This window comes from Balaenoptera borealis (assembly GCF_965194805.1).
Source record: "Balaenoptera borealis genome assembly, chromosome: 5".
Taxonomy (NCBI): Eukaryota; Metazoa; Chordata; class Mammalia; order Artiodactyla; family Balaenopteridae; genus Balaenoptera; species Balaenoptera borealis.
Window position 1 is genome coordinate 125,069,269 of NC_138862.1, and position 72,089 is coordinate 125,141,357.

General features: G+C 41.1%; 1 protein-coding gene across 1 annotated transcript; it reads right to left on the reverse strand.

Annotated features, from left to right (window-relative positions):
• Positions 1–958: 958 nt before the first annotated feature.
• TRIM42 (tripartite motif containing 42) lies at positions 959–33,600 on the reverse strand. The gene is made up of 5 exons (XM_082392407.1): positions 32,552–33,600; positions 26,826–27,523; positions 21,781–22,604; positions 18,495–18,719; positions 959–2,092 (listed from the first exon to the last, which is right to left on the reverse strand). Exons 1-5 carry the CDS (start codon positions 32,890–32,892, stop codon positions 2,006–2,008), a joined length of 2,175 nt encoding a protein of 724 aa, XP_082248533.1. The 5' UTR covers positions 32,893–33,600; the 3' UTR covers positions 959–2,005.
• Positions 33,601–72,089: the final 38,489 nt, after the last annotated feature.

Here is a 72,089-nt window from a genome sequence, read left to right on the forward strand (position 1 = left end):
ACGCAGCTAGTTAATAAAGTGCTGGTATTACACCAGATTCTTGCCTCCCTTTTTATACCACAGGAAGGGTCCTAGGAGGGTGCACTCTGTGTGAATCATAACCTCAGGGAACAAATGATGTGCAAGGGTTTCTGCATCATTAAGAAATTTCATCTTGTATTTGGAAGAACAGCTCAGCTACCGCTTAAATGAGCCTCTCAGAGAATCCCACTAACTTCTTGGTTGCTGAATGCAAGTTTACATGTTCTCCAGAGAGGCAAGATCAGGGTGCTGGTGCTTATTTGATTCTGGCCATCCTACTTGGCTCTGTGAGTAGGTGTGATCATTGTAATGCAAAATTCGTATCATTCTTTTTTTTTTTAGTTTAATTTCATTTTAGTTTATCAGTAGTAAAATCCCTGCTGGCATGTCATTTAATTTGCTCCCCGTGCTAATGATGATTTTGAAGGCTTTTACAGAAATGATTATATGGTAATACCAAATCTGATGGTGGATTCAAGCCATCATTTATAGTAATAGGATCATAACGAAGCTCCCTCGGGTATTCCTTCTTGTAATGCTGTCGGGAGGCGGGGCAGGAATCTGCTTGGCTTCATCTCACATTATTAGAAGATCATCACTAGGGATCTTTCACAGGGAAAGGGGCTTTTCTGGCTCTGATGCTGAGCCTCTGGGCAAAATAATGGGTTGCAAAGCCATGGTCCTCTTGGTGAAGCCAGATGAGCTGGCCACACCTGCCACAGGACAGCTCATGAAAAGGATGGGATTAGAGGAGGTGGAGACCACTGACCACCGGTCCCTTTCCATGCCCACTCCCACTTCTGTGTGTAGACCCTCATGGTGCAAACTGACGTATCGGGGGTGGGTTCACAGGAGGGTGACTCTGTGTGCCTGCCTTCCAGCAGTAGTTCCTCTGTCCCTGGTATTAATGTGCAATGTGAGTTTCACTGAGCCAGCCACTGGGACAGAATGAAGGAGATGCCATCTCTGTCCTAAAGACTGGGGACCAATGAGAGCTCCTGAGCATCACGGGCTGGAAGAGATGTCTCTGTGGGGGATGGGGTGGGGGAGGAGGGCTCGGGGTTTAGTGAGAACCCAGGAGAGGAAGGAGGTATCATCCCCACTTAGACCACCTGGAGAATCAGCAAAGGCTTCACAGAAGTGGTTGAGCTGGGTCTTGAAAGACTGGTGGTATTTTCTAGGCAGCAGTGGGGTGGGGTTCAGGAGTGGGTCATTCCAGGCAGATGGGTCCTTGTGAAGCTTGGGTACTTCACATGGTCTGAAGGGCCTGGCCAAGTTCAGTGAGGCGGGAGCTGACACAGGACTCTGCCATTCTTTCCTGCCTTGCTTCAAAGAACCATAGGGGGGTGCCTCCCACCAGGCATTCTATTGCTCTTCTTTTGCCTGGGGATCAGAAGAAGTGAGAAGAGGGAGTACTCTCATTCTTATGGCTCTGGGGCAGACCTCAGACCACGGGGTTAAAGTTATGGGAAAGCAAGTTCAAGCTCAATAACTAGGAAGTGCATTCTAACAATGTTGGCCTTTTCATATTAAAATAGACCGCATAGTGAGGGAATGAGCTCCCCATCAATCAGTGACTTGACCAAACACCGAGAGCTAGTTAGACCAGAGTCAACATGCATACCCAGGGAGCCTGATTTCAAAGAGAGTGCCTTTTTAATTTTTTTAAACCAACGCTGCCTCATACAAAACACCACAGAATTCTGAGCCTAGGATTAGGTCTGAGCTCATGGAAACGTAGCCACTTGCTGGCTTCTGTATCTTAGTTTCTATTTAATGAGCAAACAGCAAGCCATGGCATCAGGCATTTCCTTTTATTAGCTCTTAGTAGACTCCTGCTGAAATGGCTTAGACATCCCGGGAACATCGTCTACAACCTCATTGAAGAATGTGGTGAGAAAAATACATATACATATGTGTGTGTGTCTATATATGTCTATTTTGTGGTATGTCTCTGAGGTTGCTGCCTGCTCTGCGGGGGCACTCAGAAGCGTTTCTGGAGGGCAGTCTGGATATTCTTCAGCAGGCCCCACTTAGCTCGGTTCTTCCCACGCCCATCTGGTGTTACCACCTGCAATCAGAAGCAGAGAGCTATGGCACCAGCCACAAGGGAAACAGCAGCTCCCAGGAGCCTGACCCCGGCTGCGGGCCAGGCGCTACACACATCACAGCATTAACTCCTCATGTCAACAACCACATGAGGCCGGTGCCAATGACCCCATTTTACAAAGGAAAAAAACTAAGGCTCAGAAGAACCAGGTAGCTTTCCTGAAGTCCCACAGATAATACGTGGTGGGGTAGGGATTTCACAGACAAGGTCCCACTTCTTTAAGACAGTTCAAGGACTGACTGCTGATTACTGTGTTGTGGTTGTGACCCCAGGTGGGCTTCACCAGAGATTAGTCCCCGGGGTCCTGCCCCAGCCCCTGGAAATTGCTTCTGTCACAGCTCTTATCATTTGTAAATTTCAGTGAGTGTGTTTAATTAATTTTCTTACCAGACTGTGAGCACCTTAAATGGGGTGTGGAGGCAATGACAGTCTTTCATCTCTGTAACCCCAACAGTGGTTATGGTACAGAGAAGTTTCTTAGAAAAGTGAATGAAAGGTGACTAGAACCATTATTTGTACATCTGCCCACTGTTTCTCTTTGAAGCATCATACTATCTCTGATCACAGTGAATAGTCAATGCTCCCTAGAAAAGGCAGCTTACATTGGGTAGCAGAACCCTCCTAGAAGTCTCACCAACTCAGCTTAGATGTGGAGCTCCGTGCCTTACCTTGAAGGTGGTGGACTTCTCCACAACTCTGGTCTGGCAGCATTCCTATTCCTTCCTAATACACATTTACTGAGAAGGCATTTAGGGAGTGAGGTCAAGATCCAGGTATGAGAGACAGCCCACAGGATCAATCAGGATTCATGGGGCAGATGGGGCTAGGCGTGCAGTTTGGATGAGGAAGAGCAATGTTCGCACACAGTACAAAGTATATACAAAGGCTTTTATGTTTGTATTCAAAGGGAAAGGGCAAAAAATAGACACTATTATTATTATGCTCTCTAGTTTTACAAAATTTACTTTTAGTTTTAGAGAAAACAGGGCTTCATGCAAGATAAAGATTATGTTATACCTATGATGTTAGATTATTCATTGCTGGATAAAAATGGAAATAACACATAGAGATAATCCTGATAAGGGTGGTATAAATGTGTAAGATATACACACAGAGCTATCAGGGGGCAATGAGGAAGGAATAACAGTGTTATGGTGGGTTGGGAATTGACTCATAAAAATAGGGAATTTATGTTCTGCCTTAAAGTATAGTCAGGATCTCCAGAGATAAAGACTTGAGTGTGACATGTGAATGGGGCAGTGGGGAATGAGGTGTGCCTGTGAATCAGAGGATCAGATGAAACAGGACAGAAGAAACAGAGAACAGAACTTGAGATACTAAAGAAATTGAAATGGTAGTTGACATTCCCTCCCCTGCCCCAAAGGCTCAGATGACTTTCCAAATGAATTCTACCAAACTTTTAAAAAAGAGTTGTTCTAGAAAATAGAAAAAGAGCAATAGTTTCCTAGTTCATTTTTCAAGCTAGTAAAATATTGATTCCAGAACCAGACAAAAGAAATATAAGCAAAATATTATAGGTCTGGTTCACGAATGATGAGAGATGCAGTACTCCAAAACAAAATATGAGCTAACTAAAACCAAGTATATTAAAAAAATAATACATCATGATCACGTAGGGTTTAGTCCATGAATGCAAGTAGAGTTTAACATCAGAAAAATCAATGTAATTAATTTCATTAATGCCTAAAGGAGAAAAATCATATGATTATTTCAAATAATACAAAAAATTCACAAAGTTGCACAAGCTCTCAGAAATTTAGAAGTGAAAGAATTTTCCTTAACTTAATAAGGTTTATATATAAAAAATTACGACTGAATTATACACTTCAAAAAAGTGAATTTCTTAGTATGTGAATTATATTTTAATAAAGCTTTTATAAAAAATAAAAAGTCAGAACACTGTTAAAAAAAAGAAATCAAAAATCATCATAGCTCAATGGAGAAACATTAAGATCAGGAATAAGACAAGGATATTAACTCTCACAGCCACCATTTTCTGTAGGACCAATAGCCCTGGCCAAAGCTATAAGGAAAGAAAAAGAAATAGAGGTTCAAGAATTGTAAGTAAAGAGATAAAACTATCATTATTTATAGACGATAGGATCATAGGCCTGGAAAAACAAGCAGAATCAACAGAGAGACTCTCAGAATAATGAGATATTATTGATATTGCTGGAATCAAGATTATCCTATAAACACAGTAGTTTTTATTCTAAACCAGCAGTACATTAGAAAGTATAATCAGATATAAAAATAACATTAATAATATCAACTAAATCTGTAAAATATCTGGTTTAACCAGGAATATATAGTACCTCTATGGGAAGAATTTAAAAACCCTAGTAGAGCATATAGAAGATGATTTGAATAAAAATCAAACATATTACAAAAACATTGTCTCCAAGTTAGAGACCCAGTGCCTTCCCAATCAAATTCTATCTGGATTTTTTAAAGGAATTCAATTTACTTGAAAATTTTTACGAAATTCATATGAAGGAATCCACTTCCATAACTAGCCATATAAACCTTGAAAAAGAAGGAAGGGTAACCGGCAGGTTTACCTTAGCAGTTCATTTAGACGTAGCATAAAGCTGAGGTTAAACAACAATAAATCTAGTGTGTTATTAATATAAGAACAGACAAATTGACCAATGGAATACAATGGAGAGCTTGGAGACACAACCCTAAATATATGACAATTTAATACAAGATTAAAGTGGCACCTTTATTGTATTCTAATGGAGAGGACATTGCTAGGTAGATGGTATTGGGAAAACTGGCCCACTAGATGGCCAAAAAAGTACATCTCTACCTAGTACTACATGCAAAGGTGAACTATGGATGGATTAAAGTACTAAATTTGAAAGGCGAAACTAAAGTTAATAAAAGAATACGTGGAAGATTACTTTTGTGATCTAAGCCATTTTAAGGATTTTTTTTCTTATTTATTTATTTTTTTAACATCTTTATTGGAGTATAATTGCTTACAATGGTGTGTTAGTTTCTGCTTTATAACAAAGTGAATCAGTTATACATATACATATATCCCCATACCTCTTCTCTCTTGTGACTCCCTCCCTCCCACCCTCCCTATTCCACCCATCTAGGTGGTCACAAATCACCCAGCTGATCTCCCTGTGCGATGCGGCTGCTTCCCACTAGCTATCTATTTTACATGCGGTAGTGTATATATGTCCATGTCACTCTCTCACTTTGTCCCAGCTTACCCTTCCCCCTCCCCATATCCTCAAGTCCATTCTCTAGTATGTCTGCATCTTTATTCCTGTCTTGCCCCAGGTTCCTCATGACCATTTTCTTTTTCTTTTTTTTTTTAGGTTCCATATATATGTAATAGCATATGGTATTTGTTTTTCTCTTTCTGACTTACTTCACTCTGTATGACAGACTCTAGGCCCATCCACCTCACTACAAATAACTCAATTTCGTTTCTTTTTATGGTTGAGTAATATTCCATTGTATATATGTACCACATCTTCTTTATCCAATCATCCGTCTATGGTCACTTAGGTTGCTTGCATGTCCTGGCTATTGTAAATAGAGCTTCAATGAACATTGTGGTACATGAATCTTTTTGAATTATGGTTTTCTCAGGGTATATGCCGAGTAGTGGGATTTCTGGGTCGTATAGTAGTTCTATTTCTAGTTTTTTAAGGAACCTCCATACTGTTCTTCATAGTGGCTGTCTCAATTTACATTCCCACCAACAGTGCAAGAGGGTTCCCTTTTCTCCACACCCTCTCCAGCATTTATTGTTTGTAGATTTTTTGATGATGGCCATTCTGACCAGTGTGAGATGATATCTCATTGTAGTTTTGATTTGCATTTCTCTAATGATTAATGATGTTGAGCATTCTTTCATGTGTTTGTTGGCAATCTGTATATCTTTTTTGGAGAAATGTCTATTTAGGTCTTCTGCTTATTTTTGGATTGGACTGTTTGTTTTTTGATAATGAGCTGCATGAGCTGCTTGTAAATTTTGGAGTTTAATCCTTTGTCAGTTGCTTCATTGGCAAATATTTTCTTCCATTCTGAGTGTTGTCTTTTCATCTTGTTTATGGTTTCCTTTGCTGTGCAAAAGCTTTGAAGTTTCATTAGGTCCCATTTGTTTATTTTTGTTTTTATTTCCCTTTCTCTAGGAGGTGGATCAAAAGCGACCTTGCTGTAATATATGTCATAGCATGTTCTGCCTATGTTTTCCTCTAAGAGTTTTATAGTGTTTGGCCTTACATTTAGGTCTTTAATCCATTTTGACTTTATTTTTGTGTATGGTGTTAGGCAGTGTTCTAATTTCATTCTTTTACATGTAGCTGTCCAGTTTTCCAGCACCACTTATTGAAGAGGCTGTCTTTTCTCCACTGTATATTCTTGCCTCCTTTATCAAAGATAAGGTGACCATATGTGTGTGGGTTTATCTCTGGGCTTTCTATCCTGTTCCATTGATCTATATTTCTGTTTTTGTGCCAGTACCATACTCTCTTGATTACTGTAGCTTTGTAGTATAGTCTGAAGTCAGGGAGCCTGATTCCTCCAGCTCCATTTGTCTTTCTCAAGATTGCTTTGGCTATTCGCAGTCTTTTGTGTTTCCATGCAAATTGTGAAATTTTTTGTTGTAGTTCTGTGAAAAATGCCAGAGGTAATTTGATAGGGATTGCACTGAATCTGCAGATTGCTTTGGGTAGTATAGTCATTTTCATAATGTTGATTCTTCCAAGCCAAGAACATGGTATATCTCTCCATCTATTTGTATCATTTTTAATTTCTTTCATCAGTGTCTTATAATTTTCTGCATACAGGTCTTTTGACTCCTTAGGTAGGTTTATTCCTAGATATTTTATTCTTTTTGTTGCAATGGTAAATGGGAGTGTTTTCTTAATTTCACTTTCAGATTTTTCATCATTAGTGTATCGGAATGCAAGAAATTTCTGTGCATTAATTTTGTATGCTGCAACTTTACCAAATTCATTGATTAGCTCTAGTAGTTTTCTGGTAGCATCTTTAGGATTCTCTATGTATAGTATTGTGTCATCTGCAAACAGTGACAGCTTTACTTCTTCTTTTCCGATTTGGATTCCTTTTATTTCTCTTTCTTCTCTGATTGCTGTGGCTAAAACTTCCAAAACTATGTTGAATAATATCTTTGAGAGTGGGCAACCTTGTCTTGTTCCTGATCTTAGTGGAAATGGTTTCAGTTTTTCACCATTGAAGACGATGTTGGCTGTGGGTTTGTCATATATGGTCTTTATTATGTTGAGGTAAGTTCCCTCTTTGCCTACTTTCTGGAGGGTTTTTATCATAAATCGGTGTTGAATTTTGTCAAAAGCTTTCTCTGCATCTATTGAGATGATCATATGGTTTTTCTCCTTCAATTTGTTAATATGGTGTATCACATTGATTGATTTGAGTATACTGAAAAATCCTTGCTCTCCTGGGATAAACCCCACTTGATCATAGTGTGTGATCCTTTTAATGTGCTGTTGGATTCTGTTTGCTAGTATTTTGTTGAGGATTTTTGCATCTATGTTCATCAGTGATATTGGCCTGTAATTTTCTTTCTTTGTGAGATCTTTGCCTGGTTTTGTTATCAGGGTGATGGTGGCCTCATAGAATGAGTTTGGGAGTGTTCCTCTCCCTGCTATATTTTGGAAGAGTTTGAGAAGGAAGGGTGTTAGCTCTTCTCTAAATGTTTGATAGAATTTGCTGTGAAGCCATCTGGCTTTTGTTTGTTGGAAGGTTTTTAATCACAGTTTCAATTTCAGTGCTTGTGATTGGTCTGTTCATATTTTCTATTTCTTCCTGGTTCAGTCTTGGAAGTTTATACCTTTCTAAGAATTTGTCCATTTCTTCCAGGTTGTCCATTTTATTGGCATATAGTTGCCTGTAGTAATCTCTCATGATCCTTTGTATTTCTGCAGTGTCAGTTTTTACTTCTCCTTTTTCTCTTCTAGTTCTATTGATTTGAGTCTTCTCCCTTTTTTTCTTGATGAGTCTGGCTAAAGGTTTATCAATTTTGTTTATCTTCTCAAAGAACCAGCTTTTAGTTTTATTGATCTTTGCTATCATTTCCTTCATTTCTTTTTCATTTATTTCTGATCTGATCTTTATGATTTCTTTCCTTCTGCTAACTTTTGGGGTTTTTTTGTTCCTCTTTCTCTAATTGCTTTAGCTTTAAGGTTAGGTTGTTTTTTTGAGATGTTTCTTGTTTCTTAAGGTAGGATTGTATTGCTATCAACTTCCCTCTTAGAACTGCTTTTGCTGCATCCCATAGGTTTTGGGTCGTTGTGTTTTCATTGTCATTTGTTTCTAGGTATTTTTTGATTTCCTCTTTGATTTCTTCAGTGATCCCTTAGTTATTAAGTAGTGTATTGTTTAGCCTCCATGTGTTTGTATTTTTTACAGATTTTTTCCTGTAATTGATATCTAGTCTCATAGCACTGTGGTCGGAAAAGATACTTCATATGATTTCAATTTTCTTAAATTTACCAGGGCTTGATTTGTGACCCAAGATATGATCTATCCTGGAGAATGTTCCATGAGCACTTGAGAAGAAAGTGTATTCTGTTGTTTTTGGATGGAATGTCCTAGAAATATCAATTAAGTCCATCTTGTTCAATGTGTCATTTAAAGGTTGTGTTTCCTTATTTATTTTCATTTTGGATGATCTGTCCATTGGTGAAAGTGGGGTGTTAAAGTCCCTTACTATGATTGTGTTACTGTCAATTTCCCCTTTTATGGCTGTTAATATTTACCTTATGTATTGAGGTGCTCCTATGTTGGATGCATAAATATTTACAATTGTTATATCTTCTTCTTGGATTGATCCCTTGATCAGTATGTAGTGTCCTTCTTTGTCTCTTGTAATAGTCTTTATTTTAAAGTCTATTTTGTCTGATATGAGAATTGCTACTCCAGCTTTCTTTTGATTTCCATTTGCATGGAATATCTTTTTCCATCCCCTCACTTTCAGTCTGTATGTGTCCCTAGGTCTGAAGTGGGTGTCTTGTAGACAACATACATATGGGTCTTGTTTTTGTATCCATTCAGGCAGTCTATGTCTTTTGGTTGGAGCACATAATCCATTTACATTTAAGGTAATTATCGCTATGTATGCTCCTATTACCATTTTTTTAATTGCTTTGGGTTTGTTATTGTAGGTCTTTTCCTTCTCTTGTGTTTCCGGCCTAGAGAAGTTCCTTTAGCATTTGCTGTAAAGCTGATTTGGTGGTGCTGAATTCTCTTAGCTTTTGCTTGCCTGTAAAGGTTTTAATTTCTCTGTCAAATCTGAATGAGATCCTTGCTGGGTAGAGTAATCTTGGTTGTAGGTTTATCTCCTTCATCACTTTAAATATGTCCTGCCACTTCCTTCTGGCTTTCAGAGTTTCTGCTGAAAGATCAGCTGTTAACCTTATGGGGATTCCCTTGTATGTTATTTGTTGTTTTTCCCTTGTTGCTTTTAATATTTTTTCTTTGTATTTAATTTTTGATAGTTTGATTAATATGTGTCTTGGCATGTTTCTCCTTGTATTTATCCTGTATGGGACTCTCTGTGCTTCCTGGACTTGATTAACTATTTCCTTTCCCATATTAGGGAATTTTTCAACTATAATCTCTTCCAATATTTTCTCAGTCCCTTTCTTTTTCTCTTCTTCTGGAACCCCTATAATTCGAATGTTGGTGCGTTTAATGTTGTCCCAGAGGTCTCAGAGACTGTCCTCAATTCTTTTCATTTTTTTTCTTTATTCTGCTCTGCAGTAGTTATTTCTACTATTTTATCTTCCAGGTCCCTTGTCCGTACTTCTGCCTCAGTTATTCTGCTATTGTTCCCTTCTAGAGAATTTTTAATTTCATTTATTGTGTTGTTCATCACTGTTTCTTTGCTCCTTAATTCTTCTAGGTCCTTGTTGAACGTTTCTTGTATTTTCTCCATTCTATTTTCAAGATTTTGGATCATCTTTACTATCATTATTCTGAATTCTTTTTCAGGTAGACTGCCTATTTCCTCTTCATTTGTTAGGTTTAGTGGGTTTTTACCTTGCTACTTCGTCTACTGTGTGTTTCTCTGTCTTCTCATTTTGCTTAACTTACGGTGTTTGGGGTCTCCCTTTCGCAGGCTGCAGGTTCGTAGTTCCCGTTGTTTTTGGTGTCTGCCCCCAGTGGCAAAGGTTGGTTCAGTGAGTTGTGTAGGCTCGCTGGTGCAGTGGACTGGTGCCTGTGTTCTGGTGGATGAGGCTGGATCTTGTCTTTCTGGTGGGCAGGTCCACGTCTGATGGTGTGTCTTGGAGTGTTTGTGGCCTTATTATGATTTTAGGCAGTCTCTCTGCTAATGGGTGGGTTGTGTTCCTGTCTTGCTACTTGTTTGGCATAGGGTGTCCCACACTGGCGCTTGCTGGTCGTTGAGTGGAGCTGGGTCTTGGCGTTGAGATGGAGATCTCTCGGAGATTATCACCGTTTGATATTAAGTGGAGCTGGGAGGTCTCTGGTGGACCAATGTCCTGAACTTGGCTCTCCCACCTCAGAGGCACAGCCCTGATGCCTGGCTGGAGCACCAAGAGCCTGTCATCCACATGGCTCAGAATAAAAGGGAGAAAAAGAAAGAAAGAAAGAAAGAGAGAAAGAAAGAAAGAAAGAGGAACATAAAATAAAATAAAATAAAGTTATTAAATTAAAATTAATTATTAAAAAAAAGTTTTTTTAAGTAATAAAAAAAAAGAAAGAAAGAACAACCAAACCAAAACACAAATCCACCAATGAGAACAAAGCAGTAAAAACTATACTAAAAAAAACCAAAAAACAAACAAACAAACAAAAAAAGGACCGACAGAACCCTAGGACAAATGGTAAAAGCAAAGCTACACTGACAAAATCACACACAGAAGCATACACATACACACTCACAAAAAGAGAAAAAGGGGGAAGAAAAATATATATCATTGCTCCCAAAGTTCACCTTCTCAATTGGGGATGATTCGTTGTCTATTCAGGTATTCAACAGATGCAGGTACATCAAGTTGATTGTGAAGATTAATCCACTGCTTCTGAGGCTGCTGGGAGAAATTTCTCTTTCTCTTCTTTGTTCGCACAGCTCCTGGGGATCAGCTTTGGATTTGAACCCGCCTCTGCGTGTAGGTTGCCTGAGGGAGTCTGTTTCCCGCCCAGACAGAACGGGGTTAAAGGAGCAGCTGCTTCGGGGGCTCTGGCTCACTCAGGCGGGGGGGAGGGAGGGGTACGGATGTGGGGCGAGCCTGTGGCAGCAGAGGCCAGCGTGACGTTGCACCAGACTCAGGCACGCTGTGTGTTCTCCCGGGGAAGTTGTCCCTGGATCACGGGACCCTGGCAGTGGCGGGCTGCACAGGCTCCCGGGAGGGGCGGTGTGGAGAGTGACCTGTGCTCGCACACAGGCTTCTTGGTGGCAGCAGCAGCAGCCTTAGCGTCTCATGCCCGTCTCTGGGGTCTGCACTGATCGCCGCGGCTCGCGCCCGTCTCTGGAGCTCGTTTAGGCGGCGCTCTGAATCCCCTCTCCTTGCGCACCGTGAAACAAAGAGGCAAGAAAAAGTCTCTTGCCTCTTCGGCAGCTGCAGACTTTTTCCCGGGCTCCCTCCCGGCTAGCTGTGGTGCGCTAACCCCTTCAGGCTGTGTTCACGCCGCCAACCCCATTCCTCTCCCTGGGATCCGACGGAAGCCTGAGCCTCAGCTCCCAGCCCCCGCCCGCCCCGGCGGGTGAGCAGACAAGCCTCTCGGGCTGGTGAGTGCTGGTTGGCACGGATCCTCTGTGCGGGAGTCTCTCCGCTTTGCCCTCCGCACCCCTGTGGCTGTGCTCTCCCCCGTGGCTCCGAAGCTTCCCCCCTCTGCCCCCCGCAGTCTCCGCCCACGAAGGGGCTTCCTAGTGTGTGGAAACCTTTCCTCCTTCACAGCTCCCTCCCACTGGTGCAGGTCCCATCCCTATTCTTTGTCTCTGTTTTTTCTTTTTTCTTTTGCCCTACCCAGGTACGTGGGGAGTTTCTTGCCTTTTGGGAGGTCTGAGGTCTTCTGCCAGCGTTCAGTAGGTGTTCTGTAGTAGTTGTTCCACATGTAGATGCATTTCTGATGCATTTGTGGGAAGGTGATCTCCACGTCTTACTCTTCTGCCATCTTCAGAAATTCTCCATTTTAAGGATTTTTAAAACAAAACTTCAAAAGGTCAAACCATGAAAAAAAATCGATGAATTTGATCTCATCAAAATTGAAGATTTCTGCTGTTTCGTGACATACACGATGAGCAAAGTTATAGACAAATGTCAGAATGGAGAAGATATTAGCAATGTCTAAAACCATTATCTAGACTATATAAGGTCATAGTGCAAATCACCTAGGAAAAGAAAAACGCAAAAGGAAAATGGGCAAAGGATATTTAGCAGGCTATTTACAGAAGAGGAAATCCTGAAAAAACAACCATACGAAATGAAATTTTAAACAATAAGGAGATAGCACTTTATACCTATTGGGCTAGCAAAATAGTAAAAGCTGGATCATGTCAAATGTAGGTGGGGCTTAAGATATGGGGTCCTCATTCATTCCTTATGGAAGTGTACATGCATGCAGTCCAATCAAGTACGCACACATTCTACCCCCCAGCAATTTCACTCATGGTGTATGTCTGATAAGAGCTGAATTGTGTCCTCCCAAAATTCATGTGTTGAAGTCCTATTCCCAGTACTTCAGAATGTGACTTATTTAGAGATAGGGCCTTTAAACAGGTGATTAAGTTAAAATGAGGTCATTATGGAGGGTCCTAACCCAATCTGACTGTTGTCCTTATAAGAAGAGGAAGTTTGGACACACAGAGACACACCAGAGGTGCACTCACACGAGAAAGGGCCCTGTGAGTGCACAGGGAGAAGGCAGATGTCTGCAAGCCAAGGGGAGAAGCCTCAGAAGAAAGCAGACCCACCAAAACCTTGACCTTAGACTCCTGGCCTCCAGAACTGTGAGAAAATACATTTCTGTTGTTTAAGCCACTGAGTCTGTAGCATTTTGATGTGGCAGCCCTAGCAAACTAATACAATGTCTCAGAGAAAGTCCCATGTCCCCATCCCACCCACAAAATGTCATGAATGAGGCTGTTTACTGCAGCATTATTGGAGGTCACCTGGGTGTCCATCCTGGCTGAATAGACAGGTAAAACGTGGTGAACAAACACACACTGTAAAGGATGAGGCAGCATTAGGAGTTAGGGACTAAATGTGCCCAGCAACATGGATGGATCATTAAAAACACAGTGTTCAGGGGAAAACGGTAAGACACAGTAAGTTATGTAACAATACTAGTATTTGTGCAAATTAATAACACATTCAAAACAATACACGCCATGTAAGAACACATAAAAGCAACAAGCTGCACATCAAACATATTAGAATGGATATCTAGGGAGGATCACAAAAGGAAACAAATACATAAACAAGAAAAGGGCCTTGCATGCACCAGTACTGGTAAAGGACCATGAATTGAGGTGTCTGACTAATTCAACCTTCTGTGTATGAGGTTAAAAATGATAGGTCCAGCTTGAGCCTAAATTATAGTCATTCCAGGGTTCTAACCTATTGGCAGGGCAAGTAGGGAGGGACCAATAGGGTTCTATTTACGTGAAGGATCAAGGGGCCCTTTGGAAAAGAATGAATTCTAAGGAGATGAATGCAAACCACTTTGATTTCATTTCAGGGCATGGAGTCACTGTGAGTATATGGGTGGGTGAGCGGGTAGTTTTGGGGTAGTTATTCTGAATGTGGACTAGTGTTGGTCACTCACATTCCTCTAACCCCAACCCCTGAAGATGTGTGTCTCAGCCTAAGGCAGAGTGTCTGCAGTAGGGACAGAAGAAAAACCAGAGCGAGATTTCATGAAACCGCGGCAAGATGCCCAGAAAGGCCAAGCAGCCCTGCTCTGTGGCTGGAGTTCCAGCCTGAGTGCAGCCTGAGCAGGTAGGAAGCAGTACTGCAGATGCTCAGTTTATCTGGCAGGACCACTTCCTGAGCACACGTGAGGCACTGTTGGGGGGTGGGACCCAGTATAGACTGAGAAGGAATTTGAGAGGATGGGTGGGGGGAAGGGTGGGTGCCTTTCCTGAAGAGCTATAGGGAAAGACCCAGAACAGTACCAGTTTGTGACTATTCTGGGGCCTGAATATTTACCTCCAAGTCTGATGTAACCTGGGACATCTGGTTTACATCAGATTGTGGTAGGCAGAATAATGGCCCCCCCCAAGTCCATGTCCTAATCCCAGGAACCGGTGAACATTTTATGTTACATGGCAAAGGGGGATTAAGGTTGCTAGTCAGCTGGCTTGAAGATAGGGAGATTATCCTGAAACATCAGGTGGATCCAATATGATCCCAAGAGTCCTTCAAAGTCGAAGAGGAGGCAGAATCGAACCAGAGAGATGATGGTGTGAGAAGGACTCAGCCTAACGTTATTGGCTTTGGATATGGAAGGAGAGGCCATGAGCCAAGGAATGTGGGCAGCTGCATGAAGCTGGAAAAGGCAAGGAAATGAACTTTCCCCTAGAGCCTCCGGAAAGCACACAGCCCTGCTCACACCTTAGATTTCTGATCTCCGGAATTGTAAGTTAATAGGTAAAATTGTATTGTGCAAGCTACTAATTTGTTACAGCAGCAACAGGAAACCAGTGAGCATGTGGAAAGTTAGATATTTCATAGGAAGACTTCCTGGAAGTTAGCGGAGATTTGCAGTCAGAGGGAGACATCCAGGTGAGGAGGCTATTTTCAAAAATGGGGGCCGTGGGCTTCCCTGGTGGCGCAGTGGTTGAGAGTCTGCCTGCCAATGCAGGGGACACGGGTTCGAGCCCTGGTCTGGGAAGATCCCACATGCCGCGGAGCAACTAGGCCTGTGAGCCACAACTACTAAGTCTGCGCGTCTGGAGCCTGTGCTCCGCAACAAGAGAGGTCGTGATAGTGACAGGCCAGTGCACCGCGATGAAGAGTGGCCCCCGCTTGCCGCAACTAGAGAAAGCCCTCACACAGAAACGAAGACCCAACACAGCCAAAAATAAATAAATAAATAAATTAAAAAAAAAAATGGGGTCCATCGTCATCAGGTACACTGAGGTTTAGATGAAAAGCAGGAGGAGGAACTGAGGTCACAGGGTATGTGATTTGCCTAAAAACACATGTCTCCATTCCTTCAAAAAATATCAAGAAGGTGCTGGGGCGTTAGAAGCTCTCAGCTGGGGACTGGGAGCCAAGAGATGTGAGTAAGGCCAGCACGATGCCCGTCCTCGCTGAGCTTGCCACCTAGCAGACTTGGGGCTTGGACCCAGGTACACCCGCCCAGGTCCAACGATCTTCCCAATGCATGATCTTGCCTCGCAAGAAAAATAAAAGTGCCGCTCTCACGGCTGTTGCTCTGACAACATTCTCCCAGAGTGTGGTGCCAGGTCCCTAAGGCTGAGCCCACTCTGCCTAGACTTTGCTGCATCTGATTATCTGATTATGGTACAGGGGACGAAGAGCTCCTGCCTTGGATGAGGCCTAGGTTCCCACTCAACTCCTTCGAGTTACACGAGGCCAGACTCTTTTCCTCTCTGAGCCTCAGTTTCCTCATCTGTAAAATGGAGGCAATAACTCCCTGCCTTTCGAGCAGTCGGGATGATCAGTGATAATGAATATACAGTGTCTGACACAGAGTCAGCCTTCAATAAATGAGACCTTTAAAAAGCATTAAAGTTAATTTTCATGCTTTGTCTATTAGACTTCATATAAAATCCCTTAAAAAAATCAAGCCACAGACTATGAAAATCAAATATAAAAGGTGTTATTTCACTTCCTTTACAAAAGGATGTATGGTGGAAATACTGCATTTTGGATAAGAAATGATTCTGCTGCCTTGTTACAGCATTTTAAATGAAACCTTTCAGGAATACCTGCATAGAACTGATGCTGAAGGAAAAATATTTCGATTTTATAGGAAGGAGCTAAAGTCATTACTTTTATGAAGCTTTATAAATGTCATTCAAACACACCATCTTCTTTTCATTTGCTATTGAAGCCTTTACTTATGCAAATCATGACAAATGTGAAGGAAAGCCAAGTTTCCCCTGGAATGCTAATATAATCACAAAGAGGGAGGAAGAATTACTTTTGAAGGAAAAATCTATATTGCAGCTCTGTGAGTCAGATAAAAATGAAACTTCCAGAAAACCTCATTAGTTAGTGCTCTGCTCATTAAGAAATTGTGTTAAAAAGCAAAGAAACTGGAATGAGTTTCCTTCCCTTATAGGGAGTGCAAATTCATCACACAAACACAATTTCAGGGGGATTGTTATTTCTTGATTGATGGTAAAAAACACTTAACAGCTCTCAGGCATCTTATGGTACTTTGTAATTATTAATTTTATTTATTTAGATGTTCGTTCATAGATTCATTTGTTTGGTCACATTTTCACTCATGTATTCATTCAATAAGCATTAAGAACCATTAAGCTATGTGCACAGTGCTGGTAAAGCATTGTGGCAGAAGGGAAGATGAATTAGACGTGAATTTTGTTTTCAAGGGGTTCAAAGTTTAAGAGGGATGACAAAATATCTACCTGAGAAAGGCTGACACAATTCCATCTCTCCACCTCCCGTCCTTGTCCCTAGCATCTAAAAATGACTTAAGATACATGTAAAAAAAAATTAGTAACAGCACTGAGTGCGCCCTTCATGAGGAATTTTTAAAAAATGAGAAAGCAGATGGAATTAGATTGAAGGAAAAATCCATAGTCAAAAGGACCTGCTGTGAATCATGGTAGCAACTGTGGGTGTTCTGTGCTCCGGAGAGAAGAGTATCAACAAGAATTGGGCTATGGGGCACCTGACGGACAGGGTACCTGGCTGGGATCTAACAGGAGGAGCAGCCAGGTGACTTTCTCATCCCACGTCCTTCCCGTGTGAGTGTCTGACCTTCGTGGAGGGGGAGGGGACGCACATGGGTGCCGGGCTCCAGAAGCAGAGCATGGGGATGGGGTAGAGAGCCCCCTCCGCCCCCCTCCAGGAGACTTGCTTCTGGTATAATGACCAAGAGCATAATCCTGCCCCACCCTACCTCCTGCTTCCCTTTATCACCAGAGGTAGCAACCAATCAGATTCTCTTCTGCCAACATGTGACCAGAGCCCGAGGGCGTGAAGCTAGTCAGATTGTGTTGGTCTCACAGAGCATGGGCCAGGAACCTCCAAAACCACATGCAAGCTGAATTTAGGGGAGGAGAAACGATGGGCTAGCTGAAAATGGTGCAGATTTAGAGAGAAGCAGAGATGGAAGGAGGGGGTGTGGGAGAGACAGAGGGAGGGAGTAGAGAGAGAGATACTGATTGAGAGATTGAGAGAAACTAATGACTTTCCAGTTTTTTTGGGTATCAGATGTATGTCCTGGCTGGAAGTGGTCTCATGAGACTCTCCTCTCTCTCGGCTTTTCAATAGCCGAAATGAATGGACTTATTCTCTTTACTTCTAAAGAATCTCTGATTAAGACTTAATCTACTCTGATTCCTAAGAACACGATCATGGCTGTACAGTAAGATAGCTCTCGGCAGTCTTGATATTTTTCTTCCCTTTCTCCTTTGAATATCAATAAAATTATACCCATGAATGTATTTCCCCTGGGGATGTAAAGAAGAATCAACCTTGCGTCACAAAAAAGATAGGAATAATCTTGTCCCTTCCTTTATTTGGAGTCCATCCTGGCTTAGTCACTGGCTATTCCTTAACTTTCAGATAAACAACAAATACATTTTTTTAGTATTATAAGTATATCCTAAATACTGCATGAGACATACTAACAATAAAAATTTATTCATTGCATGTGATATACTAACACTAAAAATTTATTCACTGCATGTGTATAATTATAAATTATAAATTTAAATTTATAATTAAATTTATATTAATTATAAGTTTAATTTATATTGCTTAAATCTGATACCCTATCCTTGCTTTGATTCACCACTGACGCTAATACTTAACTCTTTTTTTGTCCTTCTCACACCACAATTATTTGTTTACTAGACCCTGAGCTCCTTGAAGGCAAGAATTACGTCTTATTTTCCTCGGAACCTCTACATCCTATCCTAACACAATACCTGGCACAAATGTTTTCTGAATCAAAGTGAACTGACGATTCTCATTTGCAAAGTTGGTTGAGGCCAGGGGCCCTCTCTGTGCCCTTGAGTTAATGAGTTTTCTGGGAGTAGAGGGGGAGGTCATATGGTAGGTTCCATGACCTCACAATCAATCCTAACAGAGCTGCATCCAGAGTGGATGAAGAACATCCGTCTGAGAAATAAAGTGCACGGTACCTTGCAGATGTCACTCCACTGCCCAGGACCATTATCGTTGATGGCTCTCACTTTAAACAGATACTCGGTGTTGGGGGTCAGGTTGTGCAGCTCCAGGTTCTGCTGCATTATGTCCCGAATTTGTCCACAGAGCTCTGTCCGCACATTGTTAGGAGGGGAATTAATGAGTTCGTAGAATTCCATCTCAAAAGAGTCCACGTCTTCTGTTGGGCACGTCCAGTAAACCTAGGAAGAAATGAACATGTCAGTGGGGTACTAGCACACGCCATTCAGCTTTCTTTCCCATGAAGATCTGTGTCGTGGACTCTCTGGGGTGAGTTTAAGCTGACTCATCCCCTCTAGCTGCTGAAGACTTTGAATGAGACCTTGCGCAACAGTCCTGAAAGGCTTCGTGATGAATCCTGACGTGAGGCTTGCAATGCGTTTCAAGAACAGAAGAATGCTCCTCTGGCTTCTGTTCCTGTCAATGTGGAGGTGACCTTGTCCTCCTGACACCCCTAAGCAAAGTGGCTACCATTTATTGAACACATATTATGCATCAGATTCTGTGTCAGATATTGCCTGCCTCATTTAGTCCTCACAGTTCCCTAGGAGGGAGATTTCATTATCCCATTTTACAGTGGAGGCTCAGAAGGTTTACATTCAGCAATTCCAATGGAACCACAGACTACTAAAGTTGAACAGTGTATCTATTTCAACTCTCTATTTCATACACAAGGAAGTAGAGTCCCAAAGAGGTGAAGTGACTTATCCAAGTCATGGAGAAGATATGTTCACACTCAAAGTATAAAATGTCAACTCTTGGGAAGAGGTATATTAACAAGTGTCAATTAGCAGATTGTGCCTGGCATATAAATATTTTATAATAATTGCATTTTTAAACAGATATTGCATGCTTTATTTAAATTTTAATAAATTTAAATGTTATTGTGTATAAAGTTAATTTATAATTACTCATAACTATATAAATTTTAAAATCTGTATGAATTTGTATAATTAATTTATAATTTTTTAATGAATTTACACTTTTAAAACTGTACATTTACATGACTTGTTAATAAAAATTAACTTATCTTTTCTGATTATCAAAACATACTCATTTAAAATACATACCTGGAAAATACAGAAAAATTATAAGGAAAGAAAGAAAATAAACATCTCTTTTAATCCCACAATTCAGTTAATAATTCATTATATTTCTTTCCAATTTTGGAATATACACAAGCACACAAATATATATAATTTGGATTATATTGCTCTGATTCCTGCTTTCTTTAACTTATTACATTTTATGTATGTCCCTATATCATTAAAAATTCAGCAAAGCACCATTTTAATAACTGCCCTATAAGTGATTTACACCTTCTGTAGCTGAACATTTAGGTTGTTTCTAATCTTACACTCTAATAAATAATGATGCATTGAACACTTTGGGACATGAATCTTCATTGAATTTTTAATCACTTCCTTGGGAAGAAGTTCTAGAAATAAAGTTGAGTTTTTATGAAAAAACTCTTTAGGATTTTTAAGGTACAGAGTGACAAGTATAAGGCTAACTTAAAGAATATTTCCCATGCCAAAAGAGCACTGTTAGTCAACCATCACTTGAGAGAGATGCCAAAACAGATTTCTTCTCCTGCATTACTGAGCACTATGATTCCTGTGTGAATTACATCCCATGATCCTGAAATAAGGATCAATGATATTTTTACATCAAATACCACTGTTTGGCAGTAGGTTTAGGTGTCCTATCTTGAGAGTCAATAACTTGACTGGATTTTTTCTGTGTAGGGCCCTTTCTTGAGCTCATCAAGGGACCATTTATAGGTGGCATAGGGTGACTGTTCTCCGAGCCCAAGTATAGAGCAGGTATCACCAGTCCTTCCCATCCAGAGCAAGATCCTGCCCACCTCCCAAGGGGTCTGAGTTGCGTGAGATGAGACCTAATGCCATCCCTGATATAATATCACATACACTGCAGGTTTTGCTGATCTAAGATCATTTGGAAATGTAGGTTCAGCTGCTCCACTGCGGGCATCTGCTATGTGAAGGGCAGAGATACTTCTGCTGTGCCTGACAGCCCATGGGAGGATACATTCTATATGTTCTACCTTGCAACATAAGGTCATTCTTAGGGTCAATTATAAATGACAAAACATAGATTATAATGTCTCAGGAAAATAGAAAAGTAAGGCTTGGTCAGTGTCTGGCTTTCATTTTCTTGTTTTTAGAGCCTTGATACTAAATTGTGGTCTGCAGACCAGCAGCAATGCCAACATCTGGAAGTTTGTTAGAAGCGTAGAATCTCAGGCCCCACTGAGACCCACTGAAGCAGAATCTGCATTTTAACAAGATCCCCAGGTGCATATTAATGTTTGAGAACCACTAATTTAGGATTCAAGGATGCTAAAAGTCTTTGTGAGTGTTCTCAGATCATGGAGACAAAAGATGGGCTCTGCCACATGGAAGCAGGCAGTGGGCTGGCTTGGGAGATATCCCTGTAGGACCCCAAGAGGAGGCAAGATATGCTCTGATAGAATATCTTTTTTCCTCCCTGGACTTTAATAAAACATTCTATAAACAATTCAATTTAGGTTCAGCTGGATTTGAAAGGCATGTTAAGAGATGTGCCATTTGTTCATGTTAGGCCTAGAAGGTCAAAGAAGAGTCATGTCCCCTGAAGCTGGGTGATGGCAGCTGTAAAGGTCTGTGAGACATCCACACACCTCCAATGCCACCCCCCCTTCCCCGAAAAGCTGAATCTCGGGAGATAAGAATTGGAATTCCATTGGGGATTATCCTTCGAATCTTTCCAAATCATGAAGAGTCTGGATATTTTCTTTAGAAGAAGTAGCAGTTTAGAGGAATCACAGCTGATAGACAATGGAGCCTGCTTTTCTAATTCCAATTTCTGTGCTCCCTCTACTGCTACAGGTTTTCCTCTGGGAAATATTACCCTCTCCAAGAAGTTTCTGCAAATTATTTTGTTTCCCAAATTGTGTTCTCTTTCAATAGAGAAGCTGCCTTTGAAGTGGAGTTGGGGCTTTCAGATGTGCTTCTGGCTATGAGTTAAATACATTGTTTGGTTTAAAACAATCTTGGGCTACTTAAGATTTCGGGAACTTATCCCTTTTGAATGGACTGACCACAAAGAGTCTAGAGGAACAGATTTGAGTGACCAGACCCTAGAGGTCAAACAAGTAAGTGCAACCTTTCCTGACTACCCACCTCCATTCCATAGCCCACACCCTCCTATCTTCCCTACAGGGCCCAGAGCCTTTCTTACCTTGGCAGCTCTCGGATACACCAGAGTCTGGTAGATAACAATTGGGCCTGGAGTCTTCAGGGAAGACTCATTGAACGAGTACCAGTTGTGGAAGCTGCTGCTGTTCTGCACAGGCTGGTTTTCTACCCCTGCGCTCCAGTAGGTGTAGAGGTCGTCTGTGGGCTTGGCAGGTGCAGCTGACTGGGCTCGCCCACAGGCCTCCAGACCCATCTTGGTCTTCTCACAGCCGGGGGCCTTAAAGGACAATAAGGAGGAGCTTCGCTGGTATATCTGCTGGTTGCCGAAGCTGTGGGTGCTGAAAGTGACCTTCCTGGCAACCATCGTTTCTGAGTGCAGGGGATAGGGCGATGGCAGGGAGTCCCCTGAGGAACGCACCTTCTTGGGTCCTGTGGGGAAGAGCTCGTGGATGGCACCGGAGAGCTCAGCAAAGTCCAAGGGCATGCAGTTCAAGGAGTGCAGCCGGAGCTGTGGGTCTGGCCTGTAGGTGCTCTGGATGCCGTCCTCGATCTGGTCCACCAGGATCTTGGCTGACTGCAGAAACGCCACTTGGCCTGTCTCCTTCAGTGCTTCCTTGGAGTAGGCGATCAGGCCATCCATTTCGTTCACTTTCATGGTGGTGACGTACACATATTTCTCAATCTCCTTCTGCCTGGACACTTCCAGGTTCTCTATCTGCTCCATGATGGTTTTCTCTTTCTCCTGGAGAATGCTGCGCAGCTTGAGGAATCCATTTCTGATCTCTTTTCGCTTTACCTCCTTGTCAGCTTTAAAGCTGTTTTTTAAAATGTTGAATTCCATGAGGTCATTATCAATTTCATAGCGGACTGCAAAACAACCAAGTGAGTTACTTCAGTTAAGTTTTTCCTTTCCCCAGATGTCAAAGCCAGTGGCAAACTGGAGCAAACTAACGTGGGCTCCAAAGATGTGGGTGGAAAGGGAGGGAAACCACTTATTGCTGGGCTGAAAGATGCTAGCATAGGTTTATAAAATGAATGTTGCCTCTCTCCATACACCCCTCTCTTTCTCCTTGTGTAGCACTTCCCTTGGGTATGACAGCCATCCTTCCCTGGCATACTTCTATCTAGTAATCCCTGCAGCCTTGGGTCTAAAGTTGGGAGTTCAAGGCCACCTTTGATATTAGTTTTCACCAGACTTCACTTGTCAGCAAGTTGGACTTGAGAAGAGATGATGTCACAAAGTGTTGGATTTTCCCTGTGTGAAAGCTTAAGCTTTTGCAGGGGTGGGAGAAAGAACTAAATTTCTGATGACTACTTCTAAATACTGCCTTGCCTCGTTCACCAAAACCCAGCTCTAGACAATGGTGGCAGATCAGCCAAGTTCCCCTTCACTGTGGCTGCTCTTTGACATGTTCTTTTTCTCTGCTGGGGACTTTGACTCCCTTGGGTTCAGCTGGGCTCCCTCTCTTGCTTACGCCCTACTTCCTTTCCAGAAAGCGTCTGCTGTTACACTTCAAGGAAAACCGAGTTTATCCTGCCGCCTCTCACATGGCATTTGGATTTTAAGTTCACTCAGTCATTCAACAAACATGTGACACCTGTTCCATGTCACATGCTTTTCTAGGCTCTAGGGATACAGATATGAGTGTGAGAGGCCACTGGTGTTCCAGGCACGCATAAGCCCAACGACACTGCAGTGTGGAGGATGCTGGGGCAGGATGAGCATGTGGCCCACCTCTGTCTGTGAAATGGCAACTTCACAGTTGCCATTTATAGGGTCTTAGGCATTAGGCAGTGATTTACAGGATCTTTATAGGGTCTTAGGCATTAGGCATTGATTTCAAGACATGTCAACCTTCTGTGGCCTATTCTAGAGGTAAGGTCCTCCCCATGAAAGGCTGACTCTGCAGTGATTTGATGGGCTATAATCCTCTCCAAATTTTACTCAGCAGTGGGGGTGACCAAGTCATGTTTCTTAACATAGCCCTGGATCCACAGTAAGTTGGATCTCTGTGGGTGGTGGCACAGAGATGTGCATTACAGTAAGAGAAACCCTCGGGTTCTGGCAGACCATGAGAACAGGACCACAGCTGTCTCAGTTACCACCGTGACTAGGATGTGTAGAGGTGCTAGAATGGTGTTTGTTGAGTGAAAGCCATTCTGTCCTGTTTTCTAACATCTTTGGGGTGAAGGTCAGCAGTGTTGCTCTCTGGCCTACTTTCTGAAGCCCCCATTTCCTCTGCTCACCTCCTCCCTCACACTGGCCCAGAAGGGATGGAGAGGCAATACAGATGGGGGCTGAACAGGAGACTATCAAGATGTGATTGCAGTGGTGCTGAGAAATGCTCCCTGCCCTCTCCACGTGCAAGCCCTGCTGTGACTTAGGGCCCCTGAAATTCCACTTTGCGCATTAATTCCTTTGACTCTTCAATAGTTACTCACTGTTAAAAGAAATCTGAATAGGAAATTCCTTGCTTTATTGGGGATTAGTTAGGCTTCTTAGAGCTGAGTCTGGAGAGGTAGGATAAAAATGTCTTAGATGAGGGGGAAGAGGGAGCACCAGGAGAAGAGGAAAGAGAGAGGAGACCAGAAGCACTACTCCCCGCCAGATGCCCCTTACAAATAAGGCAGTTTTGCAAGAGCTGGTCTTAGAACAAAGTCAAAGCAAGGTCTCTTTCAGGCACTATATTTAAAACTAGCTACTATTTATTAAACGTTTATATAGATCCAATCCATACATTATCATGTATCACACATATGGATCATATCTATATATTATCATACATTACATATAACTTCAGAAGAGGAAGATGTTGTTTCCATTTATAGATGAGGACACTAAGGCTCAGAGAGGTTAAATGACTGCCCAGTGTCACACAGCAAGTAACTAGAAGGACCCAGGGCCTGTCCCTAATTCTATCTGTCTAACTCCAGAGCCTATGTTCTTAATTGCTCCAGTTGCCCTTCTCAGTCCTCTGTGACACCAGAATCACCTGGGGTACTTAAAAAAGAAACCAGCCAAGCTCAGGCCATGGGTCCTGCCTTAAGAAAACCCTCTAGGAACCAATGGGGACTTCCACTGGCCTGGCAACACGGCTCCTGTAGGCTTTCTTTAATATAGGGGCGTCCTTGGTGCTGTTCCCAAATTGAATAAGTGTCAATTGACAAACAATGTTTCTAAGCATGGAGCAATTGAGAAATCAAGGTATTCCTGAAATATTCATGCTGGTGAGAGGTCCTGGGGGACATATTTAGCAAAGTCTGTCTCTGACCCACTTCTATGTCCAATGGGACCTTCCTGTGCAGCTCAGAGGAAAGCTGCCCCCTTGTCAATCTGTTCAGATCTGTTTGTATGGACACTGAAATTTCTGACAGGGGAGAGGCTGGGTTGGTCTGGAGCACGCTGGTCACTTGACTCTAAGCCACCACGTAGGGAAACAGACCACAGGTGTGGTGGTGGTTCCCACTGTTTTTCAATCTCTTTATCTTTAGATTCTGGTCACTGTTTAGCAGAATAGGTTGTCAAATGAATGTTGTGGAATTAACATGGGCTTTGGAGTCAGAGACCGGCTCTGCCATTTACTAGGGGACTTGTGCCAATTCCTTCTTGGAATCCCAGTTGTCTATCCTGGGGGGGGGGGGGAAATTTTAGTGCCTGTACTGTAGGATTATGGCGAGGATTAGACGTAAGTCTTCTAAAAGGCCCCAGTAAAGTAGGCCTCTGTTCAAGGAAGCTATTCCCAGGGGCAAAGAGCCTAAAAGGATCCCTGAGATCCTCATGTCTAACCTGGTGGATATACACCCAGAAATTACTGGGCTCTTTGCTGAACCCTGTAAAATATCACTGTACTGGGTTCCATCATGAAAATCTGAGTCAGTTTCCCTTATAGAAACTATAACTATATTATATGTAGCCCACATAAAATAACCATGAACAGGCATGCAGAGGACAAGCAAGCTGTTGACTAGAACATTACTGGCTATTTCTGGGCTTTCCCATTATTATGTATTTGCTACCAGTTCATTTACTGTGCTGCTTGCAACTTCAGGGGAAATTTAAAACTGAGGTAACTCTCAGTTATTCTTTTCCCCTTTAAATTGGGAAGATACTGAAGAAATCCATCTTTAGGGACAAAACACCTTAGAAAGGCTCACAGAACTTCAGGATACTACAGGATCAAGCTCTTCGTTCTCCAAAGGAGGAAATGAGGCCCAAGGTCATGAAAATTATAACCAAGATGATAGAATCTTTATGTACTTCTTATGTGCTAGATCGTTTTCTGCATGCTTCAGTTAGAGTATCTCATTTAATCCTCACAATCACCGAATGGGGGAAGAACAAATTGTTCAGGGAAGAACAAATCTGACATCGTATTAGATCTGTTCCTTTTGCTTTAACCTTTGTGCTTTGTTAACATGTGCTTAGTCCTGCAGGCTCTGCACCTTTCGTAAAAGAATGTTGCCTATAGCCTGAAATATACAGGATAGCCTATTCTCAAGGCTCTCATCTTTAAAAGTCCATTCACATAGAGATAAAAAGTTGCAGAACAGAGAATAACATTTGTCTTGTTGGAGGTTTGCAGGAACACCGTGACCTGACCTATGTGGACGGCTGCAAGAACAAAGGATACAGACACCAAGAAGCTTGCAGCAACCAACCTGACCCCTCCCTCACCTTGCTTTTAAAAGTGCTTTGCTGAAACCCCTCCAAGAGCTTGGAGTTTTGGGGGGCAGGAGCCACCTGTTTCCTTGCCTGACCCTGCAATAAATCTTTCTCTGCTCCAAACTCCAACCTATTGTCAGTTTGTTTGGCCTCACTGTGTGCCGGGCACACGAACTTGCATTGGGTAACACCATTATCCCCATTTTATAGATGAGAAAACCAAGGCACAGGGAGGTTAAGTGGCTGGCGGTAGTTGCCAGATGTGGATTCCAGGCCACTGACTTGCAGCCTGGCTCAGTGTCTCTCAGGGCCTGGACTGCCCCACCAGGTGGAGGTAAGGCTCTCTCTAAACAGATCCTCCCAAAGCACCTTCCCCATCAGTTTCTGGAGCTAGGAGTGGTGGAGGGAGAAAAGGGGACCAGGACCTGCTTTGAACTTGGCGATGGCGCTGAAGAGCGCGGCACCCCTCTCGGAGCAGGCATCAATGAGGCTTATGGTGTCGTGGCCATTGTGTAAGGCAGTCTTGCAGAAGCTGCAGAGCAACTCGTCGTCGTTCCGGCAGTACTCAATGATGCGGCTGGACGGGTGGTGGATGCAGATCTTCTCGTCCTGGTCCTCGGTGCTGGTGTCCACGAACACGTGGTCCTGCATGGTCACTTCCGAGTGGAAGGTCTTGAGGCACTCGTTGCACAGGTTGAGGCGGCAGGTGATGCAGCGCTTGTAGGCGATGCGCTGGCTGCGGCAGACCTGGCAGACGATAGGCCCGCTGGAGCGGTCGAAGCGCCACTTGAGGTAGCCATGCTGCTGCATGTAGCGCTTGGTGAGGCGTCCGCGCAGGTAGTTCTCGGGCAGCTGCATCTTGTGGCTGTAGGACATGCAGTGCGAGCGGTCGCACACGGGGCAGATGAGGATGAAGAAGTTCTCGGTGACCTCGGCGTGCTTCTGCAGCTGCCGCAGGCACTTCTCGCACAGGCTGTGGTGGCAGGGTAGCATGAAGGAGTGCAGGCGCAGCCGGCTGCAGATGGGGCACGACAGGTGGCTGACCAGGCTGCTGTTCGCGGGCATCATCTTCACCTCATCCAGCTGCGTGTCGCTGCTCCCGATGCGCAGGGCCGTCTTGGAGCTGCAAGGGGAAGCAAACACAGGACCTCAGGAGGAGAGCTCCGTTTCTCCACCTCGGAAGGAACCGGGGTGTCACTGAGCCGCCTCGTGGTGTGATGGGGAGGGGCATGGCTGTGCCGGGGTGGGGGGGCGGGATCGGAGGGACGGTGCCTGGGTTCTAAACCCGCCTCCACCATCCTTTAGCTGGGCGATGCCAGGTAAGTTAATTAACCTCTCTCCGCCTCTCTCCTCGTTATAAAATTAGTACTCACCTGATAGAGTTTCTTGAGAAAATTAAAATTGAATTGAATACCTGCACGGCCTTAGAGCGGTCCCTGGAACACAGTAAGTGCTATACAACTGCTTGTTATTTTTTGAGCAAGAGAAAAACAGTCCAGAGGGGCCTGTCAGCTGGGTCTTGGGGTTCTGTTGGCCCTGGATAATATCACAGAACACCCACAGCAGACAAGGCCATTCTGGGACTGTGATGGAGCAAAGCAGAAACAAGACCGCTTCTTCATGTTTGAACTCAGACAAAAGCAAGAACACTGTCCAAACCACAAAAATGATCAAACACGCCCTGTCCTGGTTAAGGACAGTGACTGCTGCTTTTTCACCAGTTGCAGCATCAGGCTCAACTCTGTTCTTCCCACCTTCTAGGCAAGATTTATTAAGATACCCAATAGGAGATTTACCCCTGTGTCCTCACCTAACATGAGCCTAAATCCTGTAATAACTTAGTGATGCCTTCTTACGGAGACACCTCACACTTGCTCATGGTGTATCTCTCAGTTTTTGCACTGGGCCAGTAAATCCAGTCTCCTCCAACTACAGGTGTGTTCTTGGTGGGTTTTGCCTAGAGGGCACTGACATCCTTATTATTATTGTGTGTGAGATGGAACATAGAAGAAGATGGGCAAAGTGTTCTTCCCAGGACACCAGGAGGTTAGTTCCCCAGCCAAGCCCAGAACCCGTGTGTTCTGACCAGCAGACCTCAACTATGACTTAAGGGGCTAGGTGCTAGGGGCAGGTTGCACATGGTGAAACACGCTGCTGTAGAGTTGCACTTTTGAGATAAGTTTCTTTACCTCTCTCATCCTCAGTAAATCAAAGCTCACAATACTACTTCCTTCATGAGGATTTTAAAGTCTCCATGAGATAATCCACGATAAGTGCTTAACTGCCTGGACATAGTAAGCATTCAATAAATGGCCACTATAATGACTCCCCTCTGTTCCCAGCCAGTTCATGTCCACAGCAGGGGAAAACAGTGGTCAAGTCTATGAAAAGTATGTGCTTGTACGGTGTGTGTGTGTGTATTGAATCTTTGTCTAATATCTGAGGCTGATTTCATATACTGTAAGAACTATGGATGAAGTAAGTGCATACTTGTAAAAATTCAAGTGCATGTTCTAAGAAGCTACAATCAGGGCAAAAGCAGTTTATGAAAATAAATGAATTAGCCATGGGGATGGAGGTATAAAACATACTTATTTGGACCTAGAGTCTGTCATACAGAGTGAAGTAAGTCAGAAAGAGAAAAACAAATACCGTATGCTAAAACATATGTATGGAATCTAAAAAAAAAAAATGGTTCTGAAGAACCTAGGGGCAAGACAGGAATAAAGATGCAGATGTAGAGAATGGACTTGAGGACACGGGGAGGGGGAAGGGTAAGCTGGGACGAAGTGAGAGAGTGGCATGGACATATATACACTACCAAATGTAAAATAGCTAGCTAGTGGGAAGCAGCTGCATAGCACAGGGAGATCAGCTTGGTGCTTTGTGACCACCTAGAGGGGTGGGATAGGGAGGGTGGGAGGGAGACACAAGAGGGAGGAGATATGGGGATATATGTATATGTATAGCTGATTCACTTTGTTATACAGCAGAAACTAACACACCATTGTAAAGCAATTATACTCCAATAAAGATGTTAAAAAAAAACCATACTGATTTTGTGACTATTCCTATCCCTTCTTCTCTGTTTGTATTAGTAATGTCTAGGGGTTGAGTTTGACATTGTGCCTGTGTTCTCTTTTGCTTTTGCCTCTTGCAGTCCCTATATGCCCCTGGATCCTTTCCCATTCCCTTGGCCAGGGACCCAGGTCTCAGAGCCCAGGCAGTCAAGGGTGATACTCAAACATGTTGGAAGGGAGTGGCACCATGGGGACAGTGCCCGTTATGGAGACTCAGGCACCTGGAAAAGCTCATCCCTTAGAGATTTGGATGCTGGTGCCCAAGCCTGTCAGACTCAATGTTCTCAGCTTTGTTTCTTCTCTGCTTTCCCAACCTCTCTGCTTTCTCCTGCTCCAGCTTTGAAGGGATCATCTGGAGGGGGAGGGCAGATGTATACATGATAGCTGGGTGGACTTCTCTAGTTTGATAAGGTGGGACTATGAGAATCAGTGTGTAATATAAAGGGAGACAAGCAGGAGAAGTCAGAAAGAAGGAGGGAGAGAGGAGGGTGCTGGGGAAAGAGAAAGAGAGAACAGGGAGAAGAGACAGGTGTTAATGGCCCAGGGAGTTGGGGTGAAGGTGAAAAAGGAAGTGAGGAAAAGAGATGAGTAAGGCAAAGAGGGATGAATGAGATCAGAGTGAGGCAGGATGAGGAAGATGCTGAGCCGGAAGCAGTGATGGGGAACAGGGGAGGCAGTGGTCCAGGCACCAGGAGAGAGGCCAGGTGGAAGACAAGCCTCAGTGTACCCAGCGCCGACCCCCTGACACTTGCAATAGCATCTCTGACCATCATCAGAAAGCCTCAGGCTTGGACTTGGGCATTCAGCGGTCATGATTCCATGCCAAAACCCTCACCAAGCCCAGCAGCCTTTTTGTCTTTTTGTCGAGATAACTGGCCTCTGCTCCTCTGTAAGGCGGCAGCCTCCTCCCAAATTTAGGCCCGTTCCCCTTGTACTTGGGTTCCCGTATATCACCTGGCCAGTCTCCTGGCTTCCTTTCTTGTTCCCTCCAGGCCATTCTGCACTTTAGCATCGCCTGGGGGCAGGAGAGTTTTTAAAAATTCTGATGCCCAGCACATACCTGAAGCCAATGAAATCAGAATGTCTGGGGGTGGGGGCCGGGCATCAGTAGTTTTTAAAGATCCCCAGGTGATTCTAACGCAAAACAAAGTTTGGGAGCTACTGGTCTAAGCATCCCCAAAGCACCAGTGTCATCCTTCCCCTGTTGAAATGGGCTTGGTGACTCTTCATTGCTGATGTGCAGAAAATGGGGCAGTTGAGAGGAGAGAGGGGTGTGAGAGTTACTTTCTGCACCTTAGAACTTCTGCACTTGCATCCAGAACCCCTGGGTTCTCTGTTCAGGCAAACACCACGCGAGGTCCATGAGCTGAGAGTAATATTTATTAACCAGCTACAAAGTGCTGAACTGTGGGAGAGATCATATTCTTCCCCTGAATTCACTGAACCTTTGCTCACAGAATTGTTTTTCCAGCCTTGAAAGGCTTCCAACCTGCCTCTCATCTTTCTGCCTCTCCAAGTGCTGTCATCTTCTGCTACTCCAGACGCCCCTCATGTGTGGCATAAAGAAACCACCTTGGTCAGGGCAGGAAGAGGCTATGCAGTGCCTGACACAGAGGGTTAATGCCCTAAGTGAGAAACTGAGACCCTCAGTGCCGTGACTTCTGGGTAGGAACAAAGAGAAGGCTGGCAGGAGTTCATGGCCACCTGGGGTACTTACACAGGCCATAGGGGTGGAAAGCGGCCTGTGGAAGTTACTGCTTTTCCAATGAGTGTTGCAGATATCAAGGGTTCAGAGGAGGAAGAGCAATTTATATTTTTATATCACATAACAGATTTCAAAGCAATATTAACCCCCTGAATCATTGCAGGTACCATACTCTCCATTTTGCAGGACAGTGTTTTAATTTAAGCACACAGACTCTGGGTTCAAATTCTGACTGCATCTTACGAGTTGTGTGATCTTGGGCCACTCAACCTCGCAAATGCTCAGTTTCTTCACTGGTGTAATGGGCATGAGGTAGGGGTTACTTGGGGTCACGCACGTGGTTCCCAGCAAGTTGCTTATGCACTAAGTATTAGCTATTAGTATTTTGTAGAGGTGAGAGTGGTGGGGTTCAGGAGAGCTCAGCGTTCACTCACACAGCTGGGATTTGGAACTCAGGTCTATACTGATTAGGGACTGTTTAGGACACATACACTTGATTGCTACAAAGTGTTTTTGTTTTTTTTTTTTCTTGCAGTTGAGGTAGATTTTATTGCTACATTTTGAAACACAAAAAATATTTAAAATAATAGCACCATTGAATATATGTTTTTACTGTTACATTAAGTGCAAAACAGACTTTATAGTATTTTTAGCTCTTTTTTTCTTCCAGTTTTATTGAGATAAAATTGACATATAGCACTGTATAAGTTTAAGGTGTACAACATAATGATTTGATTTACAAATACCATGCAGTGATGATCACAGTAAGTTTAATGAACATCCATCAACTTGTACAGATACAAAATTAAAGAAACAGAAAAAAATAAAAAATTAAAAAAAATTTTCTTGGGCTAAGAACTCAGGATTTACTCTCTTAACTTTCATATGTAACTGACAGCAGCGTTCACTATATATATCCTGTTGTACATTACATCCTTAGTAACCTATCTATCATAACTGGAAGTCTGTACCTTTTAGCTGCCCTCATCCAATGCCCCACCCCTACCCCCTGCCTCTGGTAATCACACATCTGATCTTTTCCTACGAGTTTGTTTGTTTTTGAAGAGTAATTGACCTACAGCACTATGTTAGTTCCTGTTACACAACATAGTGAGTTGCTATTTCTATACATTTCAAAATGATCACCACGATGTCTAGTAACCAACTCTCACCACACAATGACTATGTAATATATTTGCACCAAGACATATTGTAACTAGAGTTAATTGCTCCCAAGTCCTTGGCCTCCCTTTTTCAGATAAAGAGGTGGAATTTGGGGCGGGGCTGCTGACCTGCCCCGTCCCCACAGCTGGCAGGGGGCCCCCCAGTTTTCCCGAGCCCCGGGCGTCGGGCGCGCGGCACTTACGAGGTACGTATGCTGTGGAGGCGGCCCCTGCGGAACGTGATGGTGGCGTTGCGGCAGCAGCGGCTCTCGTAGTAGTGGCACTTGAGGTTGCTGCTGGCGGTGCAACAGCACTTACAGTCGGGGTCATTGGCCCAGGAGCAGCAGCACCAGTGGCAGTTGGGGTTCTCGGAGCAGGTGCAGTGGCAGCACTGGCAATCGCGCTCATCCTTGTAAGGGCAGGGAAAGCAGGTGCAGTTCCGCTCCGAGGTGAAGAGGAACTTGCAGCACAGACACGAGCATAAGCGGGGACAACACCTCTGCCATGTACAACATGGAGAGCAAACACACATGGCGGTCTCCATGGCGCCTACATGATGGCCACCCGCTCCCTGGAGCTCTTGGTGCCTCCTCTACCAGGTTCCTGCTGTCACTTCTCCCGCGGAGGGGGTCCCTCCTCCCCCGGATGAGGCAGTCAGCTTGGAGGTTGCAAGAGGTTGGCTGTTGTGAGGCCTTCACAGGCGGTGTCCCTGCTAGGAAGCTCATGAGCTGGCATTTACATAGATCAGCTCCAGGCCCTTTGCTTATGTCACAATCCCTGTCTCCCCACCATATCTCACCATACAGGATAGGAGGGAGGGTGGGATCTGGGGGGTAGTGGCAGGTGGGCTGACAGATACTCCCTGCTTCCAGAGGACCAGCTCCAGAGGAGTGTCAATGAAAAGAACATCCTGTCCAGTATCACACTTTGGGTTACTGGGTGGATTTCAGAAGCTATTTCTCTTTGCTTGGTCCTTTTCCTGCAGCTTGGGTAAGTTGACTTCAGGGTATGTCTTCCTGGGCTGAAAGCCTGGGTATGATGCTTTGGAAAATACAGACTGACATGATATTCCTCTCCTTGGGCTTTTTTTGTATTGATAGAACTCTTTATTTGATGAACAAAGTGCAGTGTTTCCAAACAATAATGCCATATATAAAGGGAATCACCATTTGGAGAAAGAATTAAAGGAAAAACAGATATAGGTTCTTTAAGGCACTTCTGTCAGTAGTGATTGAGTTTGTCAGTTGCTGCATAGTCACCGCTGATTTTTATGAGGCTTTAGGCGTTAGTCACTGTGAATATTTCTTGGCATTTTTTGCAGCCTCGTGGGGTTAGGCTGAGACTCAAGCTCTGTTTCCTACACCCCTTCCCTCTTCCCCAGTCCTATCTCACTGTACCCCTTTTATCAAGAGGCTGGAACTCTACATGATTCTCTTTATCTCTTCTTTTAGTATATGCTCAGCATCTCTAGAAATGACCTTCTATTTTAGGAGAGAATTTTGCTTTCCACTTTATGCAGCTTGCAAAGATTGAAAGAGCAGAAATTTCATTATCATACCATATATATGATATGAACACTGTCTTATTTTTTTCCAAAAAGAAGCAGAGGTGGGAGCTGAATTTGGCTGTAGGAATTTATTGCATAATATATTATCTCTCCCTATGATTATCACCTTTATAATAAGAAAGAACATTCACTGGGTGCTAACTGTTCCAGCCACACTTTGATTTTAGATTCCTACAGATGAAAATTTTGGATCATAGGCTATGTGCTTTATTTATGTATTTATTTATAATTACTAAATTGCTTACTTAAATGAATATGACAGTTCATACTGACAGCAGTGGTGTATGACAGACACTTTTTCCCTACATGTTTTCTCAAACAGAATTTTATCAATATTCCTATCTGTTCTCTAGGCACAGAGGTTTGAGTTTCACTCCTGAATTTATTTTCATCATTGGTCTGTGCAAGACTTCCTCTTTTTAAAAAGAGAAATAAAATTTTTATTAAGATATAATTCACTATTTTAAAAAATTTATTTAATTAATTTTTAAATTTTTGGCTGCGTTTGGTCTTCGTTGCTGCGCGAGGGCTTTTCTCTAGTTGCAGCGAGTGGGGGCTACTCTTTGTTGCGGTGCGCAGGCTTCTCACTGCGGTGGCTTCTCTTGTTGCAGAGCACAGGCTCTAGGCTTGTGGGCTTCAGTAGCTGTGGCTCTCAGGCTCTAGAGTGAAGGCTCAGTAGCTGTGGCGCACGGGCTTAGCTGCTTCGCGGTATGTGGGATCTTCCTGGACCAGGGCTCGAACCCGTGTCCCCTGCATTGGCAGGTGGATTCTTAACCACTGCACCACCAGGGAAGTCCCATAATTCACTGACTATTAAACTCACTGTTTTAAAGTGAACAGTTCAATGGTTTTTAATATATTCACAAGATTGTGTAACTATCACCACGATTTATTTCCAGAACATTTTCATCACCCAAAAAAAGACACACTATACTCATTAGCTATCATTCTCTACGCCCCAACCCCACAGCCTCTGGCAGATATTAATCTATTTTCTGTGTCTAGATTTGTCTATTCTGGACATTTCATATAAATGGAACCATATAATATGTGGTCGTTTGAATCTGGTGTCTTTCACTTAGCATCATGTTTTCAAGGTTCATGCGTGTATCAATATTTCCCTTTTTTATGACTGAATAATATTGTATGGATATACCTCATTTTGTTTACCCATTATCAATTGTTGGACATTTGGATTGTTTCCACTTTTTGGCCAATATGAATAACGTTACTGTGAACATTTGTGTACAAGTTTTTGTATGAACATGTGTTTTCATTTCTCTTGAGTATATACCTAGCAGTGGAATTGCTGGGTTATATGGTAACGCTATGTTTAACTTTTTGAGGAAATTCCAAACTGTTTCCAAAACAGCTGCACCATCTTACATTTTTAAATTCCCACCAACAATATTATGAGGGTTACAATTCCTCTACATCCTTACCAAAACTTGTTATTGTTTTTTAAAAATAATAATTATTATAGCCATCATGGTGGGTATGAAGTGGAGTCTCATTGTGGTTTAGACCTGAATTTCCCTGATGACTAATGATGTTGAGAACATTTTGATGTGCTTATTGGCCATTTGTATATCTTCTTTGGAGAAATGTCTACTCAAATCCTTTGTCCATTTTATTTTATTTATTTATTTTTTAATTAATTAATTAATTTTTGGCTGCATTGGGTCTTTGTTGCTGCACATGGGCTTTCTCTAGTTGCAGTGAGCGGGGGCTACTCTTCGTTGCAGTGCACGGGCTTCTCATTGTGGTGGCTTCTCTTGTTGCAGTGCATGGGCTCTAGGTGCATGGGCTTCAGTAGTTGTGACTTGTGGGCTCTAGGGCACAGGCTCTGTAGTTGTAGCGCATGGGCTTAGTTGCTCTGCGGCATGGGGGATCTTCCCTGACCAGGGCTCAAAACCTGTGTCCCCTGCACTGGCAGGCGGATTCTTAACCACTTTGCCCAGAGGGAAGTCCCCCTTTGCCCATTTTTAAATTGAGTTGTCTTTTTTATTGTTGAGTTGTAACTGAGTTCTTTGAATAATATAGATACTACACCATTACCAGAGATATGATTTGTAAATATTTTTTTCCATTCTGTTTTTAGTCTTTTCACTTTTTTTCACAGTGTCCTTTTTAAAAAAATTTTTTATTGGAGTATAGTTGATTTATAATATTATGTTAGTTTCAGGTGTACAGCAAGTTCATAGTGTCCTTTGAAGGACAAAATCTTTAATTTTGATGAAGTCTAATTTATCTATATTTTTGTTGTTATTGCTTGCTCTTTTGGTGTCATTTAAGAAACCTTTGCCTAATGCAAGATCATGAAGATTTACACCTATGTTCTCTCTTAATATTTTATAGTTTGAGCTATTACACTTAGATCTTTGATCCATTTTGAATTAATTTTTTAATTTGATTTGAGAAAATCCATTGACCATAGATGTACAGTTTACTACTGGACTCTATTCTATTCCTTTGAGCTATATGTCTATACTTATGTTGACCACACTGTTTTGACATTGCAGCTTTGTAGTAAGTTTTAAAATTGGGAAATGTGAGCTCTCCACATTTCTTTTTCTTGTAAAGATTATCTTGGATATTGTGAACCTCATGTATTTCAGTATAAATTTTAGGATCAGCTCTTCTATTTTTTCACAAAAGGCCATTAGAATCTTGATAGGGGTTGCATTTAATCTTTAGATGACTCTGGGGAGTACTGCCATCTTAACAATATTAAGTTTTCCAATCCTTGAACACAGGATGCTCTTCCTTTATTTAGGTCTTTTAAGATTTCTGTCAACAATGTTTTTTAGTTTTCAGTGTACAAATCTGGCACTTATATGGTTAAGTTTATTCCTAAGTATATTTTTTGGAAACTACTGTAAATGAAACTGTTTCTTAATTTTATTTTTGCTCGTTCTTTTTTAGTGTATAGAAATATAACTGATTTTTCTATATTGGTCTTGTATCCTGCAACGTTGATGAATTCATTATTAGCTCTAATCTTTAAAAACATTTTTTTTTATTTTTTAAACTTCATGCCATCTGTGAATAGAGATACTTTTACATGATGTTTTTGAATATGACACCAAAAGCATAGGCAACAAAAGCAAAAATAGATGAGTGGGACTACATCAAACTAAAAACTTCTGCACAGCAAAGGAAACAATCAATAGTGTGCAGAGGCAACCTATGAAATGGGAGAAAATATTTGCAAACCATATATTTGATAAGGGGTTAATTTCTAAAATATATGAAGAACTCATACAACTCAAGAACAAAAAAAAGACCCAGATAGTCCAACTAAAAAATGGGCAAAAGACCCGAATGAACATTCTTTTTCCAAAGAAGACATACAGACAGTCAACAGGTACATAAAAAGGTGCTTAACATCACTGATCGTCAGGGAAATGCCAATTAAATCCACAATGAGATATCACCTCAGGAAGTGGAGAAAAGGGAAGCCTTATGCACTGTTCGTGGAACTGTAAAATGATATAGCCACTGTCGAAACAGTATGACAGTCTCTCAAAAAATTAAAAATACAACTAACATATGATCCAGAAATCCCACTTCTGGTTATATAGCTAAAGGAAAAGAAATCAGTATCTTGAAGAGATGTCTGCACTCCTATGTTCATTGCAGCATTATTCACAATAGTCAAGATATGGAAACAACTTAAGTGTTCACTGACAGGTGAGTGGAAAAAGAAAATGTGATCCACAGACACACACTCGTACTGGAATATTCAGTCATAAAAAAGGAAATCCTGCCATTTGTGTGATAACATGGATGAACCTGCAGGATATTATGCTATGTGAAGTAAGTCAGACAGAGAAAGACAATTATTTATTTTATTTTATTTTTTTTATAATTTTACTTCTTCACCAAGGATACTCTTATTTATTTATTTATTTTTATATTTATTTTTGGCTGTGTTGGGTCCTCGTCTCTGTGAGAGGGCTTTCTCTAGTTGCGGCGAGCGGGGGCCACTCTTCATCGTGGTGCGCGGGCCTCTCACTATCGCGGCCTTTCTTGTTGCGGAGCACAGGCTCCAGACGCGCAGGCTCAGTAGTTGTGGCTCACGGGCCTAGTTGCTCCACGGCATGTGGGATCTTCCCAGACCAGGGCTCAAACCCGTGTCCCCTGCATTGGCAGGCGGATTCTCAACCACTGTGCCACCAGGGAAGCCCGAAAGACAATTATTGTATGATCTCACTTATATGTGGAATCTGAAAAAAAAGTCAAACTCATAGAAACAGAGAGTAGAATGGTGGTTTCCGGGGGGGTGGGGGGATATGGACAGATGTTGGTTAGGGAGTACAACCTCCATGTATAAGGTGTATAAGTTCTAGGGATCTTATGTACAGCATGGTGAATAGAGTTAATGTTATAGACTTGAAATTCGTTAAGAGAGTAGATCTTAAGCATTTTCATCATACCAAAGGTTATGGATGTATTAATTAACTTGATTGTAGTAATCGTTTCACAGTTTATATGTATATCAAGTCATCAAGTTGTATACTTTAAATATATACAATTTTACCTCTTAATTATTCCTCAGTAAAGCTGGGGAAAAAACAAAATCAACATACAAAAATCAATGACCTTCATATATACAAACAAAAACAGAAGACGTAAAAGGAAAAAATACCTATTTACATTCACAAACAAAACAAAAGCAAAAAACAAAGTGTATAGGTACAAACTTGACCAGAAAAGTTCAAAATCTATATCAGGAAAACTCTAAAACACCCTTGAAAGACTTAAATGTAGACTTGAGCAAATGGAAATATGTACCATATTTATGGATAGGAAAACTCAACATCATAAACATGTCAGTCTCCCTAAATTAACACATTCAATGCAATTCTGATAAAAATAGAATTTTTTTCTGAAGCTAGAAATGTTGATTATAATGTTTACTTAAAGAACAGATAAGCAAGAATAGTCAGGAAAATTCTGATGGAGAATAGAAATAAGGGGTGTACTTGTACTAAATATTTTTTTAAAATTTAATGCCTCTATAATTAAACAGCATTGGTGTTGGTGAAGAAATAGACTGACACTGAAAGAGAAATAGAAAAATCCAAATAGAACAAATTGCATATGGAAATTTAATATGTATAAAAAGGCAGCATCTCAGGTCAATGGGGAAAAGACAAGGTATTTAAGCTACGTGGTTAGGAGGATTAGACAGTCTTCTGTAAAAAAATAAAATTTACTCCATTCTTCACACCAAGATAAATGCTGAATGGATAAGAGATTTAAATGTGGTGAAAAATTAAATCATACAAATAACAAAAGGAAACATGGATTAATGGCTTTATAACTTGGGAGTGGGGAAAACCTTCCTAATTATGACAAAAATGCAAAAGCAATAAAGGAGAAGATTGATAAATTTGATTACATAAATAAAAATATTTTAAAGGACTGAAACAAAACACAAACAAAAAAGTGAAACAAAACCCTCAGAAAAATACCAAACCCACCCACCATTAACAAAGTAGAAAGAAAATGAAAAATTGAAAACAATGTGTATACTATGGGCAAAGATTTGATATCTTTAACATCTAAGGAGTTTCTAAATATTGGAGATGGAAAAGATCAGGTTTCCTTCAGAAAAATGAGCTAAAAATATGAAGTTTATAGAGAAAATGTTATTAGCCTTTAATCAATATAAAGGTTCTTACCTTTGTTCATCATAAGTGAAATGCAAGATAAATCAACACTGAGATACCATTTTCCACCCATGAGATTACCAAAATTCCAAAAAATTGAGAACATACACTCTTGGCAAAGCTCTAGATGGACGGAAGTTCTCATATATTATTGGTGAGAATGTTACAAATGGCACAAACACTAAGGAGGGGAATTTGACATAATTCTCAAAATCTCATCTACCTGTTAACTCAGCAATTCTAGTTCTAAGACTTTCTCCCAAAGATATACTGACAAAAATACAGTAAATATTCGTTCATGGTGTTATTTATTACAGCACTATTTGTAACAGCACAAGACTAGAAACAATCCAAATGTCCATCATCAAGGAATTGATAAACTGAAGTACATCCACACAATGGTATCTAATGCAGTTATATAAAAGAATGAGAAAAGACCTCTGTTGACTGTTTCAAAATGATTTCCAAGATATTTTTCTCAGTGCAAAAAGGTGTAGAAATGTGCGTATAATATCCTACCATTCATCTCAGAAAAGGTCTTAAGTCATTGGTTTATCCTGACATATGAGATAGAAGGATAAACCAAAAATTTAGATTTATGAGGGAGTGCAAGAATAAGGTTGAGGGGAAAATATATCTTAATTTATAGAATTGATTTCGAAGCCACTTAAATATTTTAAATAATTATAACACAAAATTAAACTAAAAAGAGCAATCCTAATACTAAAAGCAAAATGAAAAAATGAGCCTGTGACTTGAGTTGGTGCCATAGCCATACAAAGAGGAATTATCTTAAGTTATTATTTTTTATTAAAAAAATTTTTTTTAACATCTTTATTATAGTATAATTGCTTTACAATGGTGTGTTAGTTTCTGCTTTATAACAAAGTGAATCAGTTATACATATACATATATCCCCATATCTCTTCCCTCTTGCGTCTCCCTCCCTCCCACCCTCCCTATCCCACCCCTCTAGGTGGTCACAAAGCACCGAGCTGATCTCCCTGTGCTACTTTATGCGGGTGCTTCCCTGTGCTATACTAGCTATCTGTTTTACATTTGGTAGTATATATAAGTCCATGCCACTCTCTCACTTCGTCCCAGCTTATCCTTCCCCCTCCTCGTGTCCTCAAGTCCATTCTCTAAGTTAGTTTAAAACACGGTAATTTGACTGTACATTCCCGGTGGGGTTTATCCCTAAGTAGAAGCAAAACAAAAAAAAAAAACAAAGAGAAATCTTATGTTCTTTCAGTAATCATATTGTTAATGGTAGTGTTGGTATTGTTATTCTGAAAGGGTTGTGTGTGTATTTTTCAATAAAATAAATGAGAAATTTTGTTGATGCAGTGAGAATCACAATTTTTGGCATGGGAGAAAACATACAGATGGATGACTGCTGAAGTTAAGAAAATCAGTAGTCCTGATTTCAATTAAAAATACCAATATCAACTCACGATGTATTTTACCTGAAAAAAAAATTTCTTAACTCTGGCCACTGAAAAGGTCCAGAAACCACGACTTACCCATTAATAATGAACCCCCTTATGGTCTCTGAATTTCAGCAAAACGAACCAGGGCTCTTTGGAAAAATGGGTGATCCCAGGTCTGGGGCAGGAAATGTACAAGACAAATGTGGGTTTAGATCTACATTTTACAAAATTCCACAGGTCCCTTTTGGCACTAGTTCTTTTAGCTTTGCTAGAGGATATAGGAGAAGAAGAACAGCATGCCAGCAGGGCAGGGGAAGGTGTGACAGCTCAGGTATAAAGGAATGAGACCAAATGAGTGGGTATAGTTATGCTGTAGTGCACCATCCAGGTATCCTTGTTAAGTCTGAGATACTCATTCCTCTTGTTGTCTGGAGTGTTGGCTGATCGCAGCGCACACCTGAATCTTTCTCTGTAAATTGCTTTCAGTGGAGGGGAGCTGCCTTGCCAAAGATTACACCCCTATTCAGGGAGCAGTCCTGCCTAAATTGGGACCACTTTAAAGGGCCATCCCAGCTACTGAGGAAGTCCTATTGGAATGGCTGAGGATTCCAGTTGTAACTATATTATAGTTTAGCTCTTCCCGCTGCACAATCCTGTTTTCTTCACCCCCGAAGAACCCTCCCCAACAAACCTCTTGTGCATAAATCTCCATCTAGTAGTTTGTTTCTTGGGGAACCTGGCCCAAGAGATGGGTATGGGAGCCATTCTGGCTTATAAGCCCCACCCCCATATAAGCCAATATGTTTTATTTCCTCCCAGGGGAATAACTTCCAGGGGTCCTAGCAAGGGGCATGCACAGTTACAAGAATGCACTGCATTCAGAGAAGCTCAAACTATGGATTTCCCCTAGGTATTTATTTATAGTTAATTCATAGTCCTCCAGGCAAGGTGTAGTTTACTAACTAGAAGTCATTTTGTAAGCAAGGTTGCCTGGTAACATAGATGACTTCCACCTTTATTATGTTTCCAGGGGAACAGAGCTAGGAAGTTAACTCAAGGTCATTTTTTTCATAGAGAAAGAGAAAGAGTTTGTTAACCCTTCATTCACATTTAAAAACCAATGAATTCATAAAGATAACCAAAATAAAATAAAAATCCCAACAACCCTCACTTAGAGGATACCAGGAAACTAACTTGTTATTTTGAAACCTTGTAATAAAGGGAGAGAATTGATTTAGACTCTGTTGTATGAACTATGCGTCAGGATAATGAGTTGATAAAGGGAATTTTCTCTTTATAGAAGTATAATAAATGAAGAGGGATGGAATTGAAATATCATCCATTGCAACTCCTACTGAAAAGATGAATCTAGACAATATCACCAGGGACTGCTAATAGATGATTATATTAAACAGTAAATGTAGGGATTTCCCTGGTGGCACAGTGGTTAAAAATCCCCCTGCCAATGCAGGGGACACGGGTTCTAGCCCTGGTTTGGGAAGATCCCACATGCCGCGGAGCAACAAAGCCTGTGCACCACAGCTACCGAGCCCGCATGTCACAACTACTGAAACCCACGCGCCTAGAGCCCGTGCTCCGCAACAAAAGGCACCGCAATGAGAAGCCCGCGAACCGCAACGAAGAGTAGCCCCCGCTCGCCGCAAATAGAGAAAGCCCTCGCGCAGCAACAGAGACCCAACGACCCAGGGACTGCTAATAGAGCCAAACAGAGACCACCAGACATTGTTGGGTCGTTGGGTCTCTGTTGCTGCGTGAGGTCTTTCTCTATTTGCAGCGAGCGGGGGCTACACTTTGTTGCGGTGTGCAGGCTTCTCATTGCGGTGGCTTCTCTTGTTGCAGAGCACGGGATCTAGGCGTCTGGGCATCAGTAGTTGTGGTGCGCAGGCTCATTAGTTGTGGCGCACGGGCTTAGTGGCTCCACGGCATGAGGGATCTTCCCGGATCAGGGACTGAACCCATGTCCCCTGCATTGGCAGGTGGATTCTTAACCACTGCGCCACCAGGGAAGTCCTCTAAGGATGTTTAATGTAGCAACACTAACAAAAAGAAAAAAAAAAATCCCGGAAGTAAATTGAATACCCAACAATGACATATGGTTTAATAAACTGTGATACCACACAGTCATTAAAAAGAATAATTTAGAGCCAAACCAGTTTACCTGGAATTTTCAGGAATATTGCTGAATGAGAAAAACGAGATGCACACATGGATGTATAAGCCCTCATTATTCGAAAAAAAAAAAGGACAAAAACTCTACCTGTGCATATTTGTGTACTATGTGTATATGAGAGGGAGTCCAGAGGGGTGTTGACATGGGTTCCTTGGGGTCGGGGGAGTGGGAAAGTGTTTTGGGTGGATGGTGGAGAGATGAGGCTGCTGAAAAACGCTGGTAAAAATATGAGGAAGCTATGACGTGGCCCCTGTCACTGGCAGGTGAGCTCTATAGCACGAGCACGGGTTGTGGGGTCAGGCTGCGTTCCGGTTCAGCTTTGCCCCTTACCAGTGGTGTCACCGTGGAGAGTTCAACAGTGTTCATGGAGCACTTCCTGTGTGCCTGGCTGGCCTAGGAGCTGGTGATACACCAGTAAAGATGCAGTTCCTGTCCATTGGAAGCTGCCATGCTACTGAGGGAAGGAGAAAGGTCGACATGTGTAAGTTGCACAGGGTGCAATGGGCATATTGCTTAACTTTTATGAACCTCAGTTTCCTTATCCATAAAATGAGATTACGACATCTGCTTCACAGGGTTACTATGAGGTTTAAATATGTGCAACATGAGTCTCACTGCACCGTCTTGGGCCACAGTCTTCTGCAACCTGCTGGTATTTCCTCCAGGGGTGGGAAGATGGGCACTGAGAGTGGGTAAGGTGGGGCAGGGGCTTCGGTCAGGGAAGGTCAGTCTGAAAGCTAAGACAGAGGAGTGAGGTAGAACTGTATGATGGTTTCTTGAGAACACAGAAAAAAGGAGTCAAATGTGTGCATTTATCCTTCACTTGAAAGCATTCACTTCATGCTTACTACCTTATACAGCAGTGAACAAAATAGACCAAGATCTGTGTGCCTTCAGAGGTAATAATCCAAAAAGGGGAGACAGACAATAGACATTAAAAGGAATAAATGAGTAAATTCTGTGATACATTAAAGTTCTATGGGAAAGAGGAAAAGCAGAACAGGGGAAGTGTATTAGTTAGCTAGGGCTGCTGTAACAAAATATCACAGACTGGGTGGCATAAACAACAGAAATGTATTGTCTCACAGGTCTGGGGGCTGGAGGTCTGGGATCAAGACCATGCTCCCTGCAGGCTCTAGGGGAGGATTTGTACCAGGCACCTCTCCTAGCTTCTGGTAGTTCCCTGGTAGTTCCTGTGGCATCTTAACTTCAGTCTTCACATGACATTCTCCCTCTCTGCATGTGTGTCTCAATGTCCAAATTTTACCTTTTTATAAGGAGAACAGTCATATTAGACTGGGGGCCACCCTACTCCAGTATGACCTCATCTTGACTAATTACACTGACAATGACCCTATTTCCAAATAAGGTCAGATTTGGAGTTATTGGGGGTTGGGACTTTAACATGGATTTACAGAACAGGAAGGGAGATTGAAGTGTCCAAGGGGTTGGGCAGCCTGCAGTGTTAAATAGGGAAACTTGTGGAGAAGGGGACACTGGAGAGAAGGTTTGAAGGAGGTAGGGAGTGAGCCATGTGGATATCTGGAGAAAAGAAGAGTGTCCCAGGTAGAGGGGACAACCAGTGCAAAGGCACCTTGGCAGGAATGTGCTTGAGATTTTCCAGGAGCAGCAGGAAGGCAGTGTGGCTGCAGCAGAGAGTATGTGGAGTGAACCAGGAGATGAAGTCAGATGGGATCAGGCCCAGATCATGCAGCCCTTGGAGGCCCGTGAAGAACTTTGGCTTTTATCAGAGCATATCTATCGGTGGTTCTGGGCAGAGTGGCTATGTTGATAGGACACTGTGGATGGGTGGGGAAGTGGTTAGGAAGCCGTGGCTGTGACCCAGGTGGGAGATGACTGAGATAAGACTGGCATCCTCTACACCCACCCCACTGTTCTCCATTCCCCATCACTCATCTTAATCTCTATCGGTTCTTTAATCCTTAAAGCATGTGAGCTGGTAGTGGCTTAAAGAAATGTTCTGAATGGTTGTCCGATGAATCCTAGGTTTTGGAGGCAGTGCCTTGGGGCCATGTGAGGGTGCAGGAAATCCTAAATGGAGGAACTCCCAGGTATTCTCACCCATTCCCCCTGCCTCTGCTTCATTGCCCACTTTATCCAGAAAATTCAATATCTATGGTTTGTATAGAGGGGCTCATTAAAGAGTTTTATTTAAAAGCAAGAAGATTTCTGCTTCTTAAAAATAACCCATTGTCTTACAGCATTTCTCCTGTCTGAGATTTTTAAAACCCTCTAACTCCAAAGAAATGAATGTCTAACGGTGGAATTTTAGATCATGGTTCTGCTTGTTTTGCTACAAATAGATTTTTTTACTTCATCAAATAATAATGATGATGACAATGATAACTAATACTAATTGAGGCCTAAACTTGCCAGTGTTTAGGATCCGGCCTAGGAATTGTAAACAATGAAGCTATTCATAGTCTTAGATTCGTGAAGTCATTCATGTTGGAACCTGGAGAGCTTGTAACAATATTCTAGCTTCAACACTCTCATTTTATTTACAAATAACTGAGAGAAATGTTGACTTGGTCGAGGTCATCCAAGAACAGCTGGGTCTAGATTCCAAGCGACCTATATCCCAGGTCCCCAATTTTCCCATTACATCCTGCTGGAAGGCAGGTGTCCTCAGACTAGGATAAGGAGTGCCATATCACAGCTGTTGAAACAAAGGGTAGACAGGAAATGAGTGCTGAAGACATTTGATGTGACATTTACCGTCCCTGGGAGTTCAGGTTTATAAGTTCCACTACATTTAAGACCCTTTTAAAGTCTCTAATTGCTCAGTTACCTGATGTTACAAAAACAGTCTCCACAGATACAAACTGGCAGGTAAATAGCTTGTTGAGAATTTATTTAAAGTGATAAACTAACATAATGCATCTTCTCTTGAGAGAATTGTCAAAAGTACAGGATTGTACCACAGTTTGTAGTAATATTTCTTCTGGAGTCATTATTGGCTGTGGTCTCCTAATTTTCTGGGGGAGTATTTCATTTCTTGATCCATGAACTACTGCACTGTAAATAAACCTGCCAGTTCCCATGGGGACAAGTGGACCAGAGTAACCTGGTGAAGGGTAAAGAGGATAATTTGGGGGTTGGCCAGATCTGGGGGTGAGTTCTGTCTCTGCCTCTTAGATCTGTCTTACTTGGGGTAAGCACTTTAGTTCTCGATGCCTCAATTTTCTCTTTGGTTAAATGAGAATTATAATATCTACCTCATAGGCCGGTTGTGGGAATTAAGGGAGTAAAGGCTATAGGGCATCCTCTGCCATGCCTGGCTCTAGTAGGTGCTAAATAGTGATCCACTCTATTGGGAGGCAGAATAGAGATGTGACTTGAAGGCCAAGTGTAGTCCTTGGACCAGCAGCCTCAGCACACTCCAGTTTGGGGGCTTTGGAGACAGTCTGGTTGGGTTCAAGTTTCAGTGTGGTTACTAATTAGCTATGTGGCTTTGGATAAAATCACTTTCTCAAAGTTGCTGTTTGTTCATCTGTGAAATGGGAAGGATACCATAGGAGGACCCAATTTATGGGTCATTTTTATATATCAGTGAGATGCTGCAGAGTCTCTCGTAATGTCTGGCATGTGAGAAATCACTATTAGGATTTTCTAGAGCCTGCTGTCCATAAGCAGCAAGCCTGTGGTAAATAAAACTAATATGACAGTTTGGGATAAGGAAAGCTATTTCCACGCACCTGCTTCAAACCAAGGTATTAGATGGATCTTTGGTTTCCAGACCACAACCTACCACCTGTTTGTCTCAGTACTAAATCTTAGTGGTTAGCACACTTTGGGAGCAGAAGAGGTGAGGGGAGAAGAGGGCTGGCAGCTGGCTCGAGCATCTGATAAGAGGGTCATACCAGCAGGACTGGAACAGACCTGATGGTCATCTGCTCCAGCCACTGTTGATACAGCAGCACTCCACTAACATCCTCGACTCATGCACCCTCAGCCTCTCCTTGTACTTCTTTGGTGTTGGGAAGCTTTTTCCTTCTGCCTGAGGAAGCCCATTTCAGTTCAATTTGGGAGATCTCTAGTTCTTGGGAAGCTCTTGAGTCAATATGCAGTAAGACTCAAGGAAACAGAGTCAGTTTGGAACTGCTATAGACTGAATATTTGTGTGCCCGCCAAAGTTCATGTGTTGAAACCTAATCTCCAGTGGGATGGTATTTGGAAATGGGGTCTTTGGGAGGTGATTAGATCATGAGAGTGGAGCTCTCATGAGTGGAATTAGTGGTCTTAGGGAGGGTGGGAGGGAGGGAGATGCAAGAGGGAAGAGATATGGGAACATATGTATATGTATAACTGATTCACTTTGTTATAAAGCAGAAACTAACACACCATTGTAAAGCAATTATACTCCAATAAAGATGTTTAAAAAAAAAAAAAAGAAGTGTTACCACCTTCCAGTTTAGCAAGTATTTATTTTACTGAGCACCTACTATATGCCAGGTATGGTGCTAAGCCCATGAATTAAAAAAAAAATCATCTTCATTCCTAAAAAAAAAAAAAAAAAAAAGAAACCCAAAGAATTCTTTGCCCCTTCTGCCATGTGGGGACCCAGCAAGAAGACTTCCATCGATAAACCAGGAATGGGTCCTCACCAGATCCCAAATCTGTGCCTTGATTTTGAACTTCCCAGCCTCCAGAACTGTGACAAGATAAATTTTTGTTGTTTAAGCCACTCTGACCATGGCAGTGTGAATGGACGAAGACAGGAACTATATCTCAGGGTTGGGAACAAGGTTCTTCAATGTATTACTTTCTTCTTATGAAATCATTTTGGTTGATTTTTATTCATTAACCAATTTGGGGGACATTTATACTCCCAAATGGTAGACACATTTTTTTTTCTATGACATATTCACATGTTTAATTCGCAGTAAAAGATTTTTGAGTTCCACAGGAAAATAAGTAGTTTCTTGATTGGATTAAGTAAACAACCTATTTAATTTGTAGTAGCTCCAAGCTACATTCAAAACCTCATATTTCTCTTGTGCTAATTATATGACAGGGAACATTAGCCTTATTATTCAGAACTCTCATTTTATGATAGCCCTGAGTTAGCTTAACATTAACTGGTCAATGTCATTTACTTGAATGATCTGAATCCTTGCCAGGCCGGCGAATCCTGTCTTCACTGGGTAGAAAGGGTTCAGTAGTTGGGTTCCAGGCATCAACACTCCCTGTAGCAACCAAGTTTCCCCTCAATAGTTAGGATTAATCATCCCAGGCAGAAGAGTAACCCACTTCTTTGCTTGTTGGATCACTAGCACGCAGAGTCCAATTTGACCAGCTCTCAATCTTGACTTTCAATTCAAAGGACTTCCAGTGGCAAGTCATCCAGTGGCAAGACTTCCCTCTTGGATCTAAGCCTTGTACAACTAGTAGAGCCCAAAGGTATAGAGACAGCAAGTAAAAATTCTGCAAGTGGATTGTCAGGTGTAATCATGAGAAGGGCTACTCCTGTTTTCACCTTGTGATTCTCAGACACATGTACACTAGCTGTAGGGAAAACTACCATATATTGGATATAGGTTCAAAAACATCCTTTAGGAGAGTACCCCAGTCTTGCAAGGTATTGTTTCCCAACTGGCTCTGTGCTGAGTCTTCAGAAGGCTGTTCTATGATTCTTTGAGTCCAGTTGCTTCTAGGTGATGGGGTAGGTGGTAGGACAGGTTGGAATTCCATGAGTGTGAGCCAGTGCTGTACTTCTTTTGCCGTGAAAATGAGTTATTTGGTCAGAAACAGTGTTGTGAGGGGTAATGAGACAGTGAATAAACATCTAAGTTCACGGATGGCTGTGTGCTCAGTAGGGCTGATCCGTATTCAGTAGAAGGACCTACTTCTGTGAAGTCACACTGTTGCTCCTCTAGGATAGAAGGGCGGCACGGTAACCACTGTACCACCAGGTGACTGGATGGCTCCCCAGGGAGTGGTGCCAGGTTGGGCTTCCAGCATTGATCTCTGCTGTTGGCAGGTCACCACTCAGCAGTGGTTAGGCAGGTTAGAATTGGTGGGGGAGGTCATTTTGAGCTCACGTGTAGTCTCCATCCCTGTCACTACATTCAGGGGCTCGTTGAGCAAGCACTGCGGTGACTGGGGCAAGAGGTTGACTGACATCAACAGATTCTATTTTGTCCCCCTGATAATAACAACCTCCTTTGAATGAGCAATCAGATAGATACACATATCCAGATGTTGTGTCCATTTTTAGACGTCCATCTACATACTTTCCCTCCAGACTTCCTGGTCACCAATTCTTTTCTTTCCAAACAGTGACCTTATAGCCAAACCTTTAGCCACTGCCTCTGAATCAATGTAGGCTCTAACCTACTGTGAGTTGATCCATCAGGCTTCTTCCTGCCCAACCTAGAGTACTTGCAGCTATCTAGATACATTAATTCTTCAGTAGATTGTCAACCTTTTTCATTCCGAGGGATGCTGTGATCAATTATCCATTGCCCAAAGTCCCATGGGGTCAAAACTTTGATAGCCACTTTATCTAACTTTCCCAGCATTCTGGTTACACCATCCTTGTTCTTCGTGATTAATTTCTACCACCTGGTCTCTTTGCTATTTCCAGATCCCATTATTTCCATTAAAATAATGGAGCCATTAAAATGACGACGGTATTGCACGTCTTATGTTAAATTTATTCCTGAAAGAATAAGTTTGTTGACTGCACTGTAACTGAAAATTTAAATTTCATTTTCCATTTGTTTTCTGCTGAACTTGATTTTAGTGTATTGAATTCATATGCTATGAACTTGCTAAATTCACTTATTAATCCTAATAATTTCATTGTAGATTTCTTAAGATTTTCTACACCATCATGTCATCTGTGCATAAATACTTTACTTTTTCCTTTTCATATTTTTTCTTACTTATTGCAATGGCTGGGAATTCCAGTACAATGCTGAACAGAGGTGGTGATAGTGGACATGCTTGCTTTGTTCCCAATCATAGGGGAAAAGTATTCTATCTTTTGCCCTTGAGGGTGATGTTGACTGTAGTTTTATTGATATTGATTGAGTTTTTAAATTGTATTTCTTTTATAAGTTCCTTCTGTTCATAGTTTTAAAATTATTAATGGGTGTTACTTTATCAAATAATTTTCTGCTTTTATTGAGATAATCAAATGGTATTTTAAAAAATGTTCTTAATTCACAAATGAGACCATCTGTCCTTTGAGTTTTCATTGCAGGAAATTTTTTTTTTTTTTTTTTACTACAGATTCAATTTCTCTAATAGTTACAGGGCTATTCATATTATATATTAAGTCTTGTCAGTTTTGGTAGGTCGTGTTTCTAAAGGAACTTATCTATTTTTTTTAACTTGTTGAATATATTGGCATAGTATTCATAATCTCTTAGTATTTACAAGATTTGTAGTGATGTTTGTGCTTCAATTTCTGAAATTGGTATTTTGTATTTGTTTCTATTTTTTCTTGTCATTCTTACCAGGGATTTTTAAATTTATTAATAAAAAAACCTTGGTTTTATTGATGTTATTTATTATTTGTTTTCAATTTTATTGATTTCTATTCTTATTTTTTATTGTATGGTGGTCAAGAATGTACTCTGTAAGATTTCAATTTTTTGAAATGTCTTAAGCCTTATATGATCCAACATATGGTCTAGATTGGAGAACATCCCATGTTCATTCTTCAGTTGTCTATAAATATTAATTAGTCCAAGGCACTCAATAATGTTCTTATCATCTGTATTTTTAGTGATTTTTTTGGACTAGTTCTTCTATAAATTACTCAGAGAGGTGTCTTGAAAATTTCCAACTATGATTGTGGTTTAATCTATTTCTTTAGTTCTGTCAGATTTTGCTTTATTTTGGAAGCTCAGATATTAGGCACATACACATATATTAGTGCCTAATGAATTGGTTCTTTTAGCTCTCTTTTTTCTGCAATAGATATATTTATTTATTTATTTTTATTTTTGGCTGTGTTGGGTCTTCATTGCTGCGTGTGGGCTTTCTCTAGCTGCGCAGTGAGCAGGGGTTACTCTTTGTTGCGGTGCACGGCCTTCTCATTGTGGTGGTTTCTCTCGCTGTGGAGCACAGGCTCTAGGCACGTGGGCTTCAGTAGTTGCAACCCGTGGGCTCATTGGTTGTGGCTCACAGGCTTAGTTGTTCTGCAGCATGTGGGATCTTCCTGGACCAGGGCTCGAACCCACGTCTCCTGCATTGGCAGGCAAATTCTTAACCACTGCGCCACCAGGGAAGTCCCTGTAATAGGTATTTTTAAAAATATGATTCCATCATATTAATTAACCACCAATTTTTAAATGTTCAGTATTTGATGGAGTATCTTTTTGCTTTTAACTTATTTTTCCTTTATATTTAAAGTTCATCTCATGTTGACAGCATATAGTTAGTTCTTGCTTTTTTATTCAGTCTGACAACCTCTGACTTTTTTAAAATTGAGGTATAGTTGATGTTTAATGTTATATAAGTTACAGGCGTACAATATAGTGATTCACAATTTTAAAGGTTATACTCCATTTATAGTTATTATAAAATATTTGCTATATTCTCTGTGTTGTACAATATATCCTTGTAGCTTATTTTATACCTAATAGTTTGTACCTCTTAATCCTCTACCCCTGTATAGCCCCTCCTCACCTTCCCTCTCCCACTGGTAACCACTAGTTTGTTCTCTATATTTTTGAGTCTGCTTCTTTTTTGTTATATTCACTAGTTTGCTGTATTTTCTTAGTCCATTTATATTTAATGCAATTATTGATGTTGGATTTAATTATAATATCTTATTGTTTTCTATTTGCCCCATCTGTTGTTTTTATCCTTTGTACTCTCTTTCTTATCTTTTTTTGGGTTAATCAAATAGTTTTTAGTATTATACTTAAGTTCTTTAGTAAGATTATTATAACAGTTTGGTTCTATTTTACCACCAGTCCTTTGTGCTATTCTTATATATTATATTTACATATGTTAAAAGCCTGCAAAACAGTGTTATATTTTTTGTTTTAGTCATGTCTTTTAAAGGAATTAAGATTTGTATAATATCTTGTATTTACACAATCTTTACTTCAGTTCTCTTCAGTCTTTCTGTGTAGATTTGAATTTCTATCTGATATCAGTTCCTTTTAGTCTGAAGAACTTCATTTAGCATTTTTTGAAGTATTATTCTCATGACAGCAAATGTTCTCAATCTTAGTTTATCTAAAAAATGTCTTTATTCACTTTTATTTTGGGGGGGAATATTTTCCACAGGCTATAGAATTCTGAATTTTTCCTTTCAGCACTTTACAGATACCACTTTTTTGTACTTTGATCTTGGTTGTTTTTAAAGAGAACTGGCCATCATTCTTATATTTTTCCCCTTAATCTAGTGTGTTGTTTTCTGTGACTGCTTTTGAGATTTTCACCTATCTTTGGAATTCAGCAGTTTGACCATGGCATGCCTAGCTCTGATTTTCTTAGTATTTGTTTTGTTTTGGTTTCTCTGAGCCTCAGGATCTATAAATTGATGTTAACCAAATTTGAAAAAAAGTTCTGCCATCATTTTTGAAAATGCCCTTTTCTTCCCCATTGTCCATCTCCTCTCCTTCTGGGACTGCAGTCGCTTGTTATTGTCCCATAGGACACTGTGACCCTTTCATTAAAAAAAATTCCTTGTTCTCCATGCTCTTCACATTGGAAAACTGATATTGATCTCTTTCAAGTTCAATGACTCTTTCTTCTGCTATTCCCAATTTGCCATTAAGCCTATCCAGAAAAGTTTCATGTCAGATATTATACTTTTTAGTTTTTAATTTTCTATTTGGTTCTTTTACATAGTTACCATTTCTCTGCAGAGGATCCTCCTCTGTCCATCTATTTTTATATTTACCTTTAAGTGTTTGAAAATATAATAGTGACTTTAAAGTCCTTAACTGGTAATTCCAGTGTCATCTCAGAGTCATCTCAGAGTCAGTTGATATTGACTGATTGTTTTTTTCTTAGCTGTGGTTCACATTTTCCTGTTTCCTCATATTGTCTAGTAAGATATAATTGTATACTGAACATGATGGATGACACATGATTGAAACTCTAGATTTTCTTATTTTCCTCCAAAGATTGGTGATTTTCATTTTAGGAAGGAGTTTTCTTGGTTGCACTCAAACTCCAAACTCTGTCTCTTCTATGATGGGCAACAGCCGAAATATGCATTCAGTTCTTTCTGCCTTTTGACTGTTGCTTTCTGCCAAGGCTCCAGGTATTTTCTTCCATGTGTGTGTAATTCATGGGTCAACTGAGGATTTGGGTAGGCTTTACGTGCAGATTGTAGGCTTTACCTCTGTAGCCCCCTGACTCTCCAGCCACCCTGGCAGCCATGTATTCCATCCTTTGAGTCCTTAAGGCTGCAGAACTGTGGATGTTCGCTTGACTTCCAGCTCCACTTTTTATGGATTGGGGAAAGCCTGCAGATGAAAATCTGCATGAACTAATATCCAGTGCTGTCCCCTTTTATCAAACTCCTCCAGTATCTACCTGTTTTTGATTGCTCTTTAATGCTTCCAGGTAGATTAGATTTTCCCCAAGTTTGTCTAGAGTTTATAACTGATATCTGTGGGAAAGTTTATCTGATATAAGCTACTCTTGTTACAGAAGCAGAATTCCTGTACCTTAAACTTTTAATTTTACCATAAAATATATACTTGCACACAAATTCACCAAGTTTTTCAGTACGGCCATGCCATTTTTCTTCGAGTATGTATCTTTTTTTGAGTACGTATGTCCACAGTTTCTAATCTGGATTTCTTCAAGAGTAGAACAAGAACTTAAAGACACTTGTGAAGGGCAAAGCCTGTCTTGGTGGTTTTAGGCTCAAACGGACAATTATACTCACCTGACTTCAACAGGCACAGTTGGCTTCAGCTTCAACCAGAAGGATATAGGACAGTAAATACAGCAGGACAGCATCAGGTATACTTTTTCTGTGGTGTTCTCATAACAGTCAAAAGTCTATTTTTTAGAGCTTTGAAGGACGGCTCAGGTACTATGAAGGAGACTGGAATTGTGGGTATGAAAGTGAGACTGTATTTTCCAGTTATGGACATGACAATAACTCCCATCCTATATGCTCTTCTTAAAATGTGAAACTGTGAGTTCTTTCACCTGGTGGTAGAGAGTTTATCCCCTTCCTTTGGACCTACTTTAGAACAATTTTGAAAAAAAAAATGAGGATTATCTGCCCCTCAAATATTTGCTAGAATTCATTAGTAAAATCATCTGGGTGTAGTATTTTGGGCAGATGTGAGATCTTGACGGGATAGCTCTTTGACATATTTTTTAGTTTCTACCATGGTTTTCTCCTTAATTTGGCAGTTTTGGTAATTTATATTTTCTTTTAAAAATCATATATTCCATTCTTATTTTCAAAGTTACTAATACGGTGTTGGGCAAAATGTTTCTTATGTATCTTTGACTTTTTCTTGCATATTTGTTTTCTTTATTCATTTCTACTTTTATAACTTTGCACTTTCTTTCATTCTTGATTAGGCTACCTAATAACATATTAGTTGTGTTGATTTTTTTCTCTAAAGAACCTGATCTTAAAATCTTTAATTCTATTATTTTCTGATCACAAATTCATTGTTTTTCCTTGAACTTCTATTTTTTTCTTTCCCTTTTAACTTTCTATGTTGAATGCTTATTTAATTTATATTCATTCTTGTTTATTTTTGTGTTTAAGTGTTTAAAGTTATGAATCTCCCTGTGGGTACAATTAGAATGTATCCCAGTTTTAATTTGTGATGTTATTATTTTATTTTTTAGATATTTGACAATTGCAATTTATCTATTATCTTTGACCCAATAGTTAATTGAGTGATGTTTTCCCCCTAATTTCCAAGTGTTTGGCATTTCTATGTTTCTGCTTGCTATTTATTTATTGTTTTATAGTATTGCAAACTTAGAATATGGTTTGCATTATAACGGCTTCTTGGAATTTATGCCTAAAAGATGGTAATTTTTGTAAATGCACCATAGCAACCTGGAAAAACTTAAAGTTAATTATATAGTTCATATATTTTATATCTTTATTTATCTTCATATACTCGATCTGTTGGAGATCTAAAGAGGTATATTAAAACCTTCTATTAGTCTTATATTTTTGTCAGTTTCTCTCTGTATTTCCTGTGGTTTTACTTTACAAATGTTGATGCTTTGTTATTTGATTCCCAGTGGTTCATGACAGTATTATCTGCACTGTGGATTGTAGCCTTCATCGTTATGAAGTGACTGCTTCTGCCCTCACACAATGCTTTTGACCTTGAATTCAACTTTGTCTAATAGCAGAGTCACAATTTCTGCCTTTTCTCCATTCAGGCTTCTGCCCCAGGTTAGGAAGATGGTTTGGAGACAGGAGAAGTGGTGTGGCTGCTCATCTCTCTCTGTCTATCCTGCCTGTATTGTTTCTGTCTACGGTGGAAGAACAGGCTCCCACAGAGGGCCCTGTTTCTCCTCTGGCCCACCCAAGTGCAATGTCTCCATCTCTCCTAGGTGAGAGCTCTTCAGGTCCCTTTCCCTGATCTTTTCAAGTTTCCTAAGCACTGGAGATTCACTGGTGAATAAGACACAGACCCTGGGTCTTAAGGCCTCTCACTCTAGTGGAGACATTCAGAGGGAAAAGTCACACTAAAGAATAGCAAGAGTTACAATTGATGCAGCCTCTGCTCTATGTGGGTGGATGCTGTAGGACTCAGACACCCCAATCCAGTCTCCCTGAGGAGGTCACACAGGTGACATAGAGCCTACATAGAAGATAGCCAGGCAAATGGCAAAGAATATGTGGGCATTCAAGACAGAGAGGTTGCAATGATCAAAGGCATGGAGATGGGTATTTATATACCTACATCACAAAGAAGGTAGTTGAGTTTCAAAGGAGTGAAATAATTAGCCCAAGGTAACAGTTAGCAGGTAATAGAATCAAGGTGTTTTTTTTTTTTTTTTAACATCTTTATTGGAGTATAATTGCTTTACAATGGTGTGTTAGTTTCTGCTTTATAACATAGAATCAAGGTTTTGAACCAGGTCTTTCTGACTCCAAAGTCTGTGCTCTGCCCACTGCCTTGTGCCACTTGCCCAAATGCCATTTTACCCTCAGTGATGTCCCATTTCCTCATCCTCTTCATGTATTTATATTATTAATTATCACACTTTCGGGGAATTCCCTGGCGGTCCAGTGGGTAGGACTCCGTGCTCTCACTGCCGGTTGGGGAACTAAGATCCCGCAAGAAGCGTGGCACGGCCAAAAAAAAAAAAAAAGAAAAAAGACTAATTACTAATTATCACACTTTCTAGTGACAAAGTGACAAAGCTTTCACAAAAAAGAGCAAATGACTGACAACAGTTTAAAGTCTGAGCTATTTTCTCTCCAAAGAGATCTGTATTTTAATGAGATTAAAGTCAGAAGCTAAAAGAATGCAACTCCAGCAGTGGAATTCCATTCCTTGTTTAGAGAAGGGAGTCTTTCAGAGCCTGAGAAGTTTCACCTCTGGAGCTGAACTGAAGGCTGACCTCACTCTCAGCACCCCTCTTTTCTTTGGTTTTCTATTCTTGTTTTCCTTTGTTCACGTGAATTCCCAATTCCTTTGTACAGGGGAGTCCTAACCCATCTCTTCTGTGATTGAATCCACACAAGAGCCCTGGATCTCTGGGAGGAAAGTGCTAAGAGGAGACACAGGCTTCAGTGGGTGAGAGCCAAACTTTGCTCAGTTTACAGTTTTCTAAAGCTGTTCCTGCTTATGTATAGGTTCTTCCTTCATTTTCAGGTCTTGTGAGTACTCCTCTTTCTTGGAGTCCAGGGCCTTCCTAGTCTGAAAGGTGTTTTGAGTTGTCAAGGATGCTTAACTCACCAGTGACAGGAGGAAGCCAGCTTCTTCCTGCACTGACCTCAGGCTCTGCATGAGTTTCTTCCATAAATTCATGCTTCCCCTTTTATCCCATACCCTCACACCCCTTTGAGGTGGGAGGCACTCTGAGGCCCTGAATCTGATTGTTCCCTGCTCCAGGGGTGCATCTGCAATGGGGAGGTGGGAGTGATACCTACCAGGGTCCTTGGCCTTCAATAGAAATTGATAAGAAGCCAGATAAGAAATTCAGGCAAGGCTCTTTTGGGGCTTCTGTGGCTGCAAAAGGGAGTGAAAACAAGTAACAGGTTCCCTTGATTGATCCCCAAGTGGGGTGAGCTGGTTCCTCATATGGGTGAGGGTAGGGGTTTGTCCATGGGTTGGGCTGGAGGTGTGGCTTAGGTGGTTTGCCCGCCCCTTTGGTGGTGTTGAGTGCAAGGGGCGTGGGCAGTACCCTGCTTTTGCTCCTGACACCCTGTTTTTGCTTCCAGCTCTTCAGAAGTGGCATTGGGATTTTTCGGTCTTTTTGTACCTTCTTGTCCATAATTTGTCCCAACTGTGCATGCACGCAGTTATTTTTAGTCCCTTATAGTTTCTTTGTATTTTGTTCCTCGAGGAGGCATTTGTCCAGGTGCAAACACTGCAGTAAAGTGTCCAAGGCCCCAGGTCCCAGCCTGTCTCAGGACGGGGGGGGCCTTCCCTTAGGCTTTGTCTCTTCTCTCTTTCAGGGAGACAGGTGGCCTTGTCAAGAGTCTGGCCAGTGAGAGCCTTCTTGCTCACAGGCATGTCATTCTGTGGCTCAGCCTTTCCTGAGCTCTGCTCTTTCAACATTGATAGGCAGTTGCATATTTACACTGGAGATTCCAAATTCCAGTGGTTGTTGTTTTGAAACCCAAGGATTTCCTAACACTTGACATCAATTATTCTTGACCTTCCTTCATTGTCCATTCATTCAGTCAGTCCAACAGACACCACAAACACATCTTGGGAAGTTAGAGTATGGCCAGCATGTGCTAGCTACTCTAGGAAATGTAGAAATGCAGGCTGTTTGTCAAGCACTCAGTTTACACTTTTACCGACACTGAATGTATTTTTCAAACTTAAAATCAGGGTACATGGTGGGGCACTCAGGATTTTTTGTTTGCTTTGGTTTTGAAGTACCAAAAGAGCACTAGTTAACTAGATGTACTAGTTAACAGAATACCCAATCAAAACCTGCTTAAGCAGAAAAGAGGAAATTTTGGCTCATTTAACTGAACCATCCAGAGTTATAGATGCTTTCAGGCACAGATGGATTTAAAGATTCAAACAGTCTTATATCAGGACTCAATTTCCCTCCACATCTCATCTCTGCCTTTCTGTCTTGGCTACATTCTCAGGTTCCATATGGTAACATGATGGTGGCAACAGGTCTCAAACTCTTTCCTCCTTACAGCTTAAATCCAGAAATGAAGACGCTTGTCTCTCTCCCAGAAGCCACAGCAACATCTTATTGGCTCTGGTTGGGTCATGTGACCATTCCTAAGCCAATTGCTGTGGTCAGGGAAATGCAATGTGCTTAGGTCCAAGTTATCTGTTCACCCCTGGAGTTGGGTATAGGCTGAACCCATCAGGAGTACATGGACTGAGTGTGGGAGGGGGTGGTTCCCCAGAGAAAGGCAAGGAATAGTTACCAGCATGGCAAATGGATGGTAGGGGGCAAAAACTATAGATATTCACCACACCTGCTCTGGCCAAGAATTTTTGAACTTCCAGACATAAAATCAGATTGAGAGAAGTAATATGATGCCAGTGTATTGTCATTTCTGGAACATATTTTTTGTGCAAAGACAAGCTTGTCACAGAATATCAGTGATTTATGGTCACTGAACTGTTACCTCAATCCCTATGGTCTTTATAATTATTTGGTAATATCTCCCAGGGGAAACCAACAAAGAAAAAACAGTGTGTCTCACCCAGTCTAGATACTGTTGGCAGTTTTAATAGAGATTGTTTTGAAAATCTATTCATTATATGTGCCGAGAACCTATAAATTGCTCTCAACGTTTTCCAGAGAAGTGTGAAGTGCCCTGAAGGCTGCCAACAAAATGTCAAGTCGGCCAGAGAAAGGAAGAGAAACCTTTGGAAAAGATGTTATTGTTTCCCATTAGCTTTTATTCCATCTGAATCTGAGCAGCTGACCTGAGGAAGGAAATAGGAGAGAATAAAGGTATGAAATGCTGAGTAAGCCCTTTACTAATGATTTCAGTGGGAGAGATGCCACCTTTACCATTGTAATTATAAGGGAAACACCCATAGTTTCAAAGACATTGGAGTGCCTCTGCTTGCAGAGCAGAACATTATAATGTGAAAAAGAGACCTCAGCACAAATTCTGGCGGGGAGGCATCTTTTATAAGTAAACTCAAGCTAACCAAGTGATTCCCCCAAAGTTCATCAGATTTTCAAGAAGGCAACCAAAATTATTAATCATTGTACATTTTATTTTATTTTATTATTATTTTAAATCTTAGATGATTTATTTGTTTTTAAGGCTTATACTACTCAGTGCCTTTTTTTCCCCAATTGAAGTATAATTGTTTACAATGCTGTGCTAGTTTCAGGTGTACAGCAAAGTGATTCACTAATACATATATATACATATTCCTTTTCCGATTCTTTTCCATTATAGGTTACTATAAGATAATATAGTTCCCTGTGCTATACAGTAGGTCCTTGTTGTTTATCTGTTTTATATTGCACATATTTTAGAATGAGCACAGAACAGCGAATTTCTTCCAGGACGGTAACCTAATAGTGGTGGGGAGACAGAACCATGCTGCATAGATCAGAAAGCAGGGCAGTGGAGGACTGGATACAGGTGAGTAGAAGCCATTCAATTCAGGAGTCTCCCTGAGAAACTTCCATTCCACTAGGGGAATGGTCTCCGTGCCACCGAGGGGAAGTAATTGGGCAAACTCATTAAAGACAAAAAACCATGGTAAGTTTCTAGAGAGTAGTAGGCCCATAAACTTTGAGGGGCTTGTCTCTTGGGGCCTTGGGTGGTAAAATCACTGGGCTGGAAGGTTGTTGTTTTTCATTTTGTTTTTATAAATTAAATTAACATGATGTATTACTTTTTGGAAGGATTTTGTGCCAAAAGGCCAATGGTCATTCCTATGGTCCTGAGGTCGTCTAAAGGATGATCTTAGGGACTTAGATGGCCAAGAAAAAAAGTTAAAAGCAGAAGATGCTAGTGGCCTTATCTAATCTAGAGCTGTAAGGCCCGATGTACTAGTTAAGTTTTATCTCTCCTTTCCCCCTTCTCTCATGTCTCATGTGCTTATATGTAAAGGTCAGCGCACCTTCTGTCTGGAAAGGGTCTCATCTAGAAAAGGCCTGGATGGTAACCTGAGAAGGTCAGCTCTACTCTTGGTGTTAGAAATTCCTTTCCAGCTATTTTTGGGGTGCCTTCCTTTGAGAATACCTTTCCTCCTCTTTGGAGAGTTGAGACCTTAAAAGGAAGTATCTCAGATGGCTTGGGTTACAGCTGCCTGTCGCTCAGGTAACAGAAGCCCTTTACATGGTTCAGCCTAGCTTACAGAATGGAATTTGGGGCCATAGGCTCATGGTAACACATAAGGTGTCTCTGCAGGAGGTTGTTCCTGGGATGTATGACTCCTGGGATATACGAGGCAAGGAGGGGAAGCTGAGACAGATGGCCATGCGGAACTGGATCCTGAATATTTGGTACCCTCGTTCCAGACACGTTCAGGCTCTTTGCATCATTCATAACCACCCAAGGTGGAATTTAAACCCAAGTCAGTCCGAAGCCAAACTCATGCCCTTTTCCCTAAACTTTTGCTACTCAGGAGTAGGGCCATGAAGTACAGGTAAAATTTAGAAAGGCAGAGGGATGGAGAAGGAGGATCTGGCAGAGGACAGAGGAGCAAGAAAAGGCACAAGAATGAGAAGGCACTGGGTGTACTAGGGGTGGAAGGTGGCAGGGTGATTGAGGAGGCCTTCGGTGCTGGGACTTGAGGCCCATGGAGTAGTGGGAATGAAAAGCCATGGTGGAGAAATGGTGACCAGGAAGGGGCTCTATCTTTGGGAAGCAGATGGGTAGTCTGGGAGGTTGGAGCAGTCATGGGACATGATGGCAGCCAAGTATCAGGGGCAGGAGCCTGCTGGCCACTGTGGTTATCAGTGGCTGAGCTCCCCAGACTCTTTTACAGACAGGAAGCCCATCCACTGGGCTCCGTTTCCATTACTGCCACAGAGAAGGCTGTGCCGTTGGCTCTTCTTGCTGCCTTGGGGACTTGTGGGCCCATGACTGAGGAGGTGCAGCTCCCAGCCCGCCCTCGGCACTGTCAGTTAGAGGATGCTGAGTCCCAAGGTTCTTGGTGGATGTTCCAGGGTCCCCACAAGCAAGTTATGGCTAGATTTAGACGAGTCACAAGTGTGGAAGAGATCCTGGAAGTAGAAGAAGGTGGGTTTAGAAAGAAAAAAATGACTCCTTATTAGCTGGTCTATGTCACAGATGCACAAAGACAGCTCTTAGAGGGAGGGCAGCATGCTGGATAAAAAAATGGGGAAGAGAGTTTCCAAGAAATAAACTGCCTCCACCCCACTTCTTACTTATCTTTAGCACTTTGGAACCAGTGTGGCGAAGATGCATTTAGTTTCCAAGAAATGGGGGGGAAAAAAAAACTGGCTTAAACAAATAATGACTTGCATGACTAAAATGCCCATAGGTAGAAATTGCCTCCTTCAGGCTCAGTCTGACCAGGACACTGCTCCATTCCTCCAGCATTCTTTCTGCTCTGCTGTGGGTCAGCTGCATTCCCAGACTGGCTTGCCTTAGAATTCAGGATGGCTGCAGCAATTCTAGGCTTCACATCCACACACCACTCCATCCAGAGCAAGAGAGCTGCTCTTTTCTTTCTTTCTTTCTTTCTTTCTTTCTTTCTTTCTTTCTTTCTTTCTTTCTTTCTTTCTTTCTTTCTTTCTTTCTTTCTTTCTTTCACATCTTTATTGGAATATAATTGCTTTACAATGGTGTGTTAGTTTCTGCTTTATAACAAAGTGAATCAGCTATATATATGCATATATCTCCATATCTCCTCCCTCTTGCATCTCCCTCCCACCCCCTCCCTATCCCACCCCTCTAGGTGGTCACAAAGCACCAAGCTGATCTCCCTGTACTATGCAGCTGCTTCCCACTAGCTATCGATTTTACATTTGGTAGTATATATTAGTCCATGCCACTGAGAGCTGCTCTCATTCCCGATATTGGCTCTTTTCTAAACCATCCAAAGTCCCGAGTTTTATTTTAATTGGATCAGTTACTCTGGTGAAGAAGAGGGAGTTATGCTGATTGATGTAGGACATTTGGGGCCGATATCAGGAATGAGAGTGGTAGGTCAACCTCACTCAGACCATATGCCCATATGCCTGCTATACAGTGGGATGGTGAGTGATAGACATTGTCAGGGGGAGGGGGCAACCAACAACATCCTCTCCAGGGCTGATCATTTTCTCATCAAGGCAGAGGACAAGTGTATCCATTTTGTGGTAAGTGTGTGGAAGAGGAAAAAAAAACATTTATACCAATACAGATCTAGGACCACAGATGGAATGGGTATGCATTGCAATGGAAATGCCATACTATTCACAGCCCATCAGTCTTATTTTGAAATTAACGAACTGCCTTATAAACATAGTAGTACTGGGAATTCATATTAAATATTTGGTCTAAATGTGACATTTATAAATGAGCTGCTTGCTCAAGGTAAGTTATTACTTGAGTACGTAATGGTGTTTGCCAGGTAACTGAATACTTAAAATGAGTAACAAAAATTTACTATGAAAATGAAGTATTTAAATAAGTAACATTTTCTTTATTCCCACAAAAATATATTATTTGCAGCAAAGGCAATGACTGTAGAGTCATTTGCTCTATGACATTTCCATAATGTTGTCATAGAGATAGATAGATAGATAGATAGATAGATAGATAGATAGATAGATAGATAGATAAAATGACAGAAAAGGTGAGTTATCTCCCTTTACCATGTTTTTCCCAAAGATCTTGACAGACATAGGCTTCTGGTTCCTACCCTCTTGATGGGACACAAAAAAGTTGATAACAGCCATTCACCCACCCAAACTAGAGCACAGCATCTCTCTACGTAAAATTAATTTGAAAACCAACATGTTTTCCTCAATCTCTATCTTTATGATGATTTGACTCAGGTAAGGAAAGTCATTGCAACAGCCCCAGCAGAGGCAACAGAGGACACACAGGTCTCTCACTCCTTCAGGGGATGCAAAAACTCAGGATAGACCTATCTTGTTGTAGGTGTGGAGAGGTTTGCCTTACCTGTTCAGGGGAATCAAAATGAAAGGAGTTTGCGATGGTGTTGGATTTTAAAGCCCTTTTGGAATGTGCAAAAGTTCGTTTTTCATGATGCTGGGGTATAATTGTCAACATCAGCAAAATAACACCTCTGAAGAGATAGGGCTGAGCCATGTGCTGAGGCCAGAACAGTGCTAACAAATCACCTAGTATATAGAGTTTGACAGTTTGTAGATTTGGGTCTAGTCAATGACACAGCTACATTTTTTCTCATCTGTGGAAGGGCTCCATGGAAACACCTGGGATCCCAAATCTGTCCCCTAGTATTCTGTCTCAGGAGCTGAAATTTTGTTTAAAACTGAACTTTGTTTTTTGTCCATAAGATGCATTTCCCCAGACTTTGCTGATCATATGCTTCAGCTCAAGGCACATTATCACCCCCTGTTTGGTGCACATACCCTCGTTCATTTATTTTATTTCCATTTTTCCCCTTTATCCCCCAAACCCACTTAATTTCCCTTATTCTGTAGGAGCCCATTCTAGAATATTTTATGTCCATCCATTCAATCCACCTTCTATGTGTTTATTCAGATAAGTCTGTTCTTCAAGATATATCATGCACAGTTTGTTTTAATTTATGTCAATGGCTCTGTGCTATAGATCTCATTGTGTTGTTTACTTTTTCAACTCAATAGTTTTTTAGATTTATCCATGTTGCTGTGTTAAAAATCAAATCTATTACTCCTCCTGCATAGCATTCTATCATAGATAAATTCCACAATTATTTATCCAGAGGGACAATTAGGTTGCTTTCTTCTCTTTGCTATCACAAACAACACAGTGATAAATATTTTTGCATGTTTCTTCTTGTACTTGGATTTGTGAAAGAGTTTCTTCCAGATAAGCATCAAGATATGGGGCTGCTTCTTGTCACTCAGACCTTTGAGATTGCCCTCAAACACAGCAACACCAGTTACTCCTCCCAGCCAGGCACTAGATAGTAATGGTTTAATATATGTCACTAATTGGGTGTTTTATCACAGCATCAACCCTTGTGTCCCACTGAGAGGGAAGCAACCAGAAGCCTGTGGCTATTGGGCTCACTGGGTAAAACATGGTGTTTTCTTACTTTAATGCGCCATTCTCCGATTACTAGTGAGACTGAGAACTTCCTCATATACTCATCAGCAATTTGGGGTTTCCTTCTTGTGATTTTCCCACATCATTTGTCTATATTTTTTTATGTTTCCTACCTTTTTATCGCTGATATGATAGAGAAAATAAAGGAGAAGGGTATGGGTAAACTACCATTTGTTTAATCATTGTCCTATTGACATGTGGGTCATTTCCAGTTCAGGATAAAGCAACAAGTTGGTTTATTATTTGAAATCTCTCAATATAATTCTCCACAGTAACAGACTAACACAGAAAAAAATTTATTCTTCTTAATAGATACAGAAAAAAACATTTGACAAAATTACAACAACACATGGAAAATTAGGAATAAATGGAATTACCTAAACCTGATAGAGCATTTATGAAAAACCTACAGTTCATATCATACTCACTGGTGAAAGACTGAATGATTTCCCCCTAAGTTTGGGAAACAAGGGAAGCATGACCACTCTTACCACATTGCTTTAACATTGTACTGGAAGTTGTAGCCAGTGCAATAAGGCAGGAAAGAGAAATAAGAAGTACATACATTGGGAAAGAAGAAGTAAAACTGTTTTTATTCACAAATAACATAGTTACCTCCATAGAAAATCTTAATAAATCTATAAAAAGCTATTAAACTACTAAATGATTTTATAGGCTTGCAGGACAGAAAGTCAATGTACAAAAATAAATTATATTTCTATATACTAGCAACAAACACTTCAGAATTGATATTAAAAATGCTATTTAAAATAACATTGAAAACAAAATTATTTAGGGAAACTATAAAATACCTAGGGGAAAAATTTTAAAATACATACAAAATCTGTATATACTGAATATATTTTTAGTATACTGAAAAATTATTGCTGGGAAAAAATTTAGAAGACTTAAGAGTCTTCTAGTTTCTGGTTCTGCATGTAAGGAGCTTAGAAGTCATCATTCCACCCTAACAACAAATAAAAAGCTGAGCAGACTGAAAAATCAACAGGTCGAATCTGTAACAGAGGCGAGGAGACAAGGCAAACTGCTGCCCCCAAGATTGAAGAGGCAGGAGAATGCATGGAGTCATGGCCTACTGGAGCAGAGATTCATGAGTGGAAACTGCCAAGGAAACCAGTGCTTGGGGTAGGAAAACCTGAACTGTAATTGACTAACTGCTGGAGGCTTACTGTGGACAAGTCTGAGAGTTAAAATCTCAGTCATAGGGGAAACCCCAAAATATTGTGAGATTTACCTCCAGGAGCTTGACCAGCTTCCCACAGTAAATATTGATATCAGAGAAAGTTCCCTTGTGCTTCCCAGAGGAGCAGGGGAAAAGGAACCATTCTGAAATCTGCAGAGCACTCTTTTCTTCCTAACAAGGCTTGCACTCAGGGAAACTAGTTAACTGGAGCTTAACCTGCTGGGGTGTTTTCAGAGCCTAACTGACTTGGAGAAAGAAAAATAAGCAAATCGGGCTAGTTCTAGCCCATCCTGTCCCACCTAAGGGGGGAGAAAAAAACTGAAAAACTTTTATGAAGTTCACAGTCCAGAGACATAGGCTCACTAAAAGACCAAGCCCTAGTTATAGGACTTATTGAACACTTCCCCTCTCCCACACCTTCCCACTACTTCACTAAAGGCCTATTTACTAGAGTTCCTTTTGCCTTGTAAATCATGTCCAGCTATCAAGAAAAAAAATCACAAGGCATACAAAAAGGCAAAAAACACAATTTGAAGAGACAGAGCAAGCATCAGAACCAGGCATGGCAGGGATGTTGGAATTATCAGACCAAGAATTTAAAACAAGTATGATCAATATGCTAAGGGCCCTATGGATAAAGTAGATAGCATTAAAGAACAATGGGCAATGTATGCAGAGAGATGGAAATCTAAAGCAAGAACCAAAAATAAACCCTAGGGATAAAAACCACTGTAACAGAAATGAAGAATGCCTTTGATGGGCTTATTAGTAGACTGGACACTACTGAGGAAAGAATCTCTGAGCTAGAGTATGTAACAGTAGAATCCTTGAAAACTGAGAAGCAAAGAGAACAAAGACTGGAAAAAACAGAACAGAATATCCAATGACTGTGGGACAACTATGGAAGGATTAACATATATGTAATGGGAATACATGAAGGAGAGGAAAGGAGGGAACAAAAGAGATATTTGAAACAATAACGACTAAAATTGACCCCAATTAATGTCAGACACTAAACCACAGATCCAGGAAGCTCAGAGAACAAAATTACACATAGGCATATCATGTTCAAACTACAGAAAGTAAGAGGTAATAAAAAAAAATCCTGAAAGAAGCCAGAGGGGGGAAAATGTTTTCTATAGAGGAATAAAGACAAGGAATTACTTCTGACTTCTCAGAAACCATGAAAGAAATAAGAGATTGGAGAGAAACATTTAAAGTATTGAGAGAAAAACCCCACCAAACTAGAATTTTGTACCCTGTGAAGTTAGCCTTCAAAAGTGAAGGAAAAATTAAGACAAATAAAAATTTGTTTCTCAGACAAATAAAAGTTAAGAGAATTTGTGGCCAGTAGTAGACCTACCTTGCAAGACGTTCTTTAAAGAAACAATACAGCTCAGTAACTTGGTTCTATAAAAAGTAAGGAAGAGCACTAAAGAAGAAATGCATGAAGGTAAAACAAAAACTTTTATTTTTCTTATTCTTAATTGATTGAATAGATAACAGTTTATTTGAAATAATACCAACAATGTATTTGATTGTGTATGCTTATGTATATAACTTATGTGTATATATATATGTTTATGTATACTTTAAAAAGACATAAAAAATGGAGTAATATACTATGTTTATCAACTTGAAGACTGAATATTAAGATGTCTGTTCTCCTAAATTCATCTATAGATCCAAAACAATCCCAACTGAGATCCTAGAAAGCTCTTCATAGCTTCTTTAAGAAGAAGATGCTACAATTTTTATAGAAATGCAAGGAACCTAGAATAGCCAAAGCCACTTTTATAGAGTCGAATAACAAGGGAGGACACATAGTACCTAATTTCCAGACTTACTACATAAAGCTACAGTAATCAACGTAGTTTGGATTTGGCATAAGGATAGACATATAACTCAATGAAATAGAATGAAAAGTCCAGAAATGGACCAATGTGTATATGGTCAATTGATTTTCAACAAAGGTGCAATGATAATTCAATGAAGAAAAGCTAGTACTTTCAACAAATGGAGTGGAACCAATTAGACAGTCATATGGAGAAACAAATGAACCTTGATCCTAATCTCATACTATATATAAAAATTAACCCCTAATGCAACTTACTATAATATAAAAACTAAAACTATAAATTTTCTAGAAGTAAATATAGGAGAAAATGTTTATGACCTTGGCTGAAGTAAAGATTTCCCAGATAAAACACAAAAAGCAGAAACTATAAAAGAAAAAAATTTGATAAATTGGACTTCATGAAAATTAAAACCTTTTGCCCTTTGGAAGCCCTGTTAAGAAAATTAAAATGCAAGTCTCAGACTAGGAGAAAATGTGCGTCAATCATATATTGGATAAAGGACTTGTATCCAGAAAATACAAAGAACTTTTAAAACTTAGTATTGAGAATCCAAAGAACCCAACTTTTAAAAAATGGACAAAGATTTGATGACTCTTTACCAAAGAAGATAGGAATGGCAAGTAAGCATATGAAAAGATGGCAAAAGGAAATTCAAATTAAAACCTCAACAAGATATCACTACACACAAATTAGCATAGCTGAATTAAAAAAACTGATAATACCAAGTGTCAAAGAGGATATAGAACAATTGGAACACTTATAAGTTATGGGAGAGGGAATGGCATAGCCACTTTGGAAAATAGTTTGGTGCTTTCTTATAAAGTTAAACATATATCTACCATATGACCCAGCCATTCCAATTCTAGATTTTTATCCTACAGGAATGAAAACATATCCCACATAAAGATTTGTACATAAAGTTCTTAACAACTTTATTCAAAATCGACAAAAACTGAGAACAACACAAATGTCCCTTAACAGGTGAATGGATAAATAGTGATATATGCATGCAATGGAATTCTACTCAGCAATAAAAAGGAACAGTCTGATGATAGATGCAACAACACAGCTGAATCTTAAAAGCATTGTGTTAAATGAAAGAAGGCAGACTCCAAAGAACATATACTCTATTCTTCCATTTTATGACATTCTAGAAAGAGCCAAACTATAGTGACAGGATGCAGATCGTCATGGCCTGAAGCCAGGAACCTTGGGGGATGCCAAAGGGAACTTTTGGAGATAATGAAAATAGTCTATATCTTGACTGTGGTGGTCATTACAGGATGGTATACTTTTGTCGAAACTCATCTCACTGCGCACTTAAAACAGGTGACTTTTTCAAAGTTAGACTTTAATAAATCTGATTTTCCAAATTGTTGTAGTGTTTGCTGTGTTGGTTGCAATGTTTCCATGTTGTTGGACAGTGGATCTGGCATCAGAGTGCTGGAGGGCCAAGGTTAGGGTGTGGGTGGAGTACTTTGAAGAAAGGGGAACAGCCTGAGCTGCAGAGGAGTCCGCGGGTTTAGGGAAGTCACCTACTTCCTCTGGCACCGATGGGTCAGTGTCACATTTCTTTCTGCTGGAGCCCCCATCAGCACCCTGGGATCTACCTATGACTGCGCAGCTGAAACTTCCCACTTCCATCTGGTGAAGGAGTAGTGGCGCAAGAGAAGTTTAAGGAAGTGAAAGGAAAAATAACAATGTTGCCACACGGGGGAGAGAACAGTGCTCTGGGGGTCAGGCCAGGGCATCACCTGCTTCTCTGATGTGGGCTTTTCCTCTGTTGATGGACTGATTCGGCAGGGGCTGGTTAAGCACTTTCCTGGGCCCAGCCCTCTGTGATCCAGCAGGGGAGTCCCAGTGGGGACTCCCATTGGTCCCTCATTTCAAGGTTCTCACAGTCTAGGAGTAAAGGCAGACATGAGCATAGATAATCATAATGCATTTGGCAAGTGCAATGATAGAAAGAGGTATTCATGGGAGTCCAGGGGCTGGGACTCTTGTATCTCAATACTTACACCTATTAAATGTGGGTAATAATAGCAACCTCCCAAGGTCATTGTGGGAAATTAGCAAAATAACTTAAAACATCTTCAAATCATCCATTGCACAAGTTGTATAATGAAGCTGCATTCACAGCAAGTTTCTGATCTCTAGGCCCCGCTGGTGTCAGGCCCATCATTTCCAAGTGGAGTATGGCTTCTGCCTGAATAAATTAATCATAATAATAGCTACCAGGTGCTGTGCAAACATTATACAATTTAATCCTCATAAACATCACACGGGATCTGTACCATTAGCCCCATTTTACCCAGGAGAAAAGCAAGGTTCCTGAAAGTTATAGACCTGTGAAGTCACTCGGCCAGAGAACTTTGAATGGAGTGAAGGGCAGTTAGGAAGGTAGGAGACCGTGTGTTTCTTTTTTCCTCTTAGTTTTATCCTGGCTTGGTTATCCTCGTGTTGTTATCAAAAATCACAAACCCAAATGCTGTTAGGAGCCAGGTAGGTAGGTGATGTAGAAGAGAGAGAGGGCTGGGTTTCAGACTGTTTCAAGGGTGGAACGGTGGGGAACACGGCCCGTCTAAAGAGCCAGCATCTTCTCAGCTCCAGCCAAGTTCTTCCAAGCAGGGGTGCCAGCTCCATGTGGCCAGCTCCACTGGTTTTCCAAGAGAAGCAGAAATCTGAATTTCTTTAAAGTAATCTTTAAAGTGAAATATCCTGATTTTTAATTTTTAGTTTGAAAATTAAGAACAATTTTGTGTGGACCTAACTAAACATGTTGTAGGTTAGATTGAGCCCTAAAGTTTGCAACATTTGGTCTATATAATTTTCTTTTAGTCTAAGATTACAAACCCAAAAGGAATTTTGCCATATGCTATATTCAAAGATCTGGAATAGTGTATTGAATTTTTGGATGACATGCTGCTTGAAACCATCTTGGCAGGTATATTAGTCATAATTTGCCAGAGAAACAGAACCAATAGTATATATATATATATGTGTGTGTGTGTGTATATATATACCCTATATATATGAGAGAGATTGAGAGAGAGATATATTTATTTTAAGGAATTAGTTCATGTGATTATGGAGACCCAGGAAAGAGCCAAAGTTGCAATTCAAGTTTGAAGGCCATCTGCTGCAGAATTCCTTCTGGCTTAGGGGAGGTCAGTCTTTTATTCCATGCAGGCCTTCAACTGATTGGACGAGGCCCACCCCACTATGGAGGACATTGTGCTGTACTCAAAGTCTACTGATTTAAATGTTAATCTCATCCAAAAAAACTCTCACAAAAATATCCAGAATAATGTTTGGTCAAATATCTGGGTGCTGTGGCCCAGCCAAGTTGACACATAAAATTAACCATCACAGTTGTTAATGTGGATAATAGAGAGGCAATTTTGACAGGTAGGGCTGGGCTTCCTTTGGGGTCTGGAGCAGGGGTTGGTCTGGGCTGTGATCAGCGGTCTTACATTTGGGCCTATGTTCCATACAAGTTGTCTCTAGAACACAACCCAGAAAAACACCCAGGAAACTAGGAAATGGGGACAGCAGCCTGTCATCCAGACTTGGCAGCCTTAATACAATAAGTTTCAAGGGAAAGGCTAAAGTTGGGTGTTTGCTGCTGCCTGGAACAACTTTGTTAATCATTACAGACCTCAGGGTTGAAAGCCAGGATGCTGAAGAAATTGAAGGCTAACACTCTGGGTCAGTGAGTGAAGGTTTTAGCTGCCTGAAGGTCTGTGGGTCATGCTTTGGCCAATGGACAGAATGCCTTGATTTGCATGCATTATTATAAGCCAAAATCATTTATTTATTAATTTAGGCTTCAAATGGAAAAAGCAGCTGCCTGGAGAGGCTGAGTGGTGTGGAAGAGCGAGTCACAGGGCCAGGTTTGGACCCAACCATTAGTGCTCAGAGTCTGAGCTGTGTCCCTGCCTGTGTACAGTGTGTAGGTGGCTCTGCAAGGTTAGGAACAGGGCCCTGTGCTGAGGGGTTGGACATCTAGCTTCCAGCTCTGATCAGCTTCTTAGGTGTGGGGGACACACAGCAACTGCTCTGGCCCTCGGCATCCTCATCTCATCAATAGGAGCATTTCCTGAGCTTGTCTTGTTACATTTTTGGTTATATACTCTCTGATGGTCTTTTCATAAGTCAATAATTTTGTGATATTGTTTACAGAGTAAATAAAAGATAGTTCAGTTTTTCCTCCATCATGGTTGATCCAAATTTGCTTCTTAATGTTGATCGTTTTAAAAATATTTCTTTCGGTTGAAGAATTTATTTTTGGAAACATCATGTACATTTTTAGGGTTGTTGTCACATCTGGGAAACCTTCAAGTTTTTTTTTTTTCAGGTATGTCTCATGTAATGATATATTTGCTTAAATACTTGTGCATAATATCACAAAATTGGACAGTTTGGTCCTTTATGTAATTTCT

What these genes read in the sequence shown, in the direction of transcription:
- TRIM42 (XM_082392407.1), bottom strand. Translation starts at nt 32,892, where the DNA reads ATGGAGACCGCCATGTGTGTTTGCTCTCCATGTTGTACATGGCAGAGG. An exon ending in TGTATCCGAGAGCTGCCAAG is followed by an intron (nt 18,720 to 21,780) that starts GTAAGAAAGGCT and finishes ATTTCTTCCTAG; the next exon opens with GTTTACTGGACGTGCCCAAC. An exon ending in AGTGGAGTGACATCTGCAAG is followed by an intron (nt 2,093 to 18,494) that starts GTACCGTGCACT and finishes TTCTGATTGCAG; the next exon opens with GTGGTAACACCAGATGGGCG.